At 37.6% G+C, this 60,948-nt stretch overlaps 3 protein-coding genes, 1 long non-coding RNA gene and 1 pseudogene across 5 annotated transcripts; 2 read left to right on the forward strand and 3 right to left on the reverse strand.

Annotated features, from left to right (window-relative positions):
• The first annotated feature begins 32,291 nt into the window (after positions 1-32,291).
• LOC139195967 (uncharacterized) lies at positions 32,292-33,692 on the forward strand. Its single transcript, XM_070821647.1, has 2 exons — positions 32,292-32,859; positions 32,942-33,692. The coding sequence occupies exons 1-2, from the start codon at positions 32,569-32,571 to the stop codon at positions 33,539-33,541; spliced, it is 891 nt and encodes a 296-aa protein (XP_070677748.1). The 5' UTR covers positions 32,292-32,568; the 3' UTR covers positions 33,542-33,692.
• An 11,213-nt stretch (positions 33,693-44,905) lies between these two features.
• On the reverse strand, positions 44,906-48,064 carry LOC139196532 (receptor-like protein EIX2). Of its 2 annotated transcripts, XM_070822663.1 has the most exons (2): positions 47,664-48,060; positions 44,906-46,097 (listed from the first exon to the last, which is right to left on the reverse strand). In XM_070822663.1, the coding sequence occupies exons 1-2, from the start codon at positions 48,055-48,057 to the stop codon at positions 45,046-45,048; spliced, it is 1,446 nt and encodes a 481-aa protein (XP_070678764.1). In that variant the 5' UTR covers positions 48,058-48,060; the 3' UTR covers positions 44,906-45,045. The 2 variants fall into 2 exon arrangements, with proteins under 2 accessions (XP_070678764.1, XP_070678763.1); XM_070822662.1 differs by having other exon boundaries at positions 44,906-48,064.
• Positions 48,065-50,188: 2,124 nt separating this feature from the next.
• On the reverse strand, positions 50,189-52,276 carry LOC103407467 (uncharacterized). Its single transcript, XR_011581541.1, has 3 exons — positions 51,996-52,276; positions 51,799-51,896; positions 50,189-50,389 (listed from the first exon to the last, which is right to left on the reverse strand). It is a non-coding gene; the product is annotated as an uncharacterized lncRNA (long non-coding RNA).
• Positions 52,277-53,559: 1,283 nt separating this feature from the next.
• On the forward strand, positions 53,560-56,530 carry LOC139196241 (actin-related protein 2/3 complex subunit 2A-like; annotated as a pseudogene).
• A 111-nt stretch (positions 56,531-56,641) lies between these two features.
• Positions 56,642-59,746, reverse strand: LOC139196242 (receptor-like protein EIX2). The gene has a single exon (XM_070821915.1). The coding sequence runs from the start codon at positions 59,744-59,746 to the stop codon at positions 56,642-56,644; it is 3,105 nt and encodes a 1,034-aa protein (XP_070678016.1).
• Between the last annotated feature and the right edge of the window lie 1,202 nt (positions 59,747-60,948).

A 60,948-nucleotide genomic window follows, 5' to 3' on the forward strand; every position in this document is an offset into this window, starting at 1 on the left:
TAGCTTATTGACTCTCTCGTCGATCTCGCAAACCATTGCGACAACTTCCCCATTGACCTCAGAGGTCCTATGTCCCTTAAGAAGGCCGTCTTCGTAGTTAACAAGGATGAAGTCTGCGACGGTGACAGAGGCGTTGGAATTGGCCTTTGAAGACAAAGACTCGAGCTTTTCGAGGGTTCTTTGTAGCCGAACCTTTTGGCCTTTGAAAACAAGGAACGTAGCGTGAAATACCAACCAAGAGTCACTGGAAGAGAACGCCAAACCCAGCATCACAGCAAGGTACACACCCAACATCACAGATGCAAATGTCAGCATTGTCCATGTAGGACCGTTAACGCCGGGAGCTAAAGCGCCGACTACTATAGCGATTGTTTGGTTGAAACTACAGCGGATCGTAACGGAATCAGATCGGAGAATCTCACGCATTTTGTTTGAAACTCTAGTTGTTTCCGGCGCCGGACTGGTTGCCGTCGAATGAGGGGTAGAAGTAGCAGACGGCGGAGATGAGGCAGTCGGGGGCGTCGTCGGTGCCTTTGGATTGGGTTGTGGTGAGTGATTTTCTGGGTTTGATTTTGTCGGTGTTACTGCCCGACCCCACCACCTTCACGATCACTGTCTGCAGGTTCCTATAAGGAATCCGAAGGGGTGAGCCAGGCGACAGGATGTGTAGGTGTCGCTCTGGGTGTTGAATTTGAGGAAAGTGCAGGCGTCGTGGGGAGAGAGGGAGAGATCAACGAGATAAATATGGGTCTCAACTTTTCTAGTATCAAACCTAGAATGTCGACCGGAAGCCATGGCCAGCCTGCGACTGAGGTCGACGCTCAGTTTGTCTCATCCCTTTCTGGTCTTCACCAGCTCGTCAAGACACCAACTCGAATCCACATATCTCATTCAGAAGACAATGATAGAACTTTTGGCTTTTAATGCTGCATGGAGGTAGCTCGTGAAGCTCTAGCACGTGTCTTCACCCCTGAAGTTCAAGAATACGTTGTACTTCCAGAGTTTGGACTTGGAAGAGGACCAATATGAGGCTTTGTGGGCTATTATGGTGGTATCCACCGTTATGGGCATAGCAGTGGTTCATATCATAGACTGAAAAAATGGCAACAGCTCTGTAAATTGGAAGTTGCAGAGAGAGAGAGCTATGTGTCTGTGTCTCTGTGTGGGTTTTGCAGATCCACGACGGAGGTGAAAAAATGAAAGAGAACCGACTTAACTTTTCGTGTCGATTCCCACAGACGGCGCCAAATGTTGATGCACAAAACCGGAGGGATCTTAGAACAACGTAAATCCGACTGTGAATCTGCAAGAAAGTAAAGAACACAAGATGTATCGTGGTTCACCCCAATGTTTAGGCTACGTCCACACTAATATTGTATTTCTCTGAGATGTTGAAGAGGATAGAGAGAGTTTCTTTGTGAGGATGAGAGCTCTGAATCTCAGAGTATGAGAGGCTTTGAGAGGGTGAGGGGTCAAGCCTAAGAATTGGCCTCTTCCAAATGAGGAGAGTGAGAAGTCCTTTTATAGAATAAGGGCTCCTCACTTATTACATATTTGCCCCTTCTTTTGTTACATAATTACATTTGAGTTTCCTGAGTATTTATACGAAATCTAAATACGGAGACCCTAAATATGGTACAAACAAGTTGTAAATTTAGATATGGTGTATCTCTTGTTTACATGCAGCTAAACCTAGTTGAATCATAAAAGTTGATCCCTATCGTCAATTTTATTTTGAAGTTATATAAGTTGATGCCAATATGTTCAGAGGCGAAAGCGTATGTCGAGGTATTTTTATCTCATAATATGAGGCGTAGCGTTGAGAGGCATAAACCTTTCCATGCCTTGTCTTATTATAATAAAAATATGTGTAATAAATATAATATGGGCAATCCATGAAATTGGTGTGAAATAACGGGATCAGTCGATGAAATCTATGAGAAATGGGGTGGGCTACCGCTGAAGCAGAGAAAGGGGTTCTGTTTGTAGAGTTGAAAGAAGTGAAGTATCGGGAAGAAGAAAGGCTGTCTTTAGTCTAACTATTTTCTGTTTTCAGTCTTATAAATTCATGCGTAGTTCTCCAACATGAGACTTTAATTACAACAATTATGAAATAAGTGCTGAATTTTTGTTCTCTCAATCCTTCAATTATATTAAGGTGGTACTATCCACACATTGCTTTTTATCTTCCATACATCTCTCAATTTCGGTCATCTATTTAATAAATTGAAGAGAATGAAATGATATAAATTAATGGAAAAATATGTAAGAAATAAAAAAAGATGCGACAATAACACAATCTTTATATAATCGTCATTGCATACGCATCTCAAGACATATGCATGATCATCTAGTGAATAATATAAGGATAAAATGAGTATGGTTCGATACTTTATTTTTTTATTTACAAAAATGGATAAACATTAATTTTTAGCTAAATGTGTTGTTTAATCTAGAAGATATCATACATCATATTCATATATAAAAAGGGACGTGGATTTTGGTCAAGCACAAGCAGCGGACTGACACTTTACCGAGGTCGATTCTATAACCAAAAACACTTAGTATATAACATATTATTTTATATGCTATAATATGAGTTGACAATATTATTAATATATATGATTTTTAAAGTATATTAATAACAGGGTAATGCTAAAGTATATACAATTTGGTCATCGAAAGTAGAATTGAAGATGAAAAACTAAAAGGTAATTAAACTCGTCCTATGTTCATCATCTTACTTTAAGTTTTTGATTATTTACAATTATGTGATTTTTTTTCTTACTCACAATTGTTATGGCTGAGAAAAAAAATAAAATGATGGGAAATTTTATTTGAACCCATATAATCTTTTTTTACTCTTAATTTATTTTCTACATTCATATTAATTTTAATTAAACTATCAATATCTTTTTAAATCCGAGTTTACTACCTAAACTACTATCACAAACCCAATTCAATATGTAAATTTATCTTTACATCCATACTACTAACTTGTTGAATTTGTCTTCTTTCTTGTTGAATTTGTGATAACTTTTTCTCTTGTAGAATAACCAAATCAATATGATTTATATTCTGATTTATGTATCCCTAATTTTGGTTTTTACTGAGTTTGATTTTGAGATTATGTTTTTTTCCTTTAACTTGTTACCACTTTTTAGCAATAACCCATAATTTTTCTATAGGTGCCTGTGCTCTTGACCATTTGAATTTAGTTTTATGAATATTTACATAAATATCATCACTCTGGTTTTGTGCTTGACCAATTTTCATTAGTACATAATCTCCACTTCAAGCAAAGTGGACTGCACCACCAACGGGGAGGTGCTTTGTGGATGTGTTTTCTCCACTTCAAGCGAAAGCAATGGCGGTTAGAGAAGGCTTGAGATGAGCAGCGAATAGGGGTTTTCAAAACTTAATAATTGTGAGAGTGATTCGCTTTAGATTGTGGAAGTGTCTAAGGTGTCGTCTATTAATTTATCCCCAGTTGGACAGATTATAGAAGATATCAAATTGTTAATTCCATCAATCACTTAGGCTATTTTTACCCATACCCACCGCCAAGCCAACTCTATTGCCCATAGGCTAGCACGTTTTGCTCTCTCCTTGAGTCAGGAGTGTGAATGGGATGTTTCTCCTCCTTTATTCATTTCTGATTTACTCTTGGAAGAATGTGTGTTGCCTTAATATGGCTTATTGTATCTTAAACTATGTAATGAAGTTCCTCAATCAATGAATCTACTATCGTTTCCCTTCAAAAAAGAAAAGAAAAAAGAACTAGTACATAATCTCCATCTTCTGTCTTCTTTGCCTTGATGTTGGAGTGATTGCCTCAATTTTCTATAGGATGGACTGGGAAGTGGTATATGCCTTCATGGACTTGTGATTTTTATGTGAGGCATTCAGTCACAAATCTAATTTCTTTGTCTCTTTCTAAGTTTCGTAGAAGAAAGATTGGTAATAGTAAGGGTTAGATTATTGGGTGTGGATTATTGATAAAATTTAGTTTTATTGTTAATAACATCTTGTACTTTATAGTAATTATGTAATAGGTTTTAAAGGGCACCTCATATTTAAAATTTAAGTTGGGTGTAAAAAGATGTTATATGGGTTCAAATAATTACTAGGAACAATTTAATATGTAACCCTCTAGCAAAAAAAAAAAAAAACTTGGTGTATATGTCGCAGAAAACGCCAGAAAACTGATTCCGATCAACGTCACCATATGATCAGCTGCTTCTTTTGACTTGTCCTATTTGGCGACCATTCATGTCGTTGTGCACTGAGACACAGTGCACAGATGGAGTCTGCCCTTAATCCAAGGATCGAAGAACCCCAATTTGTCCGGCATGATCAATGATTTACTCTAGGAATGCACTTGCAAGTTTGTCAATGCATATATGTAGGCTGAAATTAAACAGAAAGGACAATTCGTTCTTTGATTGCCATCTAACTGAATTTGAACATTTCGTTTAGTTATTGTCACGGTGGAGAAATATTTTGAAGGTGTTCGTTTATATATGCTATCCAAGGCAAACGTTTTGTACCCTGATTCAAGTAGTGAAGTTTCTACTTTACCGTTTAGAAGGAAATGATATAGAATTTTAATCACATGAATAAGTTGCGACCATTGGCCTTAGGGCGTGACTGATTTTAACATATGTCTTTAATCTCTTACAATGTTCGATTTTCCAGGCTCACAACATCGAATATTGTAGAAAAAAAAAGATGGCAGGTCAATTTATCCCATAAAAAAGAATCAACGAATGAAGCGAGATAAAACATAATTAGAATACGATTTTATTCATATATACAACACGTACTCTCACATATATTACATTGTTCAATTGTCAATCAAAATCATTAAACAAACACTAATGAATAGTTTTACCGTATGACATGAATCTTTTCAGAGAAGTAGCTGACCAAGTCACCCAGTGGCCCTAGAAATAAGTCAATGAGTAGAGAGACGAAGATTAAGCTAATTAAGCTAGCCTTTTGGAGGAGAGCAGTTAGCTTTGACTATAGAGCAATATTTTGAACTCAGATTGCGATCGGGCAAGCCACCTCGTTGATGCATGTCAATTCTATCAATGATCCGAATGAACTATTTCACCAGTCATTAAATACTTTGTATCTTACAGAATATTCTTTTAGGGGTCAAGGATTTAAAAAATGAATTAATATCGATGGATTTAGATTTCTTGTATTTACGTACGTAGTTGTTTTCTTGTCTCTTGTTTTGGTTTAGATCATGAAAAACAAGATAACAAGATAAAATAATCCATGTATAAAAGAATTAACATATACATTAACTGTGACATGAGGGCATTAGCAAAAAATTTGGATCCTGCTGCCTGCAGGAGCACAAACCAAGTGTACACATAAGCAAAAGATGGATGTTAAACTGATTTAATTTTCTTCTTGATCCATAATCTTACCAAGAAGATCTAAACGGGTCCCCGTGCATAACCATGGTCCTATACATATAATATAAAAACAACTTACATAGTACGAATTATGTCTTGTGTCAATAAAGTAGATATGTGGACAAAAGTATGTACAAATACATTTATTTTATCGACACGAAATACCATGCATATCAAGTCTTTAATATAATATAGATAAAATAAAAAGAATTTTAACGAAAATCTTCCGGTACTGTTTATTTTAACGAAAAACTATATTTTTACACTAAAAAGTCAATCTTGATACTATTCACTTTACTATTTATTTTGTTATTATTGTTAAAATTTAAAGTTTTCAAATTATTTTCATTAGTTTTCCTTAAAATAAAACATTGGAAGCACTAGAACATATTGTCTCTACTTATGTACGTAAAATCTCCAAAAGCAAAACAATTCGCAATCAAGTCAAAAAGTTGAACATGCAACGAGATTGAAAATGTAAACACACACACACACATACATACATACATATATATATATATATATATATTATCGTGCTTCTTTTCTGTATACAATGTTGAATAATTTTATAGTGATAATATATATCAAAATAAATATTAGTCATATCTTCTAGCTAGTCTTTTTTTTTTCTTTCTTTGTTTCTTCGAGAGGGTGGATGTGCTTTGTCAGAGACAACGCAGATTAAGGATCAGTCTACGCTGCTTAATTGCATGCGCGTGCTTTGATCAACAAAACTATAGACATATATAATTAATCAATGCCGTGCTTTGACTCCTCTTGATCAAGCGAGTTTCATCGGTCCCACCACGTTTAAGGAATCTAACCGAACGTTTATGTAAAATTAATTAATCAGATAGAGAAAAAAAATGTGCAGATCAAATTCATTAATTAACGACTCATTAACAATGACTACATCCATAATATCAAAAACGACATATATGCATTTAAAAAGCAATCAATTTTGAAACTATAGAGAAAACAATTATATTATACTAGTACATATATTATATTCAAGACCAAGTGATAGAGGGAATTGGACTTTGCAACAACCGCGTACCTAACCCTATCTCTGGGTTGAAGATGCCTTCTGTAGGCAAAGCCATGTGGGTAGTGATATTTGATACCCCATGTGTACCTTGTTTCTAGTTATTTTCCTGTCTCAGTAGTCAGTACTGTCTCAGAATTCACAAGTGTATGTGAATGATCGATATAATAAGTTGGAAAAGAAACACAGATATAGCCTGAACACCGAATGTTTGTTGTAGTTTTATGTTGAAACCAAATTAACTGCTAGGTTGAAAAGGACCATTGGAAATATGTTGCGACCTATTTAGGTACACTATGCACAGAAATAAATATTTGCGGTTTATTATTGTCCATCAAATTAATGATTAAAATCCAATCTTTTTCATGTATTTTTTAACCTTTTTTTCTTGTATTATGAGGGATTAGGTTTATGTTCGTCCTATCTAGGTGTACCCTTTTCTCGATATCAATAAATTCTCCTTGTACCGTTGATGTTTTCTTAAAAAAAAAAAATCAGATTACATATGTTACGCATGATAAAAGCCAAACTAGAAGAATAACTACGTATTCAACTAGGAAATCCTTGAATCCACATGGGAAAGAACACTTTAAATGAGACAAATTAGATATATTGTTGATTGATAGATGAGAAATGAGAAACTAAGAGTACAAGCTACCCTAATGTAGCTAGATGATACATGCGTATGCTACATACATTGATCCTAGATATATAAATGCATACATGTACTGAGAGATACAATGCATGCACTTTATTTAACACGAATGATGAACCTAAGCTGAAACTCTAAGATTTCATAGATTGGCCAAGGGTCCATCATTAATCATATCCATATTGCACACAATTTAAACACCTATAGGTGCAATTAGAAATCAAATCATTTAACTTGTGCAATTAGAAATCAAATCATTTAACTTAAGTTGTAATGGTTTACTCATCGCACCTCCTCATGTGAGATCACTATTTAGTGGGCCACACATACAACCAATTCTGCACATGCAATCAATTCTACATTGGTCATTTAAGTTTATGGTAAACCTAATTTCTTTGACACCATGTTAAGATTCAAGGAGATGGCCCAAATTGTCCAACTCAAATATTGTCTTCAACTTAACAATTTGCTCGTTCAAAATTGAATATATATGATTTTATCTTAAAATGCCTCAGTGTTATAATGAAATCATTTGTTAATACATCGTAATTTATTTTGTCAAACTCTCAATGTAGAATTTCTAACAAAAACGATGAACCTTGACTACAAATATTATAGATGCATTAACCATGAGTAGATGGAATGCACCAAAGCCTATATGGAATGCCTCGGTGTAATAATGAAATCATTTGGTAATACATCGTAATTTATTTTGTCAAACTCTCGATGTAGAATTTCTAACAAAAATGATGAACCTTGACTACAAATAATATAGATGCATTAACCATGAGTAGATGGAATGCACCAAAGCCTATATGGAATGCATTAACCAGTGATGAATTCCCTTTTACGATTGTATTTATTATATGAACACAATTCTAATCTTGAGTCGAATTCATTTCCTAAATTTTTTTCGTAAAAAAGGACCTCCTTCTTGTCCTACATCAACATGTGAATTACATACCCTTTTTGTTTGTTTGTTATGCAAGAAGCATTGTTCTTTGAAGAAAAAGCTCACATGATTTTGTTTTTTACCTTGTAATATAAGTAGTAAAATTTCACATGATGGTAGACAACTTGTTTCAGAATAAAGTTTAGTAAAATGTTCGATAAACAAAGATATAATATATATATATATATATATATGTTATAAATTGTTATAATGAGTACTAACTTGTTTGGTTCATGATATGATGCATAATAGGAAATTTAAGAATCAAAAGTACGTGGAAGCGGAAAAATGATGATGCAGGCCAAGAATGATATATGCCTTCACATTTTCAAAACGATCGAGTAGTTGGGGAATCATGAAACCCTAATTTTAATTGTGATAGTGAAACCAAAACAAAAGTGATAGGATTCTTGTAAAACATAGAGGAACACATGAGAGAGAGAGATCATCTTACAGAAATTCCAAAAGGCAGGTATGAATGATGGTGATAGAGTACTACTGCTTACAGCACTATGTATATTTAGCTCCATATGTGAGTGTCATATCTGCTGCCTCGTCGAATGGGTAATATGCCGACAATGTATCTGTCATTGATTCACCAAAGCCTTCGGATTCAATAATACTAGCTGGTCGTTTCATCGATATTGATATCATAACCTACCTATTATGAGAGGAGTTATATATAATATTATCGGTGTATCTATAAACAAATTCAATGCATATTTAACGTAGTTTTAAGATTATTGTAATTAAATGATGTATTAACAGAATCCATCATTTGAAAACTTAAATAGGTGTTAGCAATTGCCTATTATTCAGCAAGCGTTAAATTTCACCTAACTACAACAATGTTTACAGGATCTTTAACTAAATACTAGATGCTCAACGGCGTTTATTTCGAGCGTCTAAGTGCTTATTGGCGTAATAACATAACTGAAAATTTACCGAATTGTGATTTTTTTTTTCGAAGGAATTGTGATTATATACATGAGCTTTATAAACACACATAAAAGAAATGTGATTAGGTAAAACAGAAGCAAGCACCTAACCGACAATGATCTTTTACAAAATAATAAAAACAGATCTGGTGTACGATAGTTGGGGCCTCTCCTCTCTCCAACATGGTTTGATTCAGTGAAATACTGTGTGCGTAGGTGGTGTGAGATACATTTGAGAGAGAGGAGTCAAATCTCAAAGACGCCAACAAATAAGGGAAGGCAGTTGCATGTGATGGTTGATGGGGAAGCTACGGTAGTTATGGAATAAAGCGCCAGAACATGTCATGATAAAAGCAAACGCAATGCCTTCCCGCCAACTGAATCCGGACATGCATTTTTAAGGATGCTTGATATATAACACGAAACTTTGAAACTTTGTCCATCTTACGCGTGATTGATGGCTAATTATCATTTTTCTGCAAGTTTGACACACATTGCTCAACTCATTATTTGTTAGCTTAAATTTTTCGAGATTATCGACTCGTTCTATACATCTTTGTTAGTTTGTCAAACTAAGTGACACTATCAATTCAATCGTTTAACAACACAATGTGTTTGATTGTCTAATTGATTTAGTATTGTTGCGTAAATCGTAAAGTTACTAACAAATAAAATAAGTTAAAAGGTAACTGATCATACAAAAGATTTGAATCAATTGTTCTTTGATCTTAGGGGAGGTCTAATAAGGAGCTGAATAGCATTCAGCATGATTAAGTACTGGACCACAATACCAGTTCTTACCAGATAGGTCCTCCTTGCTTCCATCTGGCTCTGTGTTGGGTGCATGAAATACGCATATGTGAACTGAACGAAATATTAAAGTAGTTGCAAAAAAACTATAAAGTTGGCAGTAAGGTTAGGTGATTTTTTAAATGTTTATATAATTATTGGGGTCGAATAGAAATAGAAGGGGGAAGAATGGAAATCCCCTTTGCGCCTATTGAATCAAAACCCCTTCACATGTAAAGAGGGACAGATGAGTGCAGCAAATGAAAAAACCTTATCCAAAATGCATATATACCTATATTAATCAACTTGGGGGTGACCCTTAGGATGCTTAGTGAGAAAGTAGTCTTAGGTCCAATGGGGGTGAAAACACGCAGCATCCTTACAATGAATCCACATGCCGTTTTTGTATTAGGGAGTGATTACTGCAAACGTTTTTCATTTTCTGCATCCCGTCTTAATTTTGGCTCTTGGTTCTCTTTTAATTATTCAACACAATAACTACAAAGAAGAAAGATGGGCATAAGATGAACAATATGGGTCTGTTGAAATTATTTCTTTTTGTATATGGTTTATTTTGATCATTAATCAATTGTTCTTACATATTAGTGTTGGTTAAAGATTGTGGTAATCATTTCGAATCTTCATTCTAATAGTTTAAATTTGATTAAAATATCGCTTCAATTATAAATTATCATTTTTTATCTCCTTTTTAGTAATGACTTTGTGTTTTATTCTATCAAAATCTTTTACAGTTGAAATCCAAGGTAGGTGGTGGTATGCTGCATCCTCCAACCCGGGCTTGCTGCTTTCATGCTTGATGACCTAATGGGATTCTTGACCACTGCAACTTTTGATTGTTTCCAAGATTGAGGTTTAACAAGAAGCACAACAATCTTTACTTCTTTTCAGGAATAATTAAACATTTATATGATTCGAAAAATTTGACAACCCTTTTATATCTTTCAAAAGGTTCATTCGATTCCCACATTTTGCAACCTCTACAACTTCTCCCACCATCTGCTTTTGCCTGGCTGGATCCATTGGTGGGCTGAAACCCAATACCTGTTATCATAGTTACGATAAAGGCATGTTCTTTTGGGCCTTTCTTTATATATTTAATTTTACTTCCCTTTTGACAGAATAACACCATACATAAAAACTAGCTCTTAATCTAACGGTAATTATTTTCTCATTCAAGAAATTTCGGTCAAACTGTGCATGTATTAAGTAGCTCTTAGTTTAGTGCTAATTCTCTTCTCGATGATTGAAGGATTCTCAGTTTTAATCCTATGTCCCTCATTAGTTAAAAGAGAGAAAACAGAGATAAAAAAAAAAGGGTTGTGATTGTTGAAACCAAAAACCCAAATCAATTTAGAAATGGATCTAACCCTACTTTCAAGGCCCTTGATAAATTCTGAATGCACATCTGCATCCATAAAAGCAAAGCACAAATAAAAATATGGGCTTTGCCTCCAAATCTATCAAATAAAACCTAGGCTTTCTGTGGCAGGAGTTGAAAGCAGAAGCAAAACCATTTGGTTGACACATTTGTACAATCAAGGTTCTTCCTTCTATACTGTTCCAGAAAATAATAAAAAAAAAGGTTCACAACTTAAATCGTTTTACAATCACAGCTTACACAAATTGAACGTAAGCCGCCAAAATTGAGCTGGGTTTGTTCCCATATAAAATGGCACAAGCATTTCTTCGTTCTGTTGAGGAACCCACAGAAGATTAAACAAGTTAAATCCTCTGAGCAACCTTGATCTATCTTCTAGACTATATAACTTAAATTAATAGGGTAGAGGTTTTGAAATTGAATTTTTTTCGACATTGAGAAGAGTAATATCACTAGACAATTAACTAGTTGGGGAAAAATTCCTTGTTCATTTCAAGATCTATTACTGAAGCAACAACTTCATTGATAAATACATGTTGAAATGTTACAAGTTTACGTAAAATATAATGTAAAACTATTTTGTTCTCGTAAATGTTTGAATTCTAAATATCTGATTATTTGATCGATCTATCAAACATTCAAATTTAGTAGAAATTATAATGAATTCATAACAGGATTAGTAAATGAAATTCTCTCATTTACTCATTCCCTAGTTATGATAACCATGAATCTACCTAATGCTTTCTTTGACATTCTCCTTAATGAGGCTGCCTTGGAAACAATATGTTTGACAGAATGTCTCAAAGACCTCAGAAGCCAAGAGCAACTACACAAAGTGGCATAACGAGAAGAAGAGAGGGTGCAAATTTGGAATATAGGAAAGAACTAGGGTACCCAAGTTAATAATAATAAAATTCCAAATTGGAACCATCCGGGATCCAAATTCCAAGATGAGCACATAGCTAAAAAAGAGGGAGGCATATTGTCTGCCCTCCTTTTACCATGCCCTTCCCATCCATTCTTATTTGTGCGGTTACGGTTAAGTCACGTCAACATGTTTTATTATCTTTATAAAAAAACCAATATAAAATGTTGACGTGGCTTAACTGTGACTGCACAATGTAGGAGGGGATGGCAAGGGCATGGTAATAAAAGGGTAGACAATCAACCTCCAAAAAAGAGAGCCAAAAGTTAAAAAGAGAGAGAGAGAGAGAGGTAAAGCCAAATAAACCGACATTGGAACTCCTGATTTTCTGAAAGCATCTCTAAATAAGATATCAAAATTGTCAAATTTATTTAATGATTATTTTAATAGATGTGATGCAATATATAATAAATTTGGTTGTGTGTTCTAAGTATTTGATTGGTTGTCTTAATAATTGGAGCTCGCAAATAGATGAAATAAATTAAATAACATTATTATTTAACATATGAAATGGAGCATACAATATTTAAAAAAAATCAAATTGTCATATAAGCAATCAAATATCATCGATGTTTTAAATTTGACATTACTCACTTATTATTTTATTGAAGCACTTTTGGTTAGCTTTTGGTCATGTATAATATGTAGATTGTAGAGCGACCGGACGGAGTAAATCTGCTTGAATATGACATCTGAAGTGTGGTCCAAGTTTTGAAAGCACTTTTTGAAAAAGTTGTTTATTTGTGCAGTTGTCTTGGCAGATATATCTGGTTGCAGATAACAAGGTGACTAAAATCAATTTGTTGAACAATGGAACTTCTGAACCGTCTGCACAAGTTTTACTTAGTACTGAACCAACTAAAGACGAGCAAGCTGGTGGGATTGTTGGGATTGCGGTTAGCACATTGAGTTTATCTCTATTTGTAAATGTCAAAAATCGGGGACTCTTCGCGACATGATACGGGGGAAGATGCTCTGGAGTACGGGACCTATCATCGATCTATTTGGTTATCGCCAAGGTTGTCGGAAGAACAATGCATATTGTTTTTTAATTCAATCGCTGTGGTTGATGAATGTGATGCTAGTATATATGTGTCGGGTTGTAGAAACATGCAGGAGGGACTTTGAATTAAGGGTCTTCAGCGTCCATTATATGAATCACAACTTATCATCTTATTTATTGTTCTTTATAGGCGAGATTATATGATTAATATTAACTAAGATTACATGTCACTCATCACCGTCAGGTTTATTTGATTTAGTTTTGTTGCGTAAACCCGTCAAGTTATCAACTTATAGATCAAGTTTAGCTTCTTGGACTGCTTTGTTCATTGGTATAAAATCCTTCTTGAACTGCTAGGTCCATTCTTGTAAAACCCAACGTCGCCTCACTTTATTTGTGTTGCTTTAGATTCTATTCTACTGGATTATCCTCTTTCGAGCGTTCCTTTTTCTTATACATTCTAATTTATGTATTTATGTATTGATTTTTTTCTTTTGGCTGACTTCCAATATTTCCTTTTTTTTGTCTTTGTTATGTGAATACTGATTTGCGCAGAGTATACAGACACGCTCTTTTGCTAAAACTGCATCTGTAATAAGACAAGTGGTGCTAGGCGCTCCGTTAATTGCGAGGGGTTCTGAAGAAGCTTGCTGCAAGGGCCTTTGCGTCCAATACTGATGAGCTTGTTGCTCTTTTGCATTGACCAAACGAGTCCTTTTAACTTATTCCTCAGGTAAAATTACATGTTAAGGTTAACAAATTATCATTTTGCTCTTTGTAGCCTTTATGTTCTAACCTTTAGGTACTTAGAGGGACTGCGGTAGAAACTTATTCTGATAAAACGATGTTTTTTGCAGGCAGACAAAGTGACGGTAGTGTTCCCTATGAGATTCAAGGACTCTATAGACATTGTTCTTGCAACTTCTTGCAGGTTTGATAAATATATGATCTGAAACTGGAAATATGAACTTTTTCTTCGGGAGGAGAATGTGATGAAGTCTAGATTAGTGTGATGGTTTTAAGATGCCCCCTAGCCCCATCCCCTTCTTTTTGTTTTGGTTTTTGGTTCTACTTGAAGGTGCTTATGTTCAGAGTTCAGATTTATTGGTTCTTCTCCGGTGTTGCGATTTTGGTGGCGAAAATTGGCTGGGGCTTTTTCATTGTTATAGGTTGATTTGTTTTTTGCTACGATCCCTTCGTCGAGTTCAATGTGGAGTTGGTTTTCTTCCGTTGACTACTAGTGTGGTCGCTGGCAAGGTGATGGCGACGGTGGAGGTCGACCTGTGCAGGTTGAGGATTACGGTTTTTTTATTTTCTGCATTTTGCTAGTTTGGCTTTGGCTATCCCCACATGTCGGGCAAATTTGATGTACTTGTACTGAGCTTTCTTCTTTCAATGAAATTGCTTGCTTTGTTTTTGACAAAAAAAAGTGTGATGGTTTTATTACCACTAGCAATCAGTACGTTTTACGTGTGCAATTATGTTTGTTTTTTATTTTACTGCAACTTATCATGAGTAAGAATGACAATTGAAGAAGAAAAAGAAAATACAAAACAAAGAAAAGAAAAAGAGATCGATCAGTGCTGCTTTCTCTTCTCCATCTTCCCACATTCTTTCGCACTGTACCAAACAACTGCGAACCACTGAATCGCTACTGGTGGCGCCATGGTTCCAATGTCGGAATTTAAAATCATTTTAACTGTAAAATTTAAAGAAATACAATATGGAAACCCCAAGGCACCTCCCTCAGCCCCAATCACTTCAATTGCCTAGGCCAATTTTTTTTAATTTAATTTTAATTTTTAAATAGGATTGTTATTATTACCTACCTATGAGGTTCATGAAAAAAAAAAACAGTAAAATTCATTTTCATGAAATTACTGAATTGCCCATATTTTTTTATTTATGTTCAATTTTAATTAGAATGTTAGAGTGATAATTTCATTATGATTTGGTTGACAACGAATGTTTCATTAATGTGTAGTTTAGATTTAGGAATTTGTGGAAGCAAGAGGTACAGCTAGAATTAATAATGCCCCTCCTTGTTTGTGGTCTTTTACCCACTGGCGGAGCCACACCAAAGGCCATGGTGGGCTGTTGTTCATGGAGGGTTAGTGTCAATATGTATGTATTTTAGTGTATAGCCAAATATAATTGAAAAAAAAAATGCAAGAAAAATTAAATTTTTAATGAAACTAGCCCAACGAGTATTTAGCACAACTAATGACACACCCCGACCTAAATCAGGGTGTGCGGGCCGTTACGTGAGGGTGACATAGCCAAGTGCATAGTGCAGAAGCAATAGAGATATAAGGAATTACGGATAATAAAAACCAAATCAACTAGAGTAATAGCTAAGATAGAGTGCTATTAAGTGTGAATTACACAACCAGAGCATAAATATCCTAAGTGCAGTCAAGCAGGACAAGTACTAATTATTCAACACCCAAAAGTGATCCTACATTAATTATATTCTGTTAGAACCCCCGTCGAAATCCTCGTGATCCACCAAGCACTTCTACCTAAAATGTGGAAGGGTGCAAAACATAAAGTGTGAGTGGGCAAAAACAAAGCTTTTCAAAATCATTTCATTTCTCATAAATTCTAACCCCTCGCCGTAAAACTTGTATAATTTCCTAGAAAATAATAGTAATAATTAGGGCTAGTTCGGTATGGGATCCCAAACCAAAAATAGGATCTCAAATCCCAAACTGATTTTTTTTGGGACATAGTTTTGAAAACCAAAACCGAACAGAAATGAAGGTATTCCCAAATTTCGGGATTTTGGTATGGTTCGGGATTCATCGACCTCCCACATTCCCTACCAGCCCACATAGCCACACCTCATCTTAGATTCGTCGACCTTCCCACCCCCATCTCTATCCCTTTCATTCCTGGACTTGTCTTTGCTGCCTTCGGTAGTTGGAGGGCTTTGCGAAGTGCATCGAACAGAATCAGGTATCGACGATCATCGATGTGTGAACTTTTCCATGTCTTGCCAAACGAAATCGCCATCAGAGGGCTACTCTACTTTGCAGGCTTGAGCGATAGATCTGATGTCTTGGAAGAACGATTGGGTTCCTCAAACGAATGTTGCAATGGGTATGGCGTTTTGGGAAGAGCAGGCTGCGGGTGTGGCTGCTTTTGAAGATTGAGAAAGCATTTGGAGGCCTTGAGCTTGCTTCTGCATTTGAGGGAGTCGGTGGAGGGAGAAAGAGAGTGTGTGGCTGTCTGTTGGATGAGAGTGCGAGTTATCAAGAAATAAAATAAAGAAGAAAGGTTAGTGAAGATGGTAGACAATAAGTCATGAGACAAAGAAAGAATAAAAAAAAGGAAAAGGCAGTGAAGAAAGTTTATCGGGCAAAGGAATGGTTGATTAAAGTTATCGGGCGGAGGAATGGTTGATTAAATAATATATATGTATATATCGGTTTGGATTCCCAGGGGTTATTGGGCAGAGGAATGGTTAATTAAATAATATATATGTGTGTGTATATATATATCTATATCTATTTATATATATCGGTTTGGATTCCCGAACAAAGAAAAATATAAGACCGATTCATGTACCGAACGGTTCGGGATCAGTTTGGGATTTGTACCAAAATTTTCGAGATTTTTGGTTTGGTATTTTTGGGATTTTTTTCCAGCCCTAGTAATAATAAGCCGTATCAGAAATCATACTCAAGATGAAAATCCATAAAAGTATACCATGCCAAAGTATCTCAATGCAATGCCATAAGTAATCCAGACAAATATATCAATGCCAGATACCGCATCAGCCAAATCCCTCTAACTTAATATGCACGGCTGAATATATATATATATATATATATATATATATATATAGAGCTCATAACCAATCTCAATCATATCAAATCAAATCTTGCACATGAGTCAGAACCACTTAAAGTGGTCTGGACGACAAGACTAGGTGTAAAGTAAATGTGCTATAGTGCTCCGATCACGTGAAGGCTGTGCGAATAATCGCAGGTCACCTACAAGTCGAAACCACCTAAAGTGGTATGTACGACAAGCCTGTGCCCCTAACTTGGATCCAAGGTGAGCATATGGTGCGGGAGGTGAACATCACGTGAATGACTGTGCCCTAACTCTGGGTGGGAGCACTAACACCGGGGTGCAGGTTTATGAGCTCTCAATACATCACATCATATCTCACATAACTGAAGTAACCTCATATCTTTAATTTATGAACTTACCTGACACTTACTCGTGCGTCCGCAGTACCAATCATAAATATATGCAACTACTAATGCATAATAAAATAGACATATACTTTGCATGGCATTTCAAAACGTATAATCATTCAAATTCATTTTCTGGGAAAAACTCAAGTATATAGGTATATACGGAAAACCAAAAGGCCACTCACTGATATGTAGAAGGGTCGTAGCCCCCGAGCCTCGATTGATGGCGCTCATCCTCAGGATAGGTTTTACCTATATGCGAAATAACTGAATAAATGTTATTTAAAGCACATATACAAAACTAGGAAATAACTTCTCATACAAAGCTCAAATGAGGTAGTTGAATATACCACCATGATCTACTCAACCTAAGGAAGATCCCCATATTTTTAGAAAAAATTTCCAACCTCCCACGCGCCGGCCAAGGCACGACCAGACGAGCCCCCACGTGCGGCCAAACTCTAACTAAAGCTTAACTGCTATTAGGAATATTCCGTTAAATCTTAACAGAATTTAACGACGTTACCTGATGCCTTTAAAATATTCCATCAGACTTGACGGAATATTTGTCTTTGTCTTCCTTGGATTGTCGGAGATCGTCGCCGGCGCTGGTTTCTGGAAAAACAATCAAACCTTCATATATTCTTCGATTCTCACCCAAAATTCACAAAACTTATACCAATTTGAAGCTTAGGATGATAGGAACAAAACCTTACCACTTTAAAGCCCTAAAATCCAAGGGATTTCACCGGAAAACCCTCGATAATTTGGCCAAACTTGAAACTCGCCAAACTCAACTTCCTGACGTCCAATTCACTTAGTTTTTCTTTTCCGAGTTTTGTGAAGATGTCTTAAAGCTCACTAGCAGCTTAAAATCTTCTAAAATTTTTGAAAACACGAGTGCATGAACAATGCTCAAATCGGAGATTATGGTTTCTCTGGTTTTTCTGGATTTTCACGTCCAACCATCATTACCATTGAACTCCTAAGCTTGCAAGGAGTCCAAAAACATTGATCACAACCTCGATTTGTGAAGTTTAAAAGGGTTTTGAGGGTTTTTCATACAGGTTGTACGGAATGGCAAGAAATCCGAGGGAGGGATGAGAGAGAGAAGTCAACGGAAGTGGTGTGTGTGAGTGTGAGTGTGTGGTCCAGTTTTGGGCTACTAACAACCACAAAACCATAATTTTTAAGTTCTAAAAACTTAGGAACTAATTAGATTAGTCTAACACCCAAACTCAAACCACAACACTACACGATATACTCAACATCCAAAGGTATTCTAGTCAATTCACACCATCGGAAAAAAAAATATATATATTTCAGAACGGGCTGTCACAACTAAAAATATAAAAGTTACCATGAAAATTGTTATGTTATTTTGTTCAAGATTCTTCTACTTTGATTTAGTGGACTTTGTATTATTTTCAATCAATTTTATTTTTTAAGATTGCCTTTATTTTCTACTTTCATTGTTTTGTTTTGTGTTGGTTGTTTGCTTGTTATTGAGATAGTCCATATAACAAGTTTTCTATTTCTTGTTTTGTTTGCATCTAAATATAGTGAAACTAAATGATTTATTGTAGTTTTTGCAGTTTGCAATTGCGAAGTTTATTGAATTTATCCCAAACAAATTTTAAAGTATATAAATATAAAAGTTAAACTTAAATTTTTGTATACAATACACATGTAGCAAACAATATCATTTAATTTTAGTGAAATATTTTTAGCTAGCTCATTTGTAAAAAAAATTCTAGCTCCGCGCTCTTTGCTTCTACCCCACCTTTAGAACTAATCGAAGCTCCCACTGAATCATTGTGTGCCAATGCAGGATGTCAGTTTTTTATAATGTTCGGGAAATGACGGGACCCTAAGAAAGAATTTGTCAAATGAGTTGCTTGTAGATAATAGAGAACCAATAATGCCGACTCTCAACTAATCAAAGTCTTTTTTTTTATTGGAGTTTTAACGAAAAGCCCGCGGTATTGTTCACTTTAACGAAAAATCACATTTTTATACTAAAAAGTCAAATATGGTACTATTCACTTTACCCTTTATTTTGTCCTTATCGTTAAACTCAAAGTTTTCAAGTCATTTTCATTAGTTTTCCTTTTTTTTCCCCGTAAACAAATGATATTATCTACACTAAGAGATGAGGGAGTGGGCTAAATCTTATAATAGGCTAGCAATAATATGATTGAAATTTGCTTTTAGCGAGAATTGAACTGAAGACCTCTAACTTACAAGTGTAGAAGAACACTACTAGACCGTAGTACTAAGTGGCAGTCAAAGTATTTCTTGACTTTGAATTGAACTGAAGACCTCTAACTTACAAGTGTAGAAGAACACCATTAGACCATAGTACTAAGTGGCAGTCAAAGTATTTCTTGACTTTGATATATCTATTTTTTTTGTCCTTTTATCATTGTTCTAAAAAGCCCAGCCTAAGACGGCTTAGGGCCTATTTAGGCGCTAAGCGACAGACCACTGTCACGATTAATCACTAGATATTTAAAAAATAAAAAAGACGTCTAGACATGCCTAAACGCCTATCAAAATTCCAATGAACATGGTGAAGATTGTAATTTAAAGGTTTGCAACATGCAAGACCGCTGTGCGATGGGGTTGTCAAGTTCCTTTCGTAGTCATTCCTCCTTAATGGGAAATAAAAGATATTTTCTATGAATTTTTTATGATTGATAAGTAGAAATTGGGATGGCCAATGGGTAAAACATACTGGGTTTGGGCTACTGGGCAAAACAAAAGGCAGCGGTGCCTCCCCCTGCCTTACTTAATACTTTGCCAAGTCAACAGACATATCAATCTCAAGGCAAAAAGAAAGATTTCCATCCTCACCAGTCTTATTTTAGTAAAATGAGTAAAGGACACTACCGCGATAACCAAAGGTATCGCCATGATAATCCCCGACCCCAGGCAATCAACACAATGGGTCAAGCACGTGTCAGGACAACCCTTTCCCCGAGGTACGAGTCATACACACCTTCGAACGCCACATGCGTGGCCATTTACCCCAGCATAGCATACCTGATACCGAAGCCAACGCCAAGGCACCCGAATTACAAGCCCACGAAGAACACAGGCATGTTTTGCTGCTACCACGAGCATAACGGCCATGACGGCAAGAAGTGTATCACCCTTCGTGATCATATTGAAGCTTTGGCACGTGAAGGAAAAATTGATCAATTCCTCCTTCACCCTCCAAGGGGTAACCGTAACCAACGCCAGGTGAATGTGATATATTCCATAAGTGGTGGCACACCTATATCTAAATCTTCCAACAGGGCCATGAAAAATGGTGAACGAGCTTTAAGGTCTGGCTACCAAGTGTTTCATGTGGAAGACATCAGGGGAAGTAAGTATCAAAAGCCTAACTGGGACCCAATATGTTTCTACCCTGAGGAAGAAAGAGGTATCATCTACCCTCACAACGACCCACTGATTGTGGAAGCTCACATAGCCAACTTTGAAGTACGACGAATCCTAGTAAACACGGGGGCTTCGGTCAATATCATGTTTGCTGAAGATTTTAAGGCACTTAATGTAGCTGAACACTTGCTCGATCGCTCGATTTCCCCTCTGATAAGCTTCTCCGGTGATATCGTGCAACCTTTAGGGAGCATACATTTACCTTTCACCATTGGTACATGCCCTTACACAACTGCCATTACCACTAACTTCTTGGTGGTTGATTGCCCAAAGACATACAATGTCATTTTCAGACGCACATGCATTAATGATCTCAAGGCCATGGTATCCACATATATGTTGTTGATGAAATTTCCAACCCCCTATGGCAATGGTTACATCAGAGGATTAGTGCACGATCATGTTACAACACTTCGGTCAAGCAACAGCACCTGCCTGTCCCCAAGGAAACCCTTTCTATACATGACCAAGTCATAAAGACCAGCCCAGACGAAGCTAACTTGGATTTTCACGGTGGCAATAGTCAACCCGACGATCCTCGAGATGACTCTTTCACCCAGTAAGCACAACCCATTGAAGAGTTGGAGAAGGTCTCTATCTCAAAAGATTATCCGGATCGCATGGTGAAGATTGGCACCACCTTGTCACCACCCATTCGGTTGTCATTGATCTCTTTTTTGCAAGAGAACATTGAGGTCTTCACCTGGTCATACGAGGATATGCCAGGCATTTCTCTCGATATCATATGTCATCGCTTAAGTATTGACCCCAAGACCAAGCCAATGAGACAGAAGCGAAGATCTTATGACGCTGAACGGTATAAGGCAATGAAGGCAGAAGTTGAAAAACTCAAAGGCATAGGCTTCGTCCGCGAAGTTAATTATCCAACGTGGGTAGCAAATGTTGTCTTTGTTAAGAAGAATCCGACCAAGGAAAGTCTCCTGCTCCAAAAGGTTTTGTGGAGAATGTGTGTCGATTACACCAACCTAAACAAAGGATGCCCGAAGGATAATTTTCCTTTTCCTCTCATAGATAGACTTATAGACTCTACGACAGGGTGTGAACTTTTGAGCTTCATAGATGCTTACTCAGGATACAACCAAATCCTCATGAACCCTCCGGACCAAGAACACACAACCTTCACTACTGACAAGGGACTATATTGCTATAAAGTCATGCCCTTCGGCCTAAAAAATGCAAAAGCAACTTATCAGAGAATGGGCAATGCAATGTTAGTCGAACTGATTGGGAAGAGCATGGAAGTTTACGTTGATGATATGCTAGTCAAGAGCAAACATGCTGACCAACACATCACCAACCTATCTGAAACTTTCACCATTCTGAAGAGGTATCGAATGAGGTTGAACCCCAACAAATGTGCCTTCGGCGTAGGTTCTGGCAAATTCTTAGGCTTTATGATAAGCCAACGAGGCATTGAGGCAAATCCCGAGAAGATCAAAGCAATCCTCAACATGAAGGAACCGGTAACTTCAAAAAACATCCAGAGCCTTACTGGCAAGGTGGCAGCCTTAACTAGGTTCATCTTTAAGGCCACAAATAGATGTGCTCATTTCTTCAAAGCACTTAAGGGAAGTAAGAAGTACATTACATGGACTGATGAATGTGTTGAGGCATTCAAGAACCTCAAAGACTACATGAGTAAAGCCCATTTGCTCTCCAAACCTAAGGTTGGTGACACTCTCATTATCTATCTGTTGGTATCTGCTTCAGCAGTAAGTTCTGTTCTTAGTCGAAATGATGGTAATGTCGAACGGCATGTCTACTATGCTAGCAAGGCCTTACAAGATGCGGAGACACGATACTCCAACATTGAGAAATTGGCTCTAGCATTGGTCATGTCTTCTCGAAAACTTCACCCTTACTTCCAAGCACACTCCATCATCATGCTTACCAATCATCCTCTTCGACAGATACTCCAAAATCCTGACACTTCTGGGCAAATGATCAAATGGGCGATAACATTGGGTGAGTTTGACATCTCCTACCAACCATAACCAGCTGAGAAGGGCCAAGCAGTGGCAAACTTCATTGCCAAATTCACATATCCTGTTGACATTGTTTCTAAGCCTAAAGAAGTGGTTTCATTACCCTCGGAAGCTTAGAAAATAAAACCAACAGCCCCAGCATGAAGTCTATATGTTGATGGCTAGTCAAACAAACAGGGTTGTGGAGCAGGACTAGTCCTTACGACCCCTGACAAAATGGCGATGGAGTATGCTCTTCGTTTCAAATTCAAGGCGTCGAACAATGAGGCCGAATATGAAGCCATCCTAGCAGGCTTACGTTTGGCCAAACACTTTGGGGTTAAACGAATTGATATCTTTAGTGACTCCTAATTGGTGGTTAACCAGGTCACTACCAACTTTGACGCTAAGGATAGCTCCATGGCAGCATATCTAGCACAAACACAATTGTTGCTCAAGCACTTCCACTACCAGATCACCCAAATTCCTCGAGTGGCAAACAGTTATGTAGATGTTTTGGCTCGCCTCGCCTCAGCGGTGGAAGACAAGATTGGGAGAAAAATTAAGGTCGAATTGTTGGTAGCACCAAGCACCATGGCTACGGAAGCGTGCAACTTACAACAGGGGGATGGTTAGATTACCCCGATTTATAGATTCCTTACTCATGGTATCCTTCCAAATGACAAAATCCAAGCTAAGCAGATTCGATACAAGGTTACCCGTTACTTAACCATTAATGATCAACTCTACAAGCGGGGTTTTAACCTACCATACCTAAGATGTCTTACGCCTGCAGAAGCGGAAACTGTCATTCGGGAAATACATGAAGGAGTCTGCGAAGATCATGCTGGATCTCGATCCCTAACACACAAGGCTTTTCGCCAAGGATATTACTAGCCAACACTTTACCAAGATGCCATCAGAATATCTCGCTCATGTGATAAGTGTCAATGCTACGCAACTATTCCTCACTCATCTCCCGAGCCGCTCACTCCTATAATCAGCCCTTGGCCCTTCACCCAATGGGGACTTGATTTGATTAGCCCAGTGCCTGCAGGGAAGGGCAAGGTTCGCTATGCAATCGTTGCAGTTTCACAAAGTGGGCCGAAGTAGAACCCTTGGTAACCATTACTGAGGCAAAAATAAAAGACTTCATATGGAAGAACATCCTTTGCAGATTCGGCATTCCCAATGCGATAATCACTGACAACGGGCGACGGTTCAACAATAATAAGTTTAGAATGTTCTGTTCTAAGTTCAACATCAACTTATGTTTTGCCTCCCCAGCTCATCCAGAGTTTAATGGACAAGTTGAAGCCATCAACAAAATAATCAAGCAAACTTTGAAAACCAGCTTGGACAAGGCTAAAGGTTGTTGGCCAGAATTTGTACCCTAAGTTCTTTGGTCATACTGCACTTCGTATCGAACATCAACAGGAGAAACCCATCTCATTTGCCTTTGGTACAGATACAGTTATCCCAGTTGAGCTTGAGCAAGCAACGTTCCGAGTCCAAAACTACGTGCAAAGCGAAAATGACAAACAACTTACCCTCAACTTAGATCTAGTCGAGGAACACATAAACCAGGCTCACTTGAGGAATGTCACCTACAAGCAGCGCATATCCAACTACTATGACTTAAGGGTCAAACCTCGTTCTTTCAAAGTGGGGGACTGGGTATTGAAGAAAAGATTACTCTAAGACAAAGTCCCGAGTAAAGGAACACTTAGTCCAAACTGGGATGGACCGTTTGAAGTTGTTGGCATCGGTCGCCCTGGTTCCTACAAGCTTAGAAGCTTCGACGGCAAGACCCTTGGCCATCCATGGAACGCTGATTATTTGAAGTACTATTACAAGTAAACTCACATTCTACATGTGTTAAACTTCAGCCGTTCGGCATCCTATGTAATGAAGACTATTTGGCATGAATTCAATAAAGAGGTGATTTAGACAACTCGGTCCTAATCCTCTTACATTCCTAGCAATGAAACACTCGGGTTCAAAGCTTCAACATGAATGCTTCCAACATGAAAAAAAGTCTAAGTATATGTTAACAAGACTATACAAATAAACGAACAGCTTCACAGTATATTCGTTCAATTATACATTCCAACACATTCATACATAAGCCAACTATGCTTTGAAAGGGTTTAACATACTTTGTGTCATTCAACACTTGCTACAATATGCCTAGATATCTTGCCTTTATTCTCACCAACTAGATGATGAAATGTGAAGAAGGAACTCATGGTCATGCCACCAACCAGGTGATGAAATGTACAACTCGTACTCTCCTTCATGCCACAAACCAGGTGATGAAATGTACAACCCTTACTCTAATATCATTTGGCAACTTGCCACTCATGCCACTAACCAGGTGATGAAATCTACAACTCGTACTCTCCTTCATGCCACAAACCAGGTGATGAAATGTACAACCCGTACTCTAATATCATTTGGCAACTTGCCACTCATGCCACCAACTAGGTGAAGAAGGAACTCATCTTAATTCCACCAACCAGGTGATGAAATGTACAACCTGTACTCTCATTCATGCCACCAACCAGGTGATGAAATGTACAACCCGTACTTTCCTTCATGCCACCAACCAGGTGATGAATTGTACAACCCGTACTCTAATATTATTTGGTAACTCGCCATTCATGCCACCAACCAGGTGATGAAATGTACAACCCGTACTTTCCTTCATGCCACCAACCAGGTGATGAATTGTACAACCCGTACTCTAATATTATTTGGTAACTTGCCATTCATGCCACCAACCAGGGGAAGAAGGAACTCATCCTCGTGCCACCAACCAGGTGATGAAATGTGATGAAAGGTGATGAAGGAACTCACATTCGTACCACTAACCAAGTGATGAAAGTAACTCACCATTCATTCCACCTACCAGAAGACGAATGGTACAACTTGTACATGTGAGCTTCTAGCATTCACAAATAATCAAAAACCCTCAAGCTTGACAACTTAACTAGGGGAGAACTTATGCCCAACAAGAGTTATAGTCACCAACAAAGTCTTATTGCAAGCCAACAATAACTTCAGTGCATGACATACGAAGATTAAGCTATTCAGCCCTCTTGATCAAGACAGTGTGAAGCAAAACCAATTTATAGTGCCAACAAAAGCTTCATTAAAGGAGTTCAACCACAATTCTCAAAAGCTTCACACACTCTCGATCAAGACAGTGTGAAGCAAAACCAATTTATGGTGCCAACAAGAGCTTCATCAATGGACGGCAACCATAATTCTCAAAAACTTCACACACTCTTGATCAAGACAGTGTGAAGCAAAACCAATTTATGGTGCCAACAAGAGCTTCATCAAAGGAGTTCAACCACAATTCTCAAAAGCTTCACACACTTTTGATCAAGACAGTGTGAAGCAAAACCAATTTATGGTGCCAACAAGAGCTTCATCAATGGTGGACAACCATAATTCTTAAAATCTTCACACACTCTTGATCAGGACAGTGTGAAGCAATACCAATTTATGGTGCCAACAAGAGCTTCATCAAAGGAGTTCAACCACAATTCTCAAAAGCTTCACACACTCTTGATCAAGACAGTGTGAAGCAAAACCAATTTATGGTGCCAACAAGAGCTTCATCAATTTAGGGCAACCACAATTATCAAAAGCTTCACACACTCTTGATCAAGATAGTGTGAAGCCAATTTATGGTGCCAACAAGAGCTTCATCAAAGGAGTTCAACCACAATTCTCAAAAGCTTCACACACTCTTGATCAAGACAGTGTGAAGCAAAACCAATTTATGGTGCCAACAAAAGCTTCATCAATGGAGGGCAATTGCAATTCTCAAACCTTCGAAGCAAATTCAAGACTGTTTGAAGCAAATTCAATTTATATGGTTCATCCAAACCTTCGACTACTACAAAGTGTGGCTTGCATCACAATCTCTTGCTCAACAGTGTGGAAGCAAAATTTGTATATATTGTCTCTCCCACATTTTCAAATTTCTAGTTTCCCATAAAATAAAAAAAGGGAAATTCAACAAAGCTTCATCAATGGAGGGCAACTACAAATTCTCAAAAGCTTCACATTATCTTGATCAAGATAGTGTGAAGCAAAATCAATTCAAGCTTCACACTATATTGATCAAGATAGTGTAAAGCAAAATCAATTCATGGTACCCAACAAAAGCTTCAACTCTAAAGCTTCACCTACAAAACTTCAACTCCAAAGGTTCACCTACAAAAGCTTTAACACAAAAGCTTCACCAATAAAAGCTTCATCAATGGAGGACAACTACAAATTCTCAAAAGCTTCACACTATCTTGATCAAGATAGTGTGAAGCAAAATCAATTCATGGTACCCAAAAAAAGCTTCAACTCCAAAGCTTCACCTACAAAGCTTCAACTCCAAAGCTTTACCTACAAAATCTTCAACACAAAAGCTTCACCCATAAAAGCTTCAACACAAAAGCTTCACCCACAAAAGCTTGACCCACAAAAGCTTCACCTACAAAAGCTTGACCCACAAAAGCTTGACCCACAAAAGCTTGACCTACAAAGCTTCAACACAAAAGCTTCACCTACAAAAGCTTCATACTATCTTGATCAAGATAGTGTGAAGCAAAATCAATTCATGGTACCCAACAAAGCTTCAACCTCAAAGCTTCACCTACAAAGGTTCAACACCAAAGCTTCACCTACAAAGCTTAAAATATATATATATTTTTTTTTTTTCGGAAATTCAAAAATTCAAAAATTTGAAAAGAAAAAAAAATTCAAAAATTCGAAAAAAAAATAATTCAAAAAAAAAATTGCCTAGGCCTCATCTTCTTTGGGCCTAACAACTTTCATAATAAATATATATGAAGGAGGAGTTTTGGGCTACCACTTAGAAAAGAAATGCCTTATTCGTCAACTCCCTCGACCGGAGACTTGGGGGACTCCTACCATATGCTAATGCACCTTGATACTCAGAAGTCTCACGACCACTCAGTGACTTGGATTTTTCAAGTCTCCAATCGAGAAGTTTTCCTCACTCGGGAAATTAAGGGAGCACTACCTCAACATACATGCTTCACTCTCAAAGCTTCAACAAAAGAAAAAATTCAAAGAACTTAGTGAAGAAGGTCTTGGTGTATTTAATACAATACATTGAAATGAAGCAAAGTTTGTTTATTGATATCTCTGATAAGTTACAAATATGTACATATACATGAATCAAAATAAACAGACAAGAGGGAACCTTCACAAAGGTTGCTCATAAGAAGTCTCAACAGTCGGCAGAGCCCCAGAAAGAGTAGGCACTGGAGGGTGATCATTCGGAGCCTCAGTACTGGGCAGAACCCTAGAAGGAAGAGGCACCAAAGATTGATCATTTGGAGCTTCATTACGTGGTACAGCCCCAGAAGACGAAGGCAATAAATGCCTTTGAAAAAACCCACAAACCTCCGATAATCAAGCAAAATCTGACCATCAGATTCCTGCAGCTGGTTAAGCTTCCTCTTCATGTTTGTAGCATAGTCATGTGCGAGCCCGTGCAACTGTTTATTCTTATACTTGAGCCCTCTGATCTTCTGTTTGAGACTTATCACTTCGGCCGCCAATGATTCAACTTGGCGGGTTCGAGCAAATAGGCATTGGGCCATATTAGACACAGAACCTGCACACTGAACACTGAGAGCCAGAGAATCCTTAACAGCCAACTTATCAGACCATTTGGAAAGTAGTCTATTATATTTAGGAGTGAGAAAGTTCCTGGCCACCACCGTATCGGTCATATCATTCTTCATCACAGAATCCCCAACGGTAAGAGAACCAGTAGGAGATAAGAAGGATGAGCGCCATATGTTATCTTGAGAAGGCATGGCTGCCTCTTCACTAAAGTTCAAGTCAAAACGACGATCGGATGGGCCAGACATTCTTAGAAATGATGAAGGAGAAATGAGGTGCAATAAATCTCTTAAGTAAAAAAATAAGGGGAAAATTCCTACAAGCAATAACTCTCTGAATGTACTTCTTGCACACAATTGGTGCCTTTATAAAAGAAAGGGTAATAGGGTCGTTGGTTTAAAAATCAAAGAGGCACCACTCTTCGAATTTCGAAGAGGCACCACTCTCCACACGCAACATCAGCTCCTCGGGTACCACATATAACTTTGCCAAAAATCTCTGACAAAGTTTAGACACATAAATTTTGAAGGTCCAACAACCCTACTATTACCCACAAGAGTAAAGGAACAACACCACTACTTGATAACTGAAAAGTCCCTATGTGTGTCAACCTCCGTGCTTCGTGGCAAGGTAGACTGGTAAAAATGGCCAACCTTTACTCACATTGAAGAAAACACTCCCAACAAGATTGGTTGCTCAAAAATCAAAGAGGCACCGCTCTCCGAATCTCGAGAGCCAGACTCCCAACTGGATTACTTGCTCAAAAATTAAAAAGGCATCGTTCTCCAAATCTCGAGAGCTAGACTCACAACAAGATTACTTGCTCAAAAATCGAAGAGACATCGCCTTCCGAATCTCGAAAGCCAGACTCCCAACATGATTACTTTCTCAAAAATTGAAGAGGCATCGCTCTCCGAATCTCGAGAGCCAGACTCCCAACAGGATTACTTGCACAAAAATTGAAGAAGCACCGCCCTCCGAATCTCGAAAGCCAAACTCCCAACAGGATTACTTTCTCAAAAATCGAAGAGGCACCGCTCTCCGAATCTCAAGCAGAATTACTTTCTTAAAAATCAAAGAGGCACCGTTCTCCGAATCTCGAGAGCCAGATCCCCGATAGGATTGCTTGTTCAAAAACCGAAGAGGCATCGCTCTCCGAACTTCGAGAGCAAGATTTCCTTGGATAAAGCTTGTCTGCAATCTTCACACGCAACATCAGCTTTCCAGATACCACATACCACTTTTTCAAAGTGCTCTGACAAAGTTAAAACAGTGAAGCTTGCAGCTCCCACTACATTGCTACGACCAAGAAGGGTAAAGGAATAGCATTGCTACTTGTTGTTAGGGAGACTCCTATATATGTCGACCTTCATCCTCTACGGACAGGCAGACCTGCAAAAATGCTCAATTCTTCCTCATATATGAAAGGGCACTCCCAATGAAGCCTCTATAAATACTCAACTTTCTTCCCCCCCCCCAATAATACCTATGCAAACCAGTCGAACCAGAACAAGAGTATTTCATATCATCAGGGTAAAAAAAAAGAGTATCCCATATCATGTTTTTTCCTTGTCTTTTCCTTTGCCCTTGCTCTTACCTACAAGATAATGAGAAAGAGAGCAATAAGTCAGCACTTGAAATCAAGCTTTCAGTCAGGAACTGACTGCCTGGAACCCCTTGCCTGATTACTTACCTGGCATTGCTCTCGAGTACTCATCTTCAAATCTTATGCTTCCAGAGAAGATACCACATCTGCCTGAGGAAAAGATAGGGCAAGTGAGAAGGATACAAGGAAGCATGTGGAGACAAGCGTAACAAAACACATGCCGATACATCCACTACTTTGTCAACAGCAAAAGTATCACATATCATCAGGGTCGAACGTACTCTAGATTTGATGGACTTGTTTTGACCTTCAAATTCTTTAGTCGACCTTATACTCTGGAGGAAACCAGAAAACCCTCTAGCCCAGTTCAAGGATAAGCCTGTGGAAAGTTACTTCTTCAAAAGCAAAAGTATCTCATATCATATATTCTCCATTTGCCTCTCCTTATCCTTGTTGCTGTTTACGACACAAAGAGAATGAGAACAATCAATCGGAAGCCAAAGTCGAACTTCCGATCCAGGTTGCTTGCTTAGAAGTCTGATTGCTTACCTTGTCTGTTACCTTCTTCGGCAAATCTCCTAGCTCAGCGACTTAGGGGACTCCTACTATAGGGTTTGTATTGCACTTGACCAAGGCCGAAACTACAAGTAAGTTTCAACTGAAATTGATACATTACCTTGTGCATCTTCATCAGTTAAAGATACCACCCTTGGATGGAGGAAAGGTACTTCCAGAGAAGATGCCACATCCACATATGAGACAGATAAGGCAAGTGAAAATGATACCACACTTCGGTACTTAGAAGTTTCGTGATTACTCAATGGCTTGGATCTTGCAAGTCCCTAACCGAGGAGCTTCCCTCACTCGGGAACTTAGGGGAGCACTGTTTGTACCATACTTGACCAATCCTGAAACTACTGAGCACCGGTCAACGTTATACCGTCAAGGACCCAGAAGAGTTTCCCTCCAACCAAAAGGCCAATCACAGCGCGACACGTGTCGACATCAGAAGCCAATCATAGTGCGACATGTGTCAACATCAGAAGCCAATCACAGCACGACACGTGTCAATGTCATAATGAAACTACAAACTTTCTTCTATAAATAGAGATCATTCTCTCACAATATTTCCTAATGTCATTTGTACTAAATCATTCACTAGTACTCACTAAAGGAGAGCTTGAACCTATGTACTTGTGTAAACCCTTCACAATTAATGAGAATTCCTCTACTTCGTGGACGTAGCCAATCTGGGTGAACCACGTACATCTTGTGTTTGCTTTCCTATCTCTATCCATTTCCATACTTATCCACACTAGTGACCGAAGCAATCTAGCGAAGGTCACAAACTTGACACTTTCTGTTGTACCAAAGTCCTCACTGATTTTGTGCATTAACATTGGTGTAAAACCCTTCTTGGACTGATAAGTCCATTGGTGTAAAACCCAGCGTTGCCTCACTTTATTTGTGTTGCTTTAGATTATATTCTACTAGATTATCCTCTTTCGAGCGTTCCTTTTTCTTGTACATTCTAATATATGTATTTATCTATTGATTTTTTTTCTTTTGGCTAACTTCCAATATTCCCTTCTTTTTTTCTTGTCTTTGTTATGTGAATGCTGATTTGCGCAGTGTATACAGACACGCTCTTTTGCTAAAGACTGCATCTGCAAGACAAGTGGTGCTAGGCGCTCCATTGCGAGGGGTTCTGAAGAAGCTTGCTGCAACGGCTGTTGCGTCCAATACTGATGAGCTTGTTGCTCTTTTGCATTGACCAAACGAGTCCTTTTTCCTTATTCCTCGGGTAAAATTACATGTTAAGGTTAACAAATTATCATTTTGCTCTTTGTAGTTTTTAGTTCTAACCTTTAGCTACTTAGACTATCTCCAACCCTGACCTAAAAGTTAAAATTTACCATCCCCCCCCCCCCAAATTCACTCCAACCCATGACTTAAAATAAACCTAAAACCTAAAACCTAAAACCCAAATGGATGTCAAATTCCGGCCCAATTTTAGGCCACAAAGCAAAATGGGCTCCACCAACTGAGAGTGAAACCAGGGCTGTGTTGCCCACTTCCCAACCTCCACCCGCCAACGCGCCACACGCGTTTGGCAGATTGTTGAAAGCAGACAGCCCCATGTGGGGGTGTTCCCTGCTGTCAGAAAGCAAAAGCAGCCCAACGGCTACTTTTGGTGATCCAACGGTTGTGTTTAAATGGGCTGTTGGTTAATCCAACGGTCCAGGTTCAAATTATTATTTTTTTGTTTTATATTTATATATTTATTGAATCCAACGGTTTAAATCGAATATAATCAAATCTAACGGTAAAAAAAAGATCTAACAGTCCAAATTTAAATCCAACGGCTAAAATAATTTAAAAAAATTATTTAACTTAAAATTCAACCAAAAACTCTATAAATACCTATGTATTTGTTCAAACATCCACACAAAACTCACTTTTCTCCTACAATTCTTCCAATTTTTCTTTCTACCATTTCTTCTCATTTCCAAAATTTTCAAGATGGCAAAAGAGCATGTTAGAGGTTGTAATTGGACCTTTGACGAAGATATTGCTTTATGTTTGGCATGGATTTCTGTTAGTGAAGATGGTGTCGTCGGCACCAATCAAAATAGAAAGGATTTGTGGGGTAAAATCGTTGATAAGTTCCATGAAAACTCCAACGCCGATCGAAGGGAAGCTGGTGGTGTTTATGATCGGTGGAAGATTATCAACAAAGCGTACACTTTGTGGAAGGGAAGCTTGGAGAGAGCCATGGTTGACATGCCTAGTGGAAGGGGCGTCTCAGAAATTGTGAGTTTCTTTGTTGATATTTTTGTTGTCATGTACATAATAGTATTTTGCAACTAATTGTTTTTATGTATTTGTTGCATAGGGTGACAAAGCAATGGCAATTTACAAGACAAGAACTACATCAAAAAATCAAGCTTTTAAGTTGCATCATGCTTGGAACATCCTCAAGGATTGTCGGAGGTGGGGAATCGATGCGAATCAACAATGTGGAAGATTATTTCATAATGAAGCCCCACCTCCAAATGATGTCAATGAAGGTGTGAATTTTGCCGACAATGAAGGTGTCAACCAAATAAGCCCAACTTCTTCTTTGCCAAGGCCCTCGGGTAGAGATAAGCAGAAGGAAGTAAAGAGAAAAGGGAAGTCCCAAGATCCGATACGTGAACAATTTGCTAGCAAAATGGCAAGAATGAACGAAAACCAGTGTCGTCGGCAAGAAGAATCGGCCCAAATGTTTTTGGCCATGAAGCAAGAAGGGGATAGGGAGCAAGAAAGGTACGAAACTAATTTGATAATGGCGGACCTCGACAAATACACTCCAGAGAGGAAGAGATACTTACGTGGTAAGCAAAAAGAAATTTTACGAAGGAATGCCACAAGGAGTATATTTCAAGATGATGATTCATCGCACGACTATCACCTAAGTCCACCACCAAGTCAAGATGGTGGATATCATTATTAAGTTTATGTAGTCTATGAGTTTTCGATTGTATTAAGTTTATGTAGTTTATTAATTGTCTTTTTTTTAAGTTTATGTGGTTTATCATGATTTTCATGTATTGATTTAGTGATTTTTTAAAATTTATCGGAATTTAAATATTTTTAGGTTAAAATGTTCATATAATTAATTTAGGATAGTCTACATAATTGTTTTTTTTTTAAAAAGTTAATTTAAAAAAATAGCCTTAATTCATTTTTTGATAATCTGGGGCTAAAATTTTAGGCCAAAAGGGTTAGAGTAAAAAAACTATTTCTGGGCTAAAACCTAAATTTTGTGGGCTAAATATTTTTAGGTTTTAGGTCAGGATTGGAGATGGTCTTAGAGGGACTGCGGTAGAAACTTCGTCTGATAAAACGATGTTTTTGCAGGCAGACAAAGTGACGGTAGTGTTCCCTATGAGATTCAAGGACTCTATAGACATTGTTCTTCCAACTTCTTGCAGGTTTGATAAGTATATGATCTTAAACTGGAAATATGAACTTTTTCTTCGGGAGGAGAATGTGATGAAGTCTAGATTAGTGTGATGGTTTTAAGATGCCCCTTAGCCCCATCCCCTTCTTTTTGTTTTGGTTTTTGGTTCTACTTCAAGGTGCTTCTGTTCGGGGTTCATATTTATTGGCTCTTCTCCGGTGTTGCAATTTTGGTGGCAAAAATTGGTTGGGACTTTTTCATTGTTGCAGGTTGATTTGTTTTGCACTATGATCCCTTCATCGAGTTCAACGCGGAGTTGGTTTTCTTCTGTTGACTACCAATGTCTGGCGAGGTAGTGGCGGCGGTGGAGGTTGGGCCGTGCGGGTTGAGGATTAGGGTTTTTTAATTTTCTGCATTTTTGCTAGTTTGCCTTTGGCTATCCCCACTTCTTGGCTAATTTGATGTACTTGTACTGAGCATTCTTCTTTCAATGAAATTGCTTGCTTTGTTTTCGACAAAAAAAAAGTGTGATGGTTTCATTACCACTAGCAATCAGTAACACGCTTTACGTGTGCAATTAAGTTTATTTTTTATTTTACTGCAACTTATCATGAGTAAGAATGATATCATTAGTAAGAATGACAATTGAAAAAGAAAAAGAAAATAGAAAAAAAGAAAAAGAAAATGGAAAAAAAAAGAAAAGAAAAAGAGACTGATGATGTGCTTTTAAAAATACTGAAAACGTTTTGGGTGAAAATGTTTTAAAACTAATCCTTAGTAAACATAGAAGTAAATCCTGAAAAAGCACGTAAAGTGCTTCATAGAAGAAGCACATAATTGGTGTTTCTTGCAACAAAAAAAAAATACACTTTAAGTGCTTTTGGAACCCAAAAACATTTTATCTAAAAGCGTTTTAAGTCATTTTAAAAGTACATCCAAATGAGCTACTCACCAAATCCCCAGCCCCAATCACTTCAATTGCATATGCTAATTTTTTTTAATTTTTAAATAGGACTGCTATTATTACCTACCTGTGAGGTTCATGAAAAAAAAATAGTAAAATTCGTTTTCATGTAAATACTTAATTGCCCATATTTTTTATTTCTATTCAATTTTAATTAGAAGGTTAGAGTGGTAATTTCATTATGATTTGGTTAACAATGAATGTTTCATTAATGTGTAGTTTAGATTTAGGAATTTGTGGAAGCAAAAGGTATGGCTAGAATTAATAATGCCCCTCCTTGTTTGTAGTAGAAGAATTTGGATCCCCTCATCCCCTCATGACCTTTAAAAACGGAGCCTGCTGAGCAGGCGATCGTGGCCGTTGAAATTTGTTCCAACGGTTACAAACAGGGGGGTCCTTTAAAAGTTATAATAATTGTAGTCATTAGATCAAATTTCAACGGCCACGATCGCCTGCTCAGCAGACTCAGTTTTTTAAGGTCAGGAGGGGATCCGGATATGTCTTCTACCCACTGGCGGAGCCACACCAAAAGCCACGGTGGGCTATTGTTCATGGAGGGTTTGTGTCGACATGTATGTATTTTAGTGTATAGCCAAATATAATTGACAAAAAAAATGCAAGAAAAATTAATTTTTAATTAAACTCCCAACGAGTATTTAGCACAACTAAAAATATAAAAGTTACCATGAAAATTGTTATGTTATTTTGTTCAAGATTATTCTACTTTGATTTAGTGGACTTTGTATTATTTTCAATCAATTTTTTTTTAAGATTGCCTTTATTTTCTACTTTCATTGTTTTGTTTTGGGCTGGTTGTTTGCTTGTAATTGATATAGTCCATGTAACAAGTTTTCTATCTTCTTCTTGTGTTTGCATCTAAATATATGTGAAATTGAATGATTTATTGTAATTTCTGCAGTTTGCAATTGCGATTTTTATTGTGTTCATGCCAAGCAAATTTTAAAGTATATAAATATAAAAGTTAAACCTAAATTTTTGCATACAATACACATGTAGCAAAAAAATATCATTTGATTTTAGTGTAATATTTTTATCTAGCTCATTTATAAAAAAAAAATTCTAGCTCCGCACGCTTGCTTCTACACCACTTTAGAACTAATCGAAGCTCCCATTGAAGCACTGTGTGCCGAGGGAAATTTTGAAAAATAACCATAATTTAGATCCCATATCGAATTATAACCACATTTTCAAGTTTATGATAATTATAACAAAAAATTGAGATGAAAGTACTAATATACCCTAAAAATAAGGTTTCTAGAAGATCCAAAAAGACAACACGTGTTTCAAACTCAAAACCAAGTTCATACTAGTCTCCAAGTTCCAGTCTCATCAAACCCAACAAAAACCCAGAAATATTAAAAATTTAAAATGTGAAATCCCGTCCTCAGAATTTTACTATTGATTACGTATCTCGTTATTTAAATTCGTATTTCACGTTTACATTATCTTTATCAGTTAATTTTAATTCCGTTAATTTCAGGAATTAGATCTAAGGCTGGGCAAACGGGTCCTGGACCTGCGGGTCGGGGAGGGTAATGAGAGTACGGGCCGGTTCTTAATTTTGTAAAAACAGATTGTGGCAGGGCTGGCTGGGTAAATGAAGTTTTTGATTCGGGCCGGTTCCAAAAGTATAGGAATCGCGGGTACTCGAACCGGCCCTTTTGTGTTACAATGGACAGACGAGATTTAAGATATCATCCCTAGCCAATCTCAACCAGCGGTTTCAACCTTAGCTAATTCCACCTCCCGAGTTCCACAAGCACTTTCAGACTTTCAGTCTCTCGGATTCTCGGATTCTCAGACTCTTCCTCGACTCCCTCTCGCTATCCCTTCCCTCGACTCGTAGTGCTAACCGCCGTCAGGAACAACACAACAGCACCATCAACTCTGCCGTCGCGACCACCATCACTCACCTCATCACCACCGTCGAGCTCCAACTCTGAGACTCTCACAGCATTGTAGCAACCAACACAACGAGACCACCTCCGCCGTCGCGACCACCATCATCACCACCGTCGAGGACACTGCTACTACCAGTACCAACCATCATCCCTCTAAAATTTAGGTAATTTTGAATTAGGTTTTATTATTAATGTGAATTTCTGGTGAAGGGATTTTTAGGGGTTTTAAGTTAGAATTTGTAGATTGATGATTGAGATGTAAAAATGTTTCAGGATCTGGAATATGAACTGGGAGAAGTAGAATTTGTAGATTGATGATTGAGCTGTAAAAAATATTCCTCTTTTGATTTTTTTTCAGATGAAGTGTTTTCTTCAAGAAATTATTTAAGATGGCACATAAAAGCTTAACTGCTAAGAACCCTCTTGCGATTTTTAGATGGGGTGTTTTCTTTAAGAAATTATTTCAAATGGGGTGTTTTTTTTCAGATGGATGAAATGGGGTGTTTTCTTTACGATTTTGAGAGCAAAGTGATTGGTTTGATGTGATGAAATGTGATTATAATAATTAGCCATCGATCTATTATTACGAAAAGTGATTTGACTCGTGTATTGGAAGTGTTTGTGACATGTGATTTGAAATGCATATTGAATTACTTGTGAAATGTGAGTGACTTTAATATATGTGATATAGGTGATTACCCTATTTTCATAACTATTATCCTGTGTGGAGATGAGATGGTTTTATAATTATGTTTCCTATAAAATTGTTAATTTTTATATTTAGCCATCGATGTAGTTTTATGAAGTGGGATTTGAGGTGCATATTGGAATGGTTTGTTTTGTTTGATTGACTTGATGTGATGAAATGTGAGGGCTAGTAGTGGACCATTAACCCTTTGTCATAGGGTTTGTTGTTTTAAAACATGTTTCACCTCTCGTTTCATTATTTCATTTCTCGTTTCGTTGAGAGAGTAACTTGATCCATGTTTGTTTCATTGAGTGGTTGTTATGCATTGTACTCCGTGATTCCGTTGAGTGATGGTTCAGAATCATATCCACATGGATTATGTTGAGTGATGGTCCAGAATCCCTTATACTCTGTGATTTCGTTGAGCGATGGTCCGGAATCGTATCCACATGCATTCCGTTGAGTGATGGTCCGAAATCCCTTCTACTCCGCGATTCCGTTGAGTGATGGTCCGGAATTGTATCCACATGGATTTCTTTGAGTGATGGTCCGGAATCCCTTCTAATCCTCGATTTTGTTGAGTGATGGTCCGGAATCGTATCTTGGTTTGGATTTTGGTGTGTGGTCCGAAATCGTATCATGTGACGTCTTGGTTCCTTGGATTTGATTTCAGCTTTAGAGATGTAGGCTTCAGTCAAACTGTGTTGCTCTAGCTTTGCATTTCGGTCTATGATATGTGTTATTGATTGATATGATTGTGGAATGATGTTGGTTGTGATTGTTGTAATTATGATTAGACTTGTTAACCGATGTGGCTAGAGAATAGCATTGTGCTTCGTTGACTGTTCTTTGAGATGTTGCATACTATGAATTGCGGTATTATGTGAAACATAGTGATTTATATGATGCATATGTGTGAGAATGGCTTACCTGTGTGCATGACAAGGTGATAATAATTGTTTGGCGTAAGGTTGATATGCAGTGTGGTATTCTATGGTTTCTGCTAGAAGTATTTTACGAAAAAGCTTAGAGTTTGACGAATGGTGAACTACGAATGGCTTGATCCCTATTTAGGGTACGTAGGCAATCTAACAAGGAGGTTAGATGCTGCCATAAAGTATATGAAAATTACTATGCGATTCGGATCTTGAGTGGTGCATGTCCATATTCTGGAGGCGGGATATGTTAGATGTATAGATACTTGGTGACGTCACATGTCGATCCTGAACGTACGTTGCAATCGGGGTGTGACATAAAAAGTATTACAAAAAATATGCAAATGATGATTTCCATGGTGGATTGTAAGGTCCAACCATTGCAAAAAACGCAACAATCCGTGGCAGCCGTGGAGCAAATCATGAGCTCTGATTTTAGGAACAAGAGGCTTCAACAAGAAGCCCTGACCAACTTTTCCTACTCCGTATCGCCATCATACGAGCGCCTGAAGGGCCATAGCAGCCAGTGAGATACTATAAACAAATGAAAACCTGAAAGTTGGAAATTTTACAAATTTACAAACCTTCGCTTTTAATTGGCCTCGAGCACGAATGAGTCTTCGGAAGGATCATAACCCAACTACCATTTTAATCCCAAAACACCATTAATTAAACAAAATGCAGTCAGATTTTAGGAAAAATTCAAGAGAGAGGGTACCTGCGGTCAGTGGCGGATTCAGGATTTGAACATTGGGTGGTCCTAATTGTAAAAGTTTCAAAAAAACTTAAATGAAAATAACATTGAAAATTTTTACAATAAATTACTATTTGATGTTAGAGATAAACATTCCAATATCAGATTGTTTGATCTAATCAAAATAAAAAATCATATGAACTAACAAAGACATAATATATATATTAAAAATTATTATTTGCACTCTAAAAATATCACTTTGTATTTCAAACTTTCTAAAATGAGAAAGAAATCTACACTTATGAGGAGTGCAAAATGTGATTTTTAAAGTATAGATAAAAATTCTCTATAAATTAACCAACAATGATCAAATTGTTATAAAAAATCATAAACTACATCACAATAATCATATGAATATTTTCATCTAATACACATAAGACCAAAATCATAAAATTTATTTGAAATTCAATATTGTAATGAGGTGATGATGGAAAGATAGAGGTGGAATAATTGTGGTGGGGTTCCGGGGTAAGGTTTGTATTGGATGGGTGGATTTGGGGTTTTGTTCTAATTAAAAGAGGGAATTGCATGAGAAGTAGTTGGGCCTCGGGTTTGTAGACGAAAAAGAGTGTTAATTTTTTGAATGGCCTGGCTCAAAACGGCACCGTCTGGCCAGGTCATTAAAAACAATATTAAACCTCCTTCTTCTTAGATAAATTATGATGGGTGTTGTGCTGCAAATTCATGGAGTTCCAAAACCAGCACGGGACCAGGCAATCGGGTGGTCCTCAACGATCTTCACAAATGCTTTTCCGATCTTTCGGAGGGTCCTGGGACCACCCAGGTCCTGTAATGGATCCGCCCCTCCCTACGGTGGTTTGGGGATGAAATGGCATCATTGTTGGTTGAAGAGGATATTATAAGCAAGAAGGTGCTAATGTTACTACTGCAACTTGTCCTTGTGTTTGATAAATAAAAAGAATAGAGTTTTAACAAAACACTTATGGTACTATTTACTTTTAATGTTAAAGACATTTTTACTCTAAAAAGTTACTCTCGGTACTATTCACTTACAACACATTTTTGTCATTTTGATTAAAACTTAAAGTTTTCAAGCCATTTTCATTAGTTTTCCTTAAAAAGAAAAAAGGTTGTGTCTCCATTGCAGTGCGAGTGCAGAGCAACACAGCGACAACACTTGACATGAAAAGAAAAGCTTGAGACATCGCAGACACATATGGTTAAATAGGGTATATTAGTGCTTTCACATTAATTTTTTGTTATAATTATCATAATTTTGAAAGTGTGGCTATAATTCTATATGGAGTTCAAATTTTGGTTAGGAAGATTTTATTTGAACTCATCTAACCTCTTTCTACACCCAACTTATTCTATTCACCCAGTGTTTTTTTATTAAAGAATTAATCTCTTTAAACCTAAATTTATTACCTAAACTACCCTCTCAAACTCAATTCAAAATGTAAAAGTATCTTTACACTCATTCCCTTTATAAAATAACATATCTAATTGAATGTTTTTCTTTTCAAAGAGGAGTCCTTGCCCCTCTATAATTGCATATGCCGTAGGACTAGCATTTCCATGGCTGCTTTTTTTCTTTCTGCTAGCACAACCCATCCATGGACTTGGGATCCAAGAGATCATTCCATAAACTTGAATTTGCCAAGAGAATGTTATGCAAGCTCCAGTTCGGTCCTTTTTAAATCGAGCATTTTCATGTACTTTTTAAGAAATTTTGAAGTGACATAGGGTTGGGTGTTTTGCTGCTACGTTAATAAACAAATAAACAAATTGGTGCTATTTCAAATAAAAAAGGTGCAAGACATGCCACCCGCTAGTTCGTGGTTAAGGTTGAGCAATCTTTATTTGCACCAAGAATCAAGTTTTATGTTTTTGCGGTACTAATAAAAAATCATGGCACTGGTGTTTTGGGGCGCATATAGATGGCAGAAAAAAAACAAATATAATATAATATAAAAAGTATGAAATTTAATCCAAAGAAGAAGCAAACAAACAAAATATCCATAAATTGAGTCACACCTTAGTTGGAGAATTAAAAACTTCAAAATCACCATCTATCAATAGAAAAACTTGTTTTTCTCTATCAGAGCTATTGTGGTCGGAATGAACGTAGGATAAACAAAGGGTGATGCTAGGGTTTAATTATCGTATGTGGTTCTATTGATAAATTTGATTTTTATTATTAATTTCATTTTGTACTGAATAATGATTATGCAATATGATAAAATAGACAATTAACATTTAAAATTTAAGTTGACGTAAAAAGAGGTTAAATGAGTTTAAATAAAATTTCCCTTTTAATTATTTATCCAAATTTCTTTTGTGCCAATGCAGGATGTCACTTTTTGATAATGTCTGGGAAATGCTCGTACCGGACCCCAAGAAAGAATTTGTCAAATGAATTGCTCGTAGATAATACAAAGGCAATAATGTCAACTCTCAGCTAGTCAAAGTCTTTTTCCTTTTTCTCTTAAACAAATGATATTATTTACACTAAGAGGTGGGAGAGTGTGCTAAACCTCACAATAAGCTAACAATAATATGATTGAAATTTGCCTTTGGCGAGAATTGAATTGAAGACCTCTAACTTACCAATGTAGAAGAATACTACTAGACCGTAGTATTAAATGGCAGTCAAAGTATTTCTTGACTTTCATATATCTATTTTTTTGTTCTTTTATCATTATTCTAAAAAGTCCAGCCTAAGGTCGCTTAGGGCCTGTTTAAACGCTAAGTTGCTGACCACCGCTACGATTAATCACTAGATATTTAAAAAATCAAAAAGACGTCTAGACATGCCTAAACGCCTAGGAGTTCGTCAAAATTCTAAGCGCCTAGGTATTTGTCAAAATTCCAATGAACATGGTGAAGATTGCAATTAAGTTGCAAGACCGCTGTGCGATGGGGTTGTCACGTTCCTTACATAGTCAATTCCTCAATGGGAAATACAAGACATTTTCTATGAATTTTTTATGATTGATAAGTAGAAATTGGGATGGCCAACGGGCAAAACATAGTCATTCCTCAATGGGAAATACAATACATTTTCTATGAATTTTTTATGATGGATAAGTAGAAATTGGGATGGCCAACGGGCAAAACATAGTGGGTTTGGGCTACTGAGCATAATAACCAAATTTTATGGAGGTTGGCAAGTTAAAATCAATATTTGAAATTATTACCCGCCAGATTCCAAGTGTTCAATCCATTTTCCATGTTTGCCACTTGCAAGTCTACTGAATTTGATTAACAAATACGGATTGAAATAGATAAGACCATGTAATGTTTTGGCATTAAAGTCTTTAATGGGTTGGTGGGTTTCTCAATTGGTTTCTCAGAGACGAAAGAGAAATGAGTTAATAAGGCCAAATTTGGATTATAATACATCTTATCCTCTTATCTATGCTTTTAACCGACTTTTAACGGAAATCTTCTTTATGGGGTAAGTTTGCTAACGGTCTTGACCACAAAGATTTAATTCCTAATTTTTTTTACTACATGCGTTACTATGCAAGTAATCAATGACCGTGGGGATGATTAATCTAATTTGGCCTAAAATAAATGCATAATATACCTTCGTGTTTTAATGGCTCGTTTGATAACCATTTTTTTTCTCCAAAGTGTTTTGACGTTGATCGCCAACAAAGAAATAATATTAGGATTTTATTTATTCAGTACCAATGTTGTATATTCCAGTATGTCATTATTTTCATGCCTCTTTCACAGCACAGCAAGAATATTAATTTTTTTGAGAAATGAAAGGGCATGACTATGATTTTCAATATAGGATCTAGTTAAATTATTACATCACAACATATATATATATATATATATATATATATATATATATATAAGGTTAGTGTTGAAGCATCTGATAATAAATAGTTAAACAAATTCTGTTACGGTTGTTTAATTAAGGGATGTATTATCCACACACTCCATTTTATTTCTCACACACCCATGATAATTTATGTCCGTTGATCTACTTCAATTCATCCGATCCGACGGTCAAAAATAAAAAAGATGTGTGAAAGTAAAATAGGGTGTGTAGATATCACACCCTTTAATTAAAACAAGGAGAACACTTGGGTACTCACAAGAGAGTACCCAATATATTGATTTTATTACGTGGAACAATTAAATAACGACACATGTCCATTTAACATATAACCAATCAACCTTTATTCTTCTGGCCAAACCTGTGTTATTCTGCTATCCAAACACATGTCTTCTTCCTCAGTGAAACACTACCCAGCGGCCCATCCCAATCCACCATCTTTTCCGACCACCACCAACCAGAGTCGCCCAATCAACCATCCTTTAAACACACTGATCAATCTCCTTCCTTCCTCCCTTGATTTGGTGCTTCCATGGCAAATCTACCATGGCTGCCGCCAGACTCACCCCCTTCACCTCTCCACCCAATCGCCTCCCTCATTACCAACGTGTTTCCTCTTTAATCCCTCTCTTCTCCGGCGAGCAATTACCAATATTTCTCTTTTCCGTCGACCCCAGCCAACCCCACTCTCTCAGAGCAACTCCACCCTTGGAGTCATCCCCCCTGGCAATCCACTATTGAATCCACCATATTGAACAGTAACTGCCTTTAATGAATAATAACTACCATTAATGAACAGTAATTACCTTTTGCATCTCCACCCTTGGAGCCCCTCCTGGCAATAGGTAATAAAATAGTAGTTTTTTTTGTTTGTTTAAATAATATAAAATAAAAAAAAATAGGGAAATGGGGCTGTAGGGCCTTGGGCTGACACAAAAAACAATAAAAAAATGCCTTGGCCCTCGGGCTGCAGGCCTGTCAACTATCCACTCCCCTTGTGCTCGGGCTCCCACTCTCACTCGGGCCCTCCATGGCTGGAGAAGAATCAACAGGCCCTCAGGCCCCTTCCTGCAGCCCGTCCCCCGTCCAAAAATGAAGGCTGGAGTTGCTCTCATGCTCTTCGACGACGTCGGGTTCGAATATGAATAGTCACGGGAGGGAGTGTGGGTGTTTCTGGACGTTTGGTTACAAGAATAGTGGGGATTGATGGAAAAATTTGGGTTGGATTTGATGTAACCAGAGGTTGGAAGAAAGAGATCGACGGAGCAAAGTTCGACGGAAGTGACAGGAACGGGATGAGATATGGGGCATAGGCTTAAAGCAGAAGTTGGCTGTTTGGTTATAGGTGCAAGGTTATAGCTGGTTGTTTGGTTATAGGTTTAGAGAGCTATTGTAAATTACACGTAGCTATATTTAACTGGACCACATGACAATGTCAGTATATTGGGTCCTCCCCGATGAGGACCCAAGTATTACCCATAAAACAATCCTAAACCTTAAATTGTAAACCCACTTGATTTAAAGAAACTTTAATAAAAAGCTTCTGGTATTATTCACTTTAACGAAAAATTATATTTTTACACTAAAAAATCAATTATGGTACTATTCATTTTACCCTTTATTTTGTCCTTATCATTAAAACTCAAAGTTTTTAAACTATTTTCATTAGTTTTTCTTTGAGTTAATGACTTAATTAAACATGATGTCAGGTGTAACTTTCTTTTTAATTTAATAAGACTCTTGCTGAGTTTTTTTTTTTTTTTTTTTTTGTCAAAATAAAAAACAAATGAACATGAATCTCTTTTGGTTGTTGTATTAGGTCGAAACCCTTGCAAAACAAGCAATAGTATATATACTCCATTCATAATTTATTGGTAACTTATTACATACAATACTGTTAAAATGCATTGGTAACTTATTACATACATATTACTCAAGTACTTTGATTTCAAAAAGTACTATTTACTGCTATAATCAAAAGTTCCTTCGAAAACGACCAAGTACTTTCACTGCAATTGCTAACTTTGCCTTATCCTTGATGGTATCAAACCACCGAAAATAGGCATACCTCCATGACTTCTTCAAAACCAATGTGCCACAAACGCCCCAAAAGCCTACGATAAAGCCAAGTACCAAGCTAACAAAGAACCACAACTCATCATGTCCATCTTCATTGTCATTGTCTTTTGGATCCTTGGCAGTAGGATTGCCATCTTCTGAGCATGCAGTAGAAAGAGGAAACCCGCAAAGAAACGGGTTGCCCTCGTAAATGGATGAATCGATCAGTGTTTGGAGCTGGTTGCCCAAAGGAATTCTGCCACTCAAGTTGTTATACGATACATTCATGTAAGATAAGAAGGTCAAGGATGAAAGACTTTGAGGAATCTGTCCCAAAAGTTGGTTGAGTGAGAGATCAAGATTTTCGAGCTGCACCAAATTTCCAATCTCCAAGGGGATGTCTCCGCTTAATTGATTCATCGATAAGTTCAAGTTGTGCAGCAGAACGAGGCTGCATATTTCTTCAGGGATTTCACCTTCAAGGCAGTTCGCTGAAAGATCAATGCTTTTTACATACATCAGAGATGTGTTATACTGGAGTTCTCTTCCTTTCATCACTCCTGTTTGTTGAGCGTACTCCAGATATATATTATAAGCACTGTAATAAGCAACTTTCAGAGCAGTGAGATTATTCAAGCACTTGGGAATAGTCCCTGTAAAGCTGCTGTGAGCAAGGTCTAAGATGTGGAGGTTCTCGAGATTGCACAACTGTTGAGGGATATGTCCACTTAGAAAATTTGACCTCATTCTTAGGATTGACACGAACGGCACGTTCAATCCTATCCATGAAGGTATTTTCCCAGTAAATTTATTGTCCCCAAGATCAATGTTCCTCAAACAAGTGCAATTTTCCAAGGATTGAGGAATTTCACCTTCGAGATTATTGTTGTTCATCTTCAACATGAAAAGAGAACCCAAGGCACCCATTGAACTAGGAAGCTTGCCTGACAGATTGTTGTATGCAGCATCTAAAATCATTATGTCAGTCAATAAACTCCATTCTTGTGGGAATTCTCCAGATAACTGATTGCTTCTCAGAGAAAGGAGTAACAAGTTTTTCAAGTTGCCAATGGAGGGCGGAATGGTACCGTTCAAATGATTTTCTGCAAGATAGAGTGATTCCAATTTGGGAAACTTTTGGTCCAAATTCAATGGGATTGGCCCTGAAAATGAATTGGTTTCCAGCTTAAATTTAACCACATTGTCGCCTGACCAAAGTGGTAATGGCCCTTGAAATTGGTTGTGACTCAAATCGAAAATCACTGCATTCGGGAATTTCAATTGGAGTGGAAGTTTTCCATGGATTTGATTGTGAGATAAATCCAAGTACTGAACACGGGAAGATATCTTCAAGAACCAGTTCTCGGGTATGGAATCTGAGATTTCAGTACCATGAAGTTTGACAAAAAGTAGTTCAGTTTGAGACTGAAGCCATACCCCAAAGGCAGGACCTACTTTACAGTAGCCAATGTTAATTTTGTGAAGCATGAAAGGAGGAACCCAATCATAAGACACTTTAAAAGTGAGGGGAATAGGTAGAATTGGCTTTGGGTCTACTCTGCCTAATGCAAAGTATTTTAATCTTGTGAGATTTATGAAATGGGATTCAATTAAAAAGCCCTCCCACGGGTTGAACGATAGATCGAGGTGAACTAGCTGAGAGAGTTGCCCTAAACTTTTAGGAATGGACCCATTCATATTATTATCGTAGAGGGTAAGAAACTTCAAATTGTGTAGCATCCCTAAAGAGGCAGGCAATTTGCTTTGCAACATATTCGATGACAAATCCAGTGACTCTAAAACACTATTGGGACAACTTGATAAACCACCCAAAAGCTCTTGAATCCCTCCATCAAATTGGTTCTGTGCAAGATTTAAGATCTTTAGATTGCAAAAACTCCCAATAAGTTTTGGAATTTGACTCTCGAGGCTATTGAAAGATAAGTCAAGGTGTTCAAGTGATTTGAAGCTTTCAAATTCACTTGGCAAGGGACCCCTCAAAGAATTTCCGCTTAAATCAAGTTTTCTGAGGTTAGTCAGATTGAAAAACCATTCAGGAAACGGAAACTTCAAATCGTTGTATGACACGTCAAGGATCAAAAGTGATGCAAGACTAAAATTTGCCGGTGAAAGTGGTGGAAGGCCTTGAATTTGGCATGATGACAAGTGCAACTCTACTAGGAAAGGTAGCATGTTGACAACATTTAGCCAACTTACCCTGATGTCACTGAGGTCCAGTCCTTTGAGATTGAGGTACTTTAGGGAAGAGAGACGAGAAAGCCAATTCAAGTTTTCGGAAGGGAGTTCAAGCAAAGAGTTGTGAGATTCTTCGCTGAGGTCAAGATAGTTCAAGTTTGACAAATTACCAAGATGAGGTGGAATCTCTCCTCCAAATGAAGCAGATGAGAGATTGAGATACCTCAAACTTTTAATCCGACCAAAGAATTCGGGAATGGAAATCCCTCGAAAATCATTCTGGCTTAGGTCTAGGTAATTCAAATGTTTCAATCTAAGCAAAGAAGGATTTATCTTACCACCCAAAGAAGAGTACTCCATCTCGTCCCTCTCTCCATCAAAACCAGAAAGTGTATACATGTACGCATTCCGGAGATTCATCATTTCAACACGACCTGTGCTGTTGTTGCATGAAATTCCCTTCCACTGGCAGCAGTCAAGTCCAACCCACGAAGAAAGCCTCCTGGAAGGATCAGTAACACCTTCTTTGAAGGCGAGAAGCGCACGTCTCTCTTCATCGATGCATGAATTCACACTAGTGTGTAGATGTGAAGAGGCCAAAAACAAGAGGAGCAAATAGTGAGCTATTTTGAGGTGATAAGAAGTGTTGAGTACGTAAGTTGCAAAGCTAGCCATCGTTGTACAAACTTCTCTTTGCTTAGGTGGAGATAGCTTCTGAAGTTCTGAGCACATAGCTGAATTTATAATTGAGATCATGCCTCCTAAATTCCAAATTTCATGAGTGCGCTAAGTTTTGGGCACCTGAGTCTTTGATTGGGACGCTTTCCACTTATTTCAAGCTCCAATTTTTCCGCACTAGATGTTGATGGTTCAAAGGCATTGTTCCAATATTATTTTTTTTGAAAACAAATTGCCGACACTGACATTCCAAAATGGAATTGGATCCTCTCCTAAGCTTGGGCTCAAAAGCCTCCTGACCGACACATACGGATCGTTGGATTTTGATTCAACGACTACGATTATTATAATTTTTAGAAGGACCTCATGTTTGAAGTCGTTAGATCAAAATCCAACGACCCGTGTGTGTTGGTCAGAAGGCTCCTAAGCCCAAGCTCAAGAGAGGATCCAATTCCTTCCAAAAGATCACCAAAGTCATGATGTTTGCTTTCTATGTGAGAACTTGTACTAGAATACTTAAAGGAAAATTCAAGAAAATATGGAAAAACATGATTTATTTAGTAGCCTGCAAGTACATTACACAAACGTGATAGGGTTAATTGATTTAGTATTGTTGCGTAAACCGTCTGAGTAATTAACTTATAAAATAAGTTAGAAAGTAGCTGATCATACAAAATTAAGTTAATTAAATCCTCTGAGTAACGTTGATCTATCTTCTAAACTCCTAACTTATGGATTTTATGGAACAGCAAGTGCAACTATCAGCTCTAGAAGTGGAATACCAGGGATTGCCGATGGTTTGATGCCCCCTCACTCACTATTCATCAGGCAAGTGTTAGTGAGACTTGGAATGTGCATGTCAAAATCCTCCCTAGTACATTTGGAAGATAAGTACTCAAAGGAAATGCCCAGCGAGGTCGATATGCAGTTAACTGAACTGAGCGTGCCATGAAGATTATGTCACCAACAAACACAAAAGTCCCGCCACGGTTAGATCCGTCACCGAACTTATTAAATTTTAATCACATCATTGGCATTCAAGCAGTGGCCTTTCTCAATTCTAACTGGATGGCCATCATCTAACATGGTTGCATAAGCACAGGGAACAGTTGTAAATGCAGTAAGATCATCGGGACAAGAAGACTGGTTATTGGCCATAATTATCTGCTTGCTTTCTTCCATCATAGAATTAGGCATACAATACCCCTTTCTTCTATTGACTGTCCCAAAGCCTGGGACATCTAGGGAATGGTTATAAAACTAACCAAAGATGATGTTCAGGAAGCTTAATTATTCCTACACTAACACTTTCTTCCTCCGCACCGCAGGACAAGTTTCACGATTGCTATCCGAGCCGTACTAGTGGAGTCACTGAGTGACGTGCGAGTTTGGAAAATGATAAACTTGAAACCATTCGAACAAACCAAAATTTCATATTATGAATAAACTTACAAAAATCTGAGTTGAGCAAGAAGCAAAAGTCTCTTTACGTGTTGCTAGTGGTACAGGTGTGACTGTGAAATTATTATTATTATCTTTTAAGGTCTTTATCGGTCGTTTAAAAAATAGGTAACCTTGTAATTAAAATTTTCATTAAAAAGCGGATGGGAAGATAAGACATTGGGATGAGAATGAAATCGGTTTGAAGAAGAATGTGGGGTGATAGAAGGCGTCCCTGAATTATTGGATAGAAGAATTTCATTGTACGTACAAAACAACCAATAATAATATGCGCATCCAGGGTCACAAATCTGTGAAAGATTTGGTATCGCAGTAGCCTTGAGTTGAACGCTCCTCTCCTTCCCTTCCTTTTTGGGTGTAATTTGAAGCGTCTTGACAAGAATCCCGCAAGTTATGAGTCCCCTATATGAATCCGTCATGACAAGGCAGACTTGTCAATTTCCTCAGCAGATGAAACACTAGTGGTACAGTGTGAATGAAAATTAGCAGGCAATTGATCAATATCCCTAAGCTTCAAAGTTGTGATCATAGTTTTCTCATAAGGTTCAATGAGGTAGACTACAATCTTAGAGGGCGCGAAACCGCCATTGACACGTCCCGATCCCGATGCCCTCGGGATATCAGGATGGTCACGTGTTGGCCGACACCCGAAGGGTAACGAAAACCATTTAATTTAAGTAAAAGCTCATAAATAAGCTAAAACAGACAAAATGAACTAGTAAGATAATACTAAAGTTCAACTACTAATTAATAAAATTATGATCATACACACAAGTTCAGAGCATACGTCTATTACATAGTACAAACTTAATTTAAGATAGAGACGTGCTATATTACAATAAATGTCGAAGCAAAGGAAATATAGCACTGAATCATTGGTAAGGAAATGCCTCGTAGCTTAAATCGTAATCCTCATTCGTAGATCCTGAAGGAGGCGCAAAACAAACGTGAGTGGACCAATTTAATATATATATATATATAGTAAAACAGTTATCACCATACTAACCCCCAGATTTATGAAAACACATATATAATGAAACACATAGGTTTTCCGAACCCTAGCATGTCGTGCAGTATCTCAAATTCACAACTTGTATAAATAATAAACACTAGTGATTTATCCGATAACCTCTAGGCCCTATGCCGGCTCCCCGTCTCTGAGCAGACAATCAGAAGAAAATACACTTCAAGCCCCGTATCGGCTCCCCGTCTCTGTGCTAAATAGCCAGAGGAAACACACTCCAGACCCTATGCCAACACCAAACCGTCGTCCTAGACGGACCAGAATCTATCCCTACGTCCCGTAGCGGAAATGACCACTAGATAAGTACAAAACCATTGAATATATCTATATTGAAAAACAACTTCATAGTATAAAGTCATCCATTATCTATACTATAAAGAGGTGTTCTAAACATGTTCTAAATATCATATCATCATCCATCGAATATTCTATAAGAACATGGGTTATAGGAAAAATAGTAATAATTCAATCTAGTCTCTGTGAGCATGTTATCTCACAAAACATTTCATAAAACATAATTATTAAATCATGCTTTTCATGTATGCATTTCTATTATTAAAACATGCTTTTGAAGGGGTCCATTCATAGTACTCTGATGGTGCAAAGCTGTACCAAAAAGGTATAACGGAATCACCGTCAATAATTGCACCTATTCACATAAATGAGTACCTTTAGTCAAACTCTATTCAAACGATTAAATTTGGGAAAACGGACTAAAAAACGGGTCCAGAACGTCGACATTAGCCTAGAAAAGGTCCCGGACAAAACCCCGAAAAGTCAACTCAAAAGTCAACATTGACCGTGGACCAGTCAAAGTCAACTCTAACAGTTGACTGAGTCAACTGTCAGAGTCAACTGGTCCAAGGGTCAAAGTCAAACTGGGCTTTGGATTGGGTTGGGCCGAATGGCCCTAAGGGTTTTGAGTTTAAATTAAAGGTTAATGGGTTTGGGAAAGGGCTGAAAGCCCAATTTCTAATTGGCCCTAAGGCCTTAATTTCTAGAACAGAAATAAACAAAACCTAAAAAGGTTTTGGGTTGGTCTAATGGGCTACAGGCCCTATACATAACGGCCCGAAGGCCTTTGGGTCTTAATAATTAAATAAAAACAATTAAAAGAAACTGGGTTAGGGGGATTGGGCTAGGCTCACCAAGGGCCTAAGGCCCGAGTGACTCAGCAACGGCCCGGAAGCCCTGGCGTCGACGGAGAAGAACGCCGGAGCTTCTACAGCTCCGGCAGGCCTCAAACCTAGCTTTTAGGGTCCGATCTAGGCATCAAATCGAAGTACAAGACTAGGGGAACAACTTTATACCTTCCTTATGTCGTAGAACGGTCGGAGATGGTCAGAACTTCCCTCGACACCCACGGTTCGCCGGAGATGGGTGTGCTTACACCCGAGCCAAACTCGTCCTAAAACCTCCAAAATCACGTAATAAAACCCAATTAAAACTCATTTAAACCACATTCCAACAATATTCTAGGACGAAAAAGGAAGGATTCGAGGCTTACCTAACCGGAGGAATAGAAATCTCGTCGGAATTCCTTTTCAGGTTTCTGTCCTCGCAGCACGGGAAAGAGGGAGAGAGAAGGATGAGGAATTGATAATGGTGATGGCTTCTCCGCGCACGAGTGTGCCTCAGCGTGTGGGTGTGTGCGATTTAGTTGAAGAGATGGAGATAAATGAGAGATCCGAGAGGGAGAGAAGGGAAAGACAGAGAGAGAAAGAAAAAGATGGGGGGTTTCACTTGGATTGTCTGCCCTCCCATTTAGGTGCCCCTTCTGTTTTGTGTGGTCACGGTTAAGTCACGTCTATATTTTATATTATTTTTTTATAAAAATAATAAAACAAAAAAAAATAGTAATATAAAATGTTGACGTGGCTTAACCGTGACCACAAAAACAGAAGGGCACAGAAATTGGAGGGCAGACAATCCAAGTCCTCATCCAGGGGGAACAGAGAGAAATGGGAGAAGTGATGGGGTGCTGCCACGTGGCAGCTTAGGAAGAAAAGGAATCCAAAATTTAAATCCAAATTGGTAGTCAAAATAAGACTAAATTGATAGATTCATAATATTTAGGGGTAATTACATAAATATATTTTTATAAATGGGGGTGGGTGTTCCAGCCATACTCATAAGTAAACCTAAAATAATTGGATAGAAGGCCTCCATGTATCATTGGTGCAAATACAAATAAACGACACTGCGCTAGAAGTACCAACACAATAGCCGGAGGAATTCAAACATTTGTGTTTTTATTCCTCACCTATCAAACTTCAAACATCTTCAATGTTTTTTCCCCCAAATATCATCATCACCTTTCTTATGTTCTTCAACATGCATTAAATTAATAGGGTACGGGTTTTGAAATTGGAACTTTTTTGACATTTAAAAGAGTAATATCACAAGGCGAGTAACTAGTTGGTGAAAAATTCACAACTTACTCCATTATAAGATATATTAGCGAAGTGATAAATTCATCAATAATTACATGTTGAAATGTTACAAGTTCATGTAAAATTGTTTTGTTCGTAAATATTTAAATTATAAATGTTTGATTATCTGGCCTATCAAACATTCAAATTTAGTAGAGATCATAGTAAATTCGAAACAGGATTAGTAAATGCGTTTCTCTCATTTTAATCATTCTCTATTTACTATAAACATGAATCTATCTAGTGTATTCTTGGACATTCTCCTTAGTGAGGCTGCCATGGAAGCAATATATTTTGTAGAATGTCTCAAAGACCTCGGAAGCCAAGAGCAACTACGCAAAGTGGCATAGTGAGAAGAAGAGAGGGAGGAATTTTGGAATATAGGAAAGTGCTAGGGTACCTAAGTTAATAACAAAATTCCGAAACTGGAACCATCAACCATCCGGCATCCAAATTTCAAAGGGAGCAAATAGCAAAAAAAAAAAAAAAAAAAAAAAAAAAACATTGTTGGATTGGAACTCCCTACTCCCTGATTGAATCGCCATGTCAAATTCTCCACTGTAGATCCATCTTAGCCATTTCTGTATTTTCTGAGCTCTCTCTACCTACGCACAAAAACCCTCAAATCTTCAAACCCAATTCAATCCCAATGATTCTATTGCAGTCCCACTCAAGATTCCTCCTCGACACTCAATCGCCTCCAAAAGTTCGTCCCTTTTCCCAATTCAACAGTCCAATTCTTCTTCTTCTTCTTCTTCTTCTTCTTCCTCCTTGTCACCCTCTCATTTTGGTATGGTACTATCACTGGGCCGAGTTAGACGACGTTCGCTACCACATTCAGGTGATAGCCCAGAATTCAATTTCGAATTTTGAACAGTCTTGATTAGATGGGTCGTGTAATGACATTGATATTATGCAGGTGACAATGAAGAACCACATATCTTATTGCTTTTGGTATCGCTAACGACTCCACCTCCGGAAACTGTGTTCTTGGGCGCCCCTCCCTCCGGAGCTACAGAGTCTGCATATGACGCGGTGGTTCAAATTCTTGACCCCCAAAGAGATGGGTTTAATCTTACCTTGAAGCTCAATCTCTCCAAACTCCTCCAGATGAAGGTTCAACGAGTTCCTTTTCTAAGTTCATTATAAAGCTTGCCATTGCCATGGGTATATGTTTTCAAAACATTTAGGAGATCTTGTTAAAGCCAGTCAAGGCAATGAATAAAAGTCGGGGTGGTATTCTTTTCGATGTTATTGCGTTTAAGTATGCAATTAGCTTGTTAGACAAGTTTGGCTTGTTTCCAAATAACTTTAGTTTCTTGGACTGCTTGGTTCATTGGTATAAAACCCTTCTTGGACTGCTTGGTCCATTGGTGTAAAACCCAACATTGTCTTAACTTTATTTGGATTCTACTAGATTATCCTCTTCCGGGCATTCCTTTTTCTTATACATTCCAATTCTATATATTTATCTATTGATTTTTCTTTGGCTGACTTCCAATTTTTCCTTTTTTTGACTTTGTTGTGTGGATGTCGATTTTGCCTAGAGTACAGACATCCTCTTTTGCTAAATATTGCATCTGTAAGAGAAGTGGTGCTAGGTGCTCCATTGCGAGGGGTTCTGAAGAAGCTTGCTGCAGGGACTGTTGCGTCCAATACTGATGAGCTTGTTGCTCTTTTGCATTGACCAAACAAGTCCTTTTTCCTTATTCCTCAGGTAAAATTACATGTTAAGGCTACCAAGTTATCATTTTGCTCTTTGTAGCTTTTATGTTCTAACCTTTAGCTACTTAAGAGGGACTGCGGGAGAAACTTATTCTGATAAAACTTGCGATGTTTTTTGCAGGCAGACAAAGTGACGGTAGTGTTCCCTATGAGATTCAAGGACTATAGATATTGTTCTTGCAACTTCCTTCTTGCAGGTTTGATAAGTATACAATCTTAAATTGGAAATGTGAATTTTTTACCCAGGAAGAGAATGTGAAGTCTATATGCTAGCTTGTTAAACACTGCTACCCTCCAAGCTACGCTTCCTTGGATCTATTTACTCTCGTTTGGATGTGTTTTAATTGCTAAGTGTGATAGTTTTATTACCATTTAGGAATTTGTGGAATCAAGAGGTATGGCCGGAATTAATAATGCCCCCTCCTTGTTCCTTCCCCTCCTTTAGAACTAAGGGAAGCTCCCACTGAGAGCAGTGTCTGCCAGGATTTGTCAATTTTGGTAATGTCAGGGAAATGGTCAGTTTGTTTTTTTATTTTCACTTTAATAAATTGTACAGTGTACCAGTGCAGTTATTTTTCCTTGTTACGTGGAAGGCAAGAAATTGGATCGAACAGTTTGGAGTTTATCAACTTTTCATGCTTATATTAGTTACCATGTTAAGGTGTGTCCTTTTTCACCTAAACTTGTTACTTCCATCTTTTATCCTCATCACTTAAACATATTATGTCATATTACTTTCTATTGATGACTGGATATGATATGATAAGGAAATTGTATAAAGTTAGTATCTTATGTGCATGAAATAAGATTTTTTCTTTGTCGTATATGCTTTGCTTTGTCTGATTTACTCTTGTTTACAGCCCGTCGTTCAATTTTTCCAAACTTCATTTATAAGTAATGTTGGACTAACTTCTTTTTCATGCTGTTAGTCCTTGTCCTCCACAACTTTTTTGTTCTGTCTGTCTATGCAGCTTGGAAGCGTACTATGTCTTCACTGATTAATGTGTATGTATTTCTTCATTTGATATGTTTGATCTCAATCACTTTTTGTGCATATTCTTTTGCAGTGTTTCAGAGGGTTTCATGCATACAAGGATGAGACGTTGGTGGAAGCTTTTATTGAGGTAGAATTTTCTCTTTCCAGTATAATTTAAGCTACACTATCTGTATTTCTTCAGTTGCTTGATAGTATCTTGAGTGGTTCTATATTAACCCCCACCGTTCTAAAATTTTTAAATTGATTTTACCCTGAGAAAAGAGAACTTGAATGAAAAATGGAATTTGTGTTCCCTTCTTCCACCCCCTCCTCCTCCCTTGTCTCTCAGTACATGCACATGTTTTGTTAACTTGACTGATCAGTATTTTGTATCACAAGCAAAGAGATCGGATGCAGCTATTCTTTCACTTAGGTTTGACCCCTAGTTTGCAATGAATCCCATCTGTGACAGAGCCGAATGCAGAGGATTGAATTTTGGGACTGGGGAGACAAACTATGTTGAGTCTGACCGTAGTTTGCATTCTGACATACAGCCTTTAGTCTATTAGAGTGTGGCATATAAGTTATCTGCTGTTTTACCTGGTTGCGTTGACAAATCTGTAAAATCTACATATTTTTTCCCACAGGCTCTTGATCGTGCTGAACCCGGTACGGAAAATGGAAAGAACGCTGCTCAAAGTAGATCATTCAAACGGCTGGTTTGTATCAATTTAATGCTCGTTCAAGAACCATAGTGATGAAATTGGTCTACTCTTATCTACTTTATGAAGAAAGTGTTATTTTGTTAATTTGCAACATTGAATGGATACCGTCACATATATATAGTTCGCTTTACGCGATTGATAAATTCAAACTATAATTTTTTATTAATTCCAGGTTAATACATAATTGTTTGTCGGAACATTTATTGAAAGATTAAACTGTTTTATTCAATACATAAGCTGCAAGTGCAAAAAACACAAAGCAGAAAAGAAAAAACATCACATATACATAGTAGTATCAAACATCAGAAAACATTCTTTGGAAACGACCCACTTCCAATGCAATTCCTAGTGCCACCTTATCTTTGATGTCATCGAAGAATTGAAAATAGGCATACCTCCACGATGTCTTTAAGATCAATGTACCGCAAACACTCCAAAAGCCTACTATGAAGCCAAGTACCACGCTGACATAGAACCACAACTTATCCTGATTTCCACCTTCATTCTTGTCTTTTGCATCCTTAGCTGGGAAAGTATTATCTTCAGGGCACTTATTTGAGAGAGGAACACCACACAACAATGGATTTTCCATATAAATGGAAGAAACATTGAGCGTTTGGAGCTGATTTCCTGAAGGAATTCTTCCGGACAAGTTGTTGTAAGACAAATTCAAGTGGGACAAAAAGGTTAAAGATGACAAGCTTTGAGGAATCTGTCCCGAGAGGCGGTTGTGTGAGAGATCAAGGGTTTCAAGCAAATGCAAGTTTCCGATCTTGGAGGGGATCTTTCCAGTCAATTGATTCTTGGACAAATTCAATGTACCCAGTAGAAGGAGACTACTTATTTCATCAGGGATTTCACCTCTTAACTTATTTGAAGAAAGATCAATGATCTTGACCAACATCAAAGTCTTGTTGTACACAAGTTCGCGTCCTTTTAGTGTCAGTGTGGCTTGCTCTTCATAACCAATAGATTGTGTATCTGATTCATCCACCAGTGAAGTCAAATTATGTAAACACATGGGAATAGTACCCGAAAGACTGTTGTGACTAAAGTCAAGGATATGAAGGTGGCGAAGATTGCACAATTGTCGGGAAATATGTCCACTAAAATAGTTGGATCGTAATCGTAGCCTAGACAATAAGGATACATTTGATCCTCCTATCCATAGAGGTATGTTACCAGATAATTTGTTGTCTCCAAGATCAATACTCTTCAAACTAGAACAATTTTTCAAGGAATCGGGAATTTCACCGCTAAAATTGTTGTTGTTGAGCTTTAATTCTGTTAGGGAACTTAATACTCCCAATGAAGTGGGAATATTGCCAGAGAGACTGTTTTGACCAACATCTAGATACAAAATATTGCTCTTTGCAATCCATACATGAGGGAATTCTCCAGATAGTTGGTTGCTCCTTAAAGACAAGACTTCCAATTGCTGCATGTTGAAAATAGAAGGAGGAATAGTGCCATTCAAATGATTCTCCGAAAGAGAGAGAGTGTTCAAATTGGGCATCATCTGGTCAATATTGGAGGGAATTGACCCAGAAAATAGATTGCTTCCAAGAAGAAGGTAAGTGACATTAGTGGACCACCAAAGTGGGAGTGGACCCTCCAACTGATTATGACTCAAATCAATATATTTTAGACTTGGAAATTTCAAATGTGAAGGGAAATTTCCACAAAATTGGTTGTTAGATAAATCCAAACTTTCGAGTTGGGAAGATAACAACAACCATTCCTCTGGTATAGAAGCCATGATTGCATTACCACGAAGAGTGACGTCAATCAGTTCAATTTGAGATTGAAGCCATACCCCAAAACTAGGACCCACCCGACAATTTGTGATCTTAATTGTGTGGAGCTTGAAAGGAGGAATCCAATCATAAGCCATGTCAAAAACAAGGGACATGGGTAGGTCAATGACTTGAACTTCTATTTGAAAATCTTGTAGTCTAGTAAGATTTATGAAATGGGATTCCGTTAGAACACCTTCCCATGAATTATAAGACAGATATAGAGAAATTAGCTGAGAGAGTTGTCCCAGACTTTCTGGAATGGAGCCGTTCATCTTATTAAAAGAGAGGTCCAATGTTTCCAAGGATAACAAATTTCCAATGGAATCTGGAATGGGCCCGTTCATGTTATTTTCAGCGAGGTCCAATGTTTTCAAGGATGACAAGTTTCCCATGGAATCTGGAATTGAGCCCCACAAATAGTTTTCACGGAGGTTGAGATTCTGTAAACTTTTAAACATTCCTAAGGAGGCCGGCAGTTGGCTATGCAGATCACAATTTGACAAAGCTAGTGACTCTACTGAATTATTTGGACAATTTGAGAAACGCCTCCAAAACTCTTCAATCCCCCCATCAAAATTGTTGTTAGAAAGGCTTAAAAACTTTAGCTTGCACAAATTTCCAATGACCTTGGGAATTTGACCTTTTAGGCCCGTATCAGATAAATCAAGGTATTCCAGAGATTTGAAGTTTGCAAATTCACTTGGGAAAGGATCACTGAAATTATTCGAGGCTAGATCAAGTTCTCTGAGATTAGTAAGATTAAAAAGCCAGCTGGGAAATGCAGAACTAAACATATTATTTGACAAATCAAGGATCAAAAGTGATGTCAAATTAATGTGTTGTAGTGAGATGAGTGGAATGCTTTCAATTTGGCACGAAGATAAGTGTAACTCTAACAATGAAGGAAGCATGGTAATATCATATGCCCAACTGACTCCGGTGCTGCGAAGGTTCATGTGTTTGAGATTAAGGTATTTTAGGGAAGAGAGGTGAGAAAGCCAATTCAAATTTCTGGAAGATAAGTCATGATTCAACCCGAGATCAAGAAAATTTAGGCTTGACAGGTTACCAAGAGAAGGGGGAATCTCTCCCTCAAATGATGCAGATGAGAGGTTGAGATATTGCAAACCTTTAAGCTCCCCAAAAAACTTAGGAATTTCATTGCTATGAAAAAAGTTCTTGCTTAGGTCTAGGTAATTTAAGTGTTTCAGTTTAAGCAAAGAATTATTTATCTTACCTCCCAAGCAAGACTTTTTATAAGCTGACTCTTCCAACTCGTCATAATAATCAGGATACGGATGTGGATTCCGGAGGTTCATTTTCACGACACGACCAGTGCTGTTGTTGCATGAAATACCTTCCCATCGACAGCAGTCGCGACCCACCCAAGAGGAAAGCCTACTGGAAGGATCAACAAGATGTTTTTTAAAGATGAGAAGCGCTTGTCTTTCTTCGTAGATGCATAAATTTGTTTTCACAGTGCTTGAAAGTTCATCACCATCGAAACAGAAACAGAGTTTGGTGGTACTCGGCATGTAGGAAGAGACCAAAAGCAAAAGAAGCAAATAGTGAGCAATACTAAGGTGATAGTTGGTATCCATTATTAGACACAATTTTCTTTGCTTTGCTGGTGATGATGTTTAGCAACTAATTTATAGGCGGGAGTTCACAACCCCCTTGACAAGTCCATCGCCTACACCACACATGCTGGTAGCCTCTACTTGGATGAATGTTGTGTCGTTATTTATAAATTTTCTAAACAAGGGAATTACTATTAACACTCAAAATCATCGTTGTCACACTAGTCGCTTTCTTATTTTGCTTTTCACTAATGGAAAATACAAAGATTTTTCTAGGGAATTTTTCTAATGAAGCCGTGTGGGAGCCGATGATAATGAATGCATGAATGAGATGGCTAGCCGCGGAAGTCTTGGTACACTGATTAGTTTTTGGAAAATCAATATGCAGCGGAGACTTTGAATAGTTAGTCTCCTGCGTCTGGAAGAGAGCAGCAAATATATCATAATTGATGAAAGGGATTGGAAGAGAGAAAAGAGGGGCCATTGACAACGCAATTGAGGATTATTTGCGGTAATTTTTTTTACTAGCGATAATTTAACTAATTTATCTAACATCCATTGCAGACAACAAAATCTAGATAAGAACAAAACTATAGCAATTAACAACTGAAAAAAGACTTAAAACAAGAACGGAAACATTTGTTTATAACTCTGGTTTGCAGCGACGAGAGGTAGAGTGACACAGGATAATGGAGATCAAAGAGAAACCACAAGTGAACACTTAAAAGATAAACAACTCGCCATTCTAAGGAATTCACCAAATAAGAGTCTAAGGATAAGAAGAAAACATTCATCACTAAACCAAGTTTAAAAGCAATTCTCAAATTTTGAATGATTATTTCCGTACATGAGTAGGGGTTTTAAATAGTCTAGGCATGGAACAACCTTCCATGAGTAGGCTAACCCTTACTAATGATCATACATGAACCACGGTTTAAAACTGTGCATAAACTTATTTTAATACTAATAATGACCTTAAATGAAACATTGAACAAAATTTTAATTAAATATGATGAATGCACCATCTAATAATTTGACGAGTCCAGTTTCGGTGTCATACGCTTCCACTGCGCAATAACTCATCCTCGAGTTTTGTTTGGTCTTCCTCAATCTTTCGGATGTCCAACTAACATTTTCCACTCATCCAATTTAACACCAATAAATTTGAAGAACTTGAAAAATTCCAAGAAACTAAACAATACAAAGAACTTTTGATTTTCCAC

The sequence above is a fragment of the Malus domestica genome, chromosome 05, assembly GCF_042453785.1.
Source record: "Malus domestica chromosome 05, GDT2T_hap1".
Taxonomy (NCBI): domain Eukaryota; kingdom Viridiplantae; phylum Streptophyta; class Magnoliopsida; order Rosales; family Rosaceae; genus Malus; species Malus domestica.

Excerpts from the sequence above, each read along its gene's own strand:
- LOC139195967 (XM_070821647.1), top strand. The coding sequence starts at position 32,569 with ATGGCAAAAGAGCATGTTAGAGGTTGTAATTGGACCTTTGACGAAGAT. Across the intron at positions 32,860-32,941 it reads GAAGGGGCGTCTCAGAAATT|GGTGACAAAGCAATGGCAAT; the intron begins GTGAGTTTCTTT and ends TTTGTTGCATAG.
- LOC139196532 (XM_070822662.1), bottom strand. The coding sequence starts at position 48,057 with ATGTGCTCAGAACTTCAGAAGCTATCTCCACCTAAGCAAAGAGAAGTT.
- LOC139196242 (XM_070821915.1), bottom strand. The coding sequence starts at position 59,746 with ATGGATACCAACTATCACCTTAGTATTGCTCACTATTTGCTTCTTTTG.